A 57,607-nucleotide genomic window follows, 5' to 3' on the forward strand; every position below is an offset into this window, starting at 1 on the left:
CCAGGGTAATTGATGATGGTCCCCCATCAGCTTCCAGCTCTGCCTCTACCATAGAGGGCGTATTGGTCGGATTCAGAAGTTCCTCAAAGTGCTCCTTCCACCGCCCGATTACCTCCTCAGTTGAGGTCAACAGTGTCCCATCCTTACTGTACACAGCTTGGATGGTTCCCCGTTTCCCCCTCCTAAGGTGCCGGATGGTTTTCCAGAAGCACTTTGGTGCCGACCGAAAGTCCTTCTCCATGGCTGCTCCGAACTCCTCCCACACCCGCTGCTTTGCCTCCGTCACGGCAGTGGCTGCTGCTCTTCAGGCCCGTCGGTACCCTGCAACTGCCTCCGGAGACCTCCGAGATAACATATCCCGGAAGGCCTCCTTCTTCAGTCGGACGGCTTCCCTGACCACCGGTGTCCACCACGGTGTTCGAGGGTTGCCGCCCCTTGAGGCACCTAAGACCTTAAAACCACAGCTCACCGCCGCAGCTTCAGCAATGGAAGCTTTGAACATCGTCCACTCGGGTTCAATGCCCCCAACCTCCACAGGGATGCCAGAAAAGCTCCGCCGGAGGTGTGAGTTGAAGATCTCTCGGACAGGGGCCTCCTCCAGACGTTCCCAGTTCACCCTCACTACGCGTTTGGGCTTACCAGGTCTGTCCAGAGTCTTCCCCCACCCTCTGACCCAACTCACCACCAGATGGTGATCAGTTGACAGCTCCGCCCCTCTCTTCACCCGAGTGTCCAAAACATGCGGCCTCAGATCAGATGATACGATTACAAAATCGATCATCGACCTTCGGCCTAGGTCTGCAGGAATCCAGTGAAAGATTATTTCAGGATCAAACCAATAAATCATTAAGATAGTTTGACTTTTCTGAGAGAACTTGCAGGGTGAAGGGGTGTAGGTTTTGGTGGTTAAAATGTTTTTTTATTCTGAATTTATATTTATTTTAGCCCCTTTTTGATATGGTAGTTACACAAACACTAGTCTGACTCACTGGATGTAGACTGTGGGTATAAGCCTGCCATTGCCCACCTTTTTCACGCAGCATTCTCCTCCCCTCTGCTATCTGCTATCTATCTATTCAAAAATGGATAAGAGGAGCTGGAATATTCAACATTTTGTTATGTTTGCATTAATCTGGCCATTTCCCATTTCACCTCCAATGTGTGCATTGGTGGCTATTATTATTGTTCCAAAGATATTGTGGTTTAACTTGAGGTTAATAGCTTTAGTTGTGGTATTACTGCAATGCCAAATAGTGCTACAAGGTGGTGCCTCCTTTTGTTTTGTTGTGATGTAGAGTAGAGAGCACATGTTGCCGCTATAGTACTCCAACCAACATCCACTAGAGAGAACTTTTGTAACGAGTTGATGCAGGTTATGCTGTCTATGGTCTACTGCTCATGTGAATATAGGCCGTGGAAACCTGGCATTGTATGGTCGATGTTAAAGGTTCTTTTTACGATATCCAGAGCATTAATATTGCAGCAAACAACTGTTGTCTATGTAAAGATATAGAGGAGTAATGTCTACCTGAGCAGAGAATAAAGTCGCTCTCCCTCTTTGTGTGTTGTAATCGGAGCTTTTCTGTGATTTGTTGGCATAACAGGGTTGGCCTCGTGTGTTTTTAGTTCATGGTCTTGCATATGAGCGTGCCCCACTGGATGGCTCACGATCACTGATCTGCACGATCAGCTGATAACGCCGTCCTGATCGATGGCGCCGGTGCGGAAGCGTAGCACCACCCTCTGGTTCCCACCCAGGTTAACACTGTTAGCCCTGTCAGCAGTGATGCCGTTGTTCTCACTGTTAACACCGTTAGCTATGTTGAGAGCTGTGCGGAGCCAATTGAAATGCAATCTTGCATTTAGCACCTTTAAGTACTGTAGAATAAAGTAACAGTGTGGAAATCTCCGCTGTGTTGTCTGTCGATTCTCTGAGCCAATCGGCTAGCTTCTGCTAACCAGCCCCACGACGCTAGCTCTGAAAATAGAAAATATTAATAATGATGCGGAGGGTCTTGCTTTTAAAAAAAACAAAAAAAAAAACATACGATCCAGCCCCCCTCCTCCCTCCACTAATTTCCCCCTTATTATCCCACAGAGATTTTTACTAGTATTTTGTTTTAGTCACCTTAAAGCAGAAAATTGCAATTCATTAGATAGATTGCCCCCCTCACCCCAAAAAAAAACATATTTGCCACAAAACTAAAGTTAACTGGAAGCATGGAAGTTTACTTTTGTTATCAGCCTGATATTCACTGTTGGAGTAGCCTACCAAAAAAGGCCAAAATTCAAGAGAAGGGATATTTAAAAAAATGAATAGGCACCAGTTCCAGTTAAATGACCGTTTGGCAAATCACATTGGTTCTTCAGACTTACATCTCTTTTTATCTGCTTAGCAATGTTCCTCAGAAACATAAATCTCCCTACTGTAAAATATCTCTTCTTTCAATGAGACCCCGCAATCCCACTGCCGGGAAGGACAAACATACTTTCACTTCTTCTGGTCAGTCGAGGGAGGGTGAGTCTTTGTCTCTTTGTCTCATGACTGTGTAAGCAGGAGGGGTGGCAGTGTTATTTGGATACATTACTTGTAAGCCCTGCTTTACATAAAGTATCCCCATCCAAATCTAAAAACAAGATGTTTTTTCTGAGACACCCAAGTCTTAAAAATGTCACACAAATCCAGCTTTGCCTATAAAGATAGATAGTTTGAGACGAAGATGCCAGAGTCAACTCATTATGAAGACTAGCAACTACTTTATCAAAATGCTCTTTCCCTGAGACAGTGAACAATTGAATGTAAAAACCAACGAGCATGACGTGCATAATTATACAAAAATGTCTGGACTAAAAGCCTGGTAATTATGAGGTTTTCAACAAATAAATCCTGGAATTTTTCGTGGCTGTTTTTTTTTTTTTTTTTACAGAAACGACAAACAAACTGCAGCTAACCGTGTCTGACCAAGCTGCCGTGTTCATCTGCTGCTGTGGATTATATGAGGCTGTGACGCCGAGGAAGGTGTCACAAAAAGAGTCGAGACAAACAGTATAATGCAGTCAATTTGGAAATTTAGCGAACAGAACAATGGCTGTCAGGAAGACACAGCTTTTCCTGCAAGCCTGGTGTTTCTGTAAAACTCCGGGTGTTTTTACTGGGTCCGTTACCATCCAGCCAGCAGATTCCTGTGTAATGAAGTGAAGCATTCACAGTCCAAAACACAACCCGGGACAAGGTGGTGCTACTTGTGTCTGAGGCCTCTCAGTCAGGTTATTGTTGAATTGATGTCCTACGTTGTGGTCCAGTGTGCAGTATACAACACCAAACCACTCGTAAGACTTTATTTACAGCTGTTTTGGCCGTGTGGTTTCTCTGTTTTATGGTGTGTCCCTTTGGTGCAAATAAAAATATGCAATTAACATGGCTGCACAAGTAAATAGCATCCATGTGGAGTTAAGATACAGCAGAAAAGTCTGAACATCTCAAAAGGACACTTTAATTCTGTGAGCTGGTGATCTTTCCATGATTATGTCAACATGGCACACACAGAGGAGGGAAACGTTCTTCAAAGTCAAGTGAATCAGACGTTATAAAACCCTTTCCAAAACAGTTTTTTCCAGGGCTGTCAAAATTAACGCGATAATAACATGTTTACTCAAATTCCTTTTAATGCCACTCATTTCTTTAATGCATTAACGCAATCGATCTTTCGGAGGTTGTAGCGGGTTCAGTTTTAAAGCTAGAGTGAAGATACATCACATGAAACTAGAAAAAAAATGAATCCATTGGTACCAACTATGTCATAGTAGTTTGTCGAAAAGAAGGCTAAATAATGCTCCAAACAAAACTGTCATGGTCATTTTCAAAGGGGTCCTTTGACCTCTGACCTCAAGATATGTGAATGAAAATGGGTTCTATGGGTACCCATGAGTCTCCCCTTTACAGACATGCCCACTTTATGATAATCACATGCAGTTTGGGGCAAGTCATAGTCAAGTCAGCACACTGACACACTGACAGCTGTTGTTGTCTGTAGGGTTTGAGTTTGCCATGTTATGATTTGAGCATATTTTTACGCTAAATGCAGTACCTGTGAGGGTTTCAGGACAATATTTGTCATTGTTTTGTGTTGTTAAATGATTTCCAATAATAAATATATACATACATTTGCATAAAGCAGCATATTTGTCCACTCCCATGTTGATAAGAGTATTAAATACTTGACAATCTCCCTTTAAGGATTATTTTGCGATTAATTGCGATTAAATATTTTAATCGATTGACCTTTTACTTTCATTTAAAGCCATTGGTTTGCATTTTTACGGAAACTACCTATTTTTTCATCCAACCTGAAATGAACTCCTTTTGTGGTAACAGATTTTTACTATAAATATAGTGAGTTAGCAGGAAAACTCTTTTAGCCATAACGACAACATGAGCACATCTGTTGTTGCAGACTTGTGACAGCTTTTTGTGTCTCTACCAAAGAAAAGAAACAATGTTTAGCTCCTGTGTTAATATAAAATGGCCCATGATAAGCAAACCTCCCTGTTTTGTTTTGCTCTTTTTCAGAGCAGCTTTGCTTCCTGCTTCCTGATCGTAATGGCCCGGCCTCTCAGTAGATCGCTCTCCTGTGTCGTCTCATTTGCATTCATGGTGAGTTCTTCTTGCGTTTAGCCATCACAAGTGTTAATCACAGCCCGGCTCCAGGTTTTATAGCGCAACAGACTGACATTAACCCCAACAAATACAGCTGCACCTGTCTCTAATAGCATGCTGTCTGAGTCTTTGGTAGACCTCACATACCTGCATGAACATGCAGACATGCACAGACAAATTCAGACTATGTGCTTATGAAACACATTATTAAAACAACTATCTATTAAAATGTACAGAGGACATGCACACATGTTCCAGTCCTCGCCTCAAAAGGACATTTTTCGACACAGCTGCAGAGAATATGAACAAAGAGCTGTATTGTGTACATTAGCACATCATTTTACAGCAGGGTCCTTCTACTGTTTTGACATAATAAGACGACAGTGAAAGAAGGTGGCCTCTCGCTGGAGGAGGAATTTCAGATGAGTGCAAAGATACACCTGACTGGTGATGATGGGGACCTGAGATGCTCCAGATTCTTTTCATCATTTGACACTGCAACCTTTAACCTCTGAGACCCACAGGGTCGACTTTACTGTCTTTCAGAGGCTGTAGCAGGTTCAGTTTTAGAGCTAGAGTGAAGGTACTGGTATGAAACTAGAAAACCTAAGGAATCCATTGGTACCAATGGACATTTTCAAAGGGGTCCCCTTGACCTTTGACCTTAAGATACGTGAACGAAAATGGGTTCTATGGGTACCCACGAGTCTCCCCTTTATAGAAACGCCCACTTTATGACAATCACATGCAGTTTTGGGTATAAACCATGCACTTAGCAGTTTCCAGAACAGAAGTGCTCGCTGTCCAATCGCCAAAAAATGCAATTCTTGCAGAAATCTCAAGATGTCAAAGGTTTTTGATACCAAATAACAGCATAGCTTTTTCTATAGTGTTCCTCAAGGTCTTGGTGTCTTAAAGGTCTTATTGATAACATTTTTAAGTATTTAGAGAAACAAAAAAAAAAACATCCACAGAGAAAGGTGCTGAATAAAAGTATGACATTTCCCGAAAAAAATTATCATGATTGTGATATAATCATTTAAAAAATTTTGGAGGGTCCGAAATGAATGTTATGTTTATTTCTGTGGAGGATATCTGACGTTTGGTTCCCACTTCTCCTTGTGAACCAATGGTAAAATGACTTTGGTATCACGTGGTATCTCTTGGTCATCAGTTTGTGTGGAAAAAAAACAGATTAAATGGCTGAGATTGACGATAAGTGTCTGGCAACAACTTGTTGTGAAGTAAATGCAATGAAACTGGGGCGGGAGAATGCGACATGTAGTGGCTGAATGTTATCAATGTTATCAGTAGCACCTTTAATGTGGTATTTTTTTTCAATTCTCAAGTGGTGAAGTTGTTAAATTTAGCACCAAATCTGTGTAACAAATGGTATCAACCCAAAATTTGCTACAACAACTTATGAGACATAATAGAACATGGGAATGGACATCATATGTATACTTCTTAATACTTAATGCTGCCATAGGTTGAATTGGAGCAAATATGATTAAAGAAAGTTATTTTTATAAAACTGTCACTATATCCTGACAGTAGTACACGAGCTTTCAGATGATGTACACCACTTCCATGTGATGTGATCTACTGTTGACCTGCTACCTCCCCCTAGAGACCCCCTACACCCCCCTAAAAAAAGACAAAAACGTGGGTCTCAGAGGGTTAGATGTTTGCATATTCATTCTGCGAGCCTATCACAAATAAATACTGGGATTTTTCCCTCACTGAGGTGAGGCCTGCCTGGAGCATTACATCCTAACGTCCCCAGCAACGGTCTGACCAGTCTTTTGGAGAACTAGGAAACCATTTGCAGTCACAGCTGTGTTTGTAGAGCCAGGAGCACAGCTGGTTTGCATTGGTGAGCTGACCACAGGGATGTTGAGGTTGTTCAGATGAGGCTCAGTAGAGCAGGGGAGTGTTTTAATATCTGTAGAATGAGCAAACAAGGGACAAGCAGTAAGAGCGAGTATGTAACGCAGGAGTCTAATCTGGCATTAATCAGTATAAAACGAACACTAATTTTTGTTTAAGCTGCTGTGATCTGAGGTCATGCTTATTTTAGTTAGGAACTACATCACTGCTTGTAAAATTGACTTGAAAGGAGCTTTTTCCTGCAGCCTCAGGCAGGTCTACAATCCTACAGGTTGTTGCCGTTATAGGCTTAATATTTAAGCCCCATCATCTCATAATTGTTTGGTGAGGTGGAGTTAGGAGTGAGTCAGCTGGATTTTAAACATTAGATATACAGTATAGTGGCTCATTCATCCTGTCTCTGCTGGGAGGAGGTTACTGACCGACTGAGACACCCAGAGGCAGTGTGAGCGTGGTGCAGCTCCGGCGTATAAAAGCAGCCAGCAGCAGTTGGAGTGACAGAGGACATGATTGTGCAATGTTACAGAGAGGCTGCCTGTTCTGAGAGCAGAGTTACTACTTGGTCTCAGAATGAGGAAACACTTCAGGTGAAGAAGTCTGCTGACTTTGGAACAGCACGAGAGGATATCAAGAACAGCCTGGATTAATTTATTGGAAGTTTATCTTCAGTTATGAGTAATTGTCAAGATCAGAGTGATCCTGATCATCTCCATGGATTTATTATTTCAACGGTAGGTTACATATCTTTAATGTAAAGGACTTAATAGTATGCCCTGAGGCTTTCTTTCTTTCATTCCAAGTTCAGTTTGTTTTACTGTGTTAATGTTAAGTCAAAAAAATACTCAAATTTTACTGTAACATTTACAGTTTGGATTTATTGAAACTAAGTGGAGAACGTCCACTTTAAATCATAAAAACATTTAACAGAAAAAGAAATGAAACGCCCTCAAATCAAAAATGGAGTGAAATGTTTCTTTAAACTGTATGGGACTACAGAGGAAATGTTTGGCTGTCATTATTATGTGTGTATCATGATGTATTATCATCATTATGTGCTTTTTTTTTGTCATTTTCATGAAGTTTCTATTTATTATGTTTGTAACAATATATTAATACATTTTATAGTAGGTAGGCACAGACATAGTATTTTTTTGCATTTTAAGAAATTATATAATTACAGAATTACGACAAAACTGAATAAAATACAAATAAAATAAGATAAAGCACAGCATGTAAGCAAATAAAATACATGTTCCACATAATAAAAACCATGTGAGTAAAAATAGAGATTAGAATGAAAAAATTAAGAAAATAAAAAAGGCAATGAAAATCATGTTTGGTTAAAGAAAAAATAAATAAAATGCATACAAAGAAAAGGAAAACATTAAACACAATCGCATATATAATCACTTTGAAAGAAAACAGTTCTAGCTATATTAGTGGTCCTCAACCTTTTTTGTGTCAAGGTACCCTAAATTGATACACATTATGTCACGGACCCACATTTGATAAGATTTTGCTTCAGGGACCTCTGAAAATATGTTAGTTGTTAGATATGATTAAGACCAGGATTCTATATTTGACAACTATAACCGTGGAGGAAGTGAAACCTATGATCAGAATAGTCACTGTTATGACTCCTACTCACATTGGGCTCACTAATATAGTGAATAAAATAGTGAAAACAAACAATTCACCATTTTCCTGGGGACCCCCTTAAACTCCCTCCGACCCCTGGTTGAGAACCACGGAGCTAAATAATATACAGTATATTGAGGAATATGTTTCACCTATCATTATGCACAACCGTCTGTATGTAAATCTTGCATGTTTGCATGTATGACTTGTTCTTAGCTGCGTGCAGTATGGATGTAATGATTTAACGTACAGTGACAATACTGCTGCTTTATGGTAACAGCACGTTTAAAGGAATGTGCGCAGGAGTTTTCAGTGTAAACAAAAACTGTCAGAACTTGTTCAGACTTCCCCTGTTGCCTCATAAAGAGAAAAATGAGGCTCTCAGAGAGGGCTGACAACTAATTTGTTGCGTTTTAAAGTTGAGTCACGTTGCTCTGAGGAGCTTTGCTTGCCCGCAGAGACGACAGTAATGAAATGCCTTATTTGAAGTGATCCCCCGGTGTGATGTTGATATAATATTTGAAAACCTGTTAGGGACTGTGTGAAAATTATTAGGGTGTGAAAGGGGGGCATTAAAGGGAGAGGTTTTTATGAGTTTCAACGTTCTTGTTTTTCTTTTCAGTATCTTCTCAACCAGAGGAACCCCATCAGGCCCGGAGCCCGGCGGTGATGCTGGCCATGCAGCGCTACAACTCCTCAGGCATTATCGCCTCCCTCCCCTTCTGCAACCACACCCCCGTGGTGCAGGAGGCCGTAGTAGCAAATAATGCCACCCGTCCACCGAAGAACCCCATGTCCGCTGGCCTCACCATGACTCTGGGCATCCTCTTCAACGTGGTGGCCCTCATCATCCTCGCCAAGGCTTACAACCGCTTCCGGCGGCGGTCAAAGGCCACTTTCCTGCTCTTCGCCAGCTCCCTGGTGGCGACAGATCTGGTCGGGCATGTTATCCCCGGAGCTCTCGTACTGAGCATATACAGAGCAGACACAGCTGATGCCGTTCGAGGCGATCCCGCTAACCCGGACGCGTCTTGTTTGTTTCTGGGAGGTTGCATGGTGTTCTTTGGCCTTTGCCCTCTCTTCCTGGGCTGCGCCATGGCCGCCGAGCGCTGCCTGGGCGTCACCAGGCCTCTGCTGCACGCTCGCCTGGTGACCACAGCACGGACAAAGATGGCGCTGGCCCTGATCTGGCTGCTGGCTTTATGTGTGGCCCTTCTGCCCTTCTTCAGCCTGGGTGCCTACACGTACCAGTACCCGGGGACGTGGTGCTTTATCAGGGTGATGGAGGGCACCAAAACGACAGATCTGGTCTTCGTCATGCTGTTTTCTGGACTGGCTTTGAGCTCCCTGGCCTCGGCCTTCGTGTGCAACACCATCAGCGGGATCACGCTGGTGAGGGCCCGGCTAAAGAAAAGGTCCTGCTCCCGCCACCGCTCAGCCGGGTCCCACGACACTGAGATGGTGGTCCAGCTGGTGGGCATCATGGTCACCTCCTGCATCTGCTGGAGCCCTCTGCTGGTGAGAATGGACAGTTTACTACTTTGCATCACTACACAGCAAGCTGTTGAGAACAGCAAGAAACAGGAAGTTTTGAATTTTACGGTCATTCCAACTGAGTAGCACCACTGTTTTCAAAAATGTAGTCATTCCAGTCTATCAGGAAATGATCTGTAATTCACATTAATGAGCACTAACAGATCTTTGTTCATGACAGTATTAAAGGTCCCTATTATAAAGCAGGCTTAAGTCCTATATAAATACTGTGAAAGTATCGAAACACTCAATCCACAGGGAAATACACACAGCCCATATTCAGAAACTCTGCATTTGAAACAAGCTGTCAGGATTTCTGCCCATTTGTGATGTCACAAATATACAATATTCAGACCTTTGACACAATTTTAAACGTAAAAACATTCTAAATGTGTCCCAGTTTATTCCTGGTTGCAGTGTGTGTGAATGTCATCAGCTGACAGGAAGTACACATGGACCCGAGCTGTTGCCTAGCAACACAAATCTGTTGCAATTCTGTCAAAATGCACTAAAACGGAGCGTTTCAGACAAAGGGAAAATACAGGTATATTCAGGCGGACGGTATGAGGAAAATTAATTTTTTTTTTAACATTACAGCATGTACACATGTTCTAGTAGAAACACAAAATACAAGTATGAACCTGAAAATGAGCATAATATGTGACCTTTAACACAGAAAAGTTTGTTGCCTTGCCTTAACATTCCTGTTGCAGCTGAAATGTAATTTTCTTAAATACTGTCAAACAATAGTTTAAATCCCCTTAACATACACCCTTTCTATTCCTGTATAGCATATGTAAAGCTGCAGTTGGTAACTTTGAGCAAATATGGTAAAATATTATTTAATAAAACTGTCACTATATCCTGACAATAGTGCATGACACAGATAATCTGTGAAAAAAAAATCATGTTCTTCTTTGTCCTCGGGTGCTCCTAATGGCATTTGCAAGATTTCACAGACCGGAGGAAAACAACCAATCAGAGCCGAGCTGTCTCTAATGCAGCTGTCAATCACTGGCCACGAAACTCTTGAACTCCGAGCAAAATATTAGGGATGCACCAAGATATATATAATATACTGGAATTTGAATTCATGTGTAAGTTTAACACTTGAATTGTAATTCCTGTTAATTAAAAAGAAAAATTACCAAGTTGCTGGTGCACGATTTATTACTTTAATAATTAATAACAATTCAGTAAATTTACATCTCTGTATTTATTTGTTACATTTTGTTTTACAAAGTTAGTAAAGCAATGTTTAAGTCAAGCCTGATGTTGCCTTACACATAACAGAATGATACCAGTCACTTCCACACAGTGAGGCATACAGCTTATTAATTAAACACTGGTATTGGATCAGTACTCGGTACTCGGCCAATACCCATAACTCAGGTATCGCTATCGGGTCTGTAAAATGAGAGAAAGTTTTCTCCGACCGGTGTGCAAAAATAGGCATTACAGTCACAGATTATTAATTCATATTTGATCGGCGCTGCCTAGTTTGACCGTTTGATCGGAGTTCGCGAGTTTCGCAAACAGCTACCCAGAAACTGCTCGGTTCTGATTGGTTGTTTTCCTTCGGACACTTTGAATTCAAATGCCATTAGGAGCACAAGGAGGAGGCAGATGAACCTGATTTTTTCCCCACAGATAACCTGTCTCATGCACTTCTGTCAGGATATAGTGACAGATTTATAAAAAATAACTTATTATCATATTTGCTCAAGGTTACCAACTGCAGCTTTGATTCACATTAATGAGTACTGGCAGATATATGACAGTATTAACATTGAGAAGAGTTCGTTGCCTTGCCTTAACATTACACCTTAACATCTTTTTGAAAATTTAGCATCTCCACCAAATTAAAAAAAAACTTCTGTGAGTTTGAACAACGTTAGGCTGCACTGTATGAGCTTGCAATGAATGATGAGCGAGGTTTAAGGGGTTATTAGATGGTACAAGATGAGCTAAACTTGTCTAATTTTTCTTTAGGTCTTTGGACTGATGTCAGCCACACAGTCCTACAGTGGCTTCCTGGGCAATGACAGAGAGACTTACAGGGGGCTGATGATAACAGGTGTCAGGATGGCAACCTGCAACCAGATCCTGGACCCGTGGGTCTACATCCTGCTGCGACGCGCCGTCCTCAGGAAAATCTACCGCATCACCAAAAGACAGGCCAGCTTCAAGGGGAGCACGTTCCGCTCTGTTCGCTCTGAGGTCAGCTCTTTTCACACCTCGGAGAAAAAAAGTGTTAATAATAAGATTTAAATGGACTTATGGAGGAAGAAAAGGGACGTGGCATCTATCACTATCTTTTAGGGATGCCCTGTTTCTTGCCAGCGGGATCACCACTGAGCCCAGCAGTCCATCATGGACTTAAACTCAGTGTTAAAAGGTCCCAATGAAAAGAGCTGTCTCTCTTGGCTGGTGGGAATGACACCCCTGGTTTATGTGTATGAAGTATATGTATTGGGATCCAAAGTGGTTAAAAAGTGGAAGATTTGAAATATCACTGACCAGCTAATGATAACCTCTTGGGTTGTTGTATGAGCCAGTGTTAGACTACAAACTGAATTATAAACTGCTAATGTTCGCATGGCAGTCTGTCCTCTACGAGAGCAGATGTAAATAAAAAAAAAGATGTTGTCGGTTGGAGTATAATGTGTTAACTTTTTGCTGAAGTGAAGACTGTATCTATTCATAAAAAAAAACAACATCTCAACTCAAAGGTCTCATTTTGTTCTCTGACACAATGTAAAAGTCAATGACTTCTTTAAATGCTCACACGAGGGAGCCAAAGAAAAGGCTGTGTGGTGTTACCTCAGTTTGAAGATGTGAAGAACACCATGTGTGTGTCCAAATGTTGTGCTGTGACATGAATGTGAATGTGTGTCTGTTATCGTGTGTCTGTAAATGTGTCTACAGTATTTTACCCCCCGAGTGTCTGGGGGATTGAAGTGAAGATGCAAAAAAAGCTAATTGAATGTGATATTGTCAACAAAGGGGAATGTAAGATTTGATAATAAATGCTTATCTGTTGATGTTTCATCTTGGTCCATAATTGATGTCGCTTTGTAAAAATTGTATCCACCAATCATTGTGTTCATACACTCACAAGGAAATTGCACAGCTGTATGTCTTTGAGATTATGCAGATCACACTTAAAAGAAAAATTTTATTTTTCCAAATGTTATGTTGTTGTGGACTTTTTTGGTAATATTTTGAAATAATAGTAGTAAAATATTATCAGTAAAAAATAGTAAAAGTTATATATATTTTTTTCTCCCCTCATTTGGGGCGCCCCTATGCCTAGGGCCGGCTCTGCTTAATGGCAGCATGTATAAACTGAATAGAAAAGGGGCCAAGTATTGATCTTTGTGGAACTCCACAGGTCACGCTAACCTGCTTGGAAGTAAGATTGCCAACACAGATACAAAATGATTGCTCTCTTGCAAGTTAGACCTGAACCAGTGGAAGTGAATGGTGGCCGTGATTTACAGGTTACATAATATGACAAAAACACACAATGTATTTGCTGATCACCAAAGAAATTGTCCCAGGATGACCTGCAATTTTTTGTTCCAGCACCTGCAGTTGCACTTAATTTTGAGTCAACATACAAACATGACTGATGTGTTTCACTAGATCAGGAGTCAGCAACCTTTACTATCAAAAGAGCCATTTTAGGCAAAAAGAAGAAAAATCTGTCTGGAGTCGCAAAACATTTGAGCATTGTGATGAAGGTAACACAGTTTATAGTCTAAGTATGTAGTATATAACTCTAATGCAGTGAGGGCCAAAGTGTAAATGTACTACAGAGTATTAGGGCCACATTGAGGGGGAAAAAATCTGAGCTTTCGAGAATAATGTCTTAACTTTACGAGAAAAAAAATTACTAACACGTAAAATGACTACTTTATAATATCATGACTTTATTCTCATAATACTAGGACTTTTTTTCTCATAAACCTATGACTTTATTCTCTTAATATTATGACCTCATTCTCGAAATCTCAGACTTAGTTTTTTTCCTCAATGTGGCCCTAATGCCCCGTCGTACCATCGTACATTAGACCTACAACAATGATAAATAAAAATGAAAATGTAAACAAAAAAACAGTTATTCATTTCAACTTTTTTTTTTTTTTTAAATCCACAGGGAGCCACTGGAGAGGAGCTAAAGAGTGGCTCCGGAGCCGCAGGTTGCTGACCCCTGGTCTAGATGATCATTTCAAGTGTCATTTATTCAGATTTGTGTTAGTTATTTGTAGCTCCCTCAAAACAAAACAAAGGCCATGACATGCCACCATATTATGCCTTTATCTTCTGATCAGGATAAAAATGTATTTTTATCAATTTCAAAACAAGACACACACTCCATTTATGTATTACGGTTTTATTAATATTTCTATGTGTATGTATACATATTTACAGTACATGGGTGTATATAGGTGTGTGTAGGTATATATACTCCTTTCCGATCTATTTACCATTATTATTATCATTTCTTTTATCCATTTATTTATTTATTTTTTGTTTTCCCTTCTCTGGGATTATTTAATGCAATTCCATGTGTACATTGCCAAACTTTCCGTGTGCACCACATTATCTCCATCTCTACAAAGAGGAACAGGGGGGAATACAGGTCTAGGATAACACTGTTTCAAGCATGTTTAAAAAATTTGAATATATATATATTAAAAATATATAAAAAAAGACACACTCCAGCTGTGTGATTACATTTCACAAGATTTTCAGAGGCAAAGCAAGTGGTTTTATCTATAATATATTTAGTCACTTATTATATATATATATATATATGTGGTTTATCTAAATCCTAAACCACAAAGATCGGATCAAAGATTATAAAAACTTTTTAGTGAAGTGTCTCCACAGGTTGGGATCAATCTGAAATAAAGTGCAAGTGAAATGTCCACTGATAAAATATAAAAGTTCTCCTCAAGGATGGCTGATATATATATATATATATATATATAAACATTTTATATATATTTGATATATATATATATATATATATATATATATATATAATATTCTTGGGGGTCAAACTGGAGAATTCACACAGTAATACGAAATAAGAATAGAGTGATATAATACGATGGTTACACCAGTGTGATGATGGTGTTTTAATTGATATATGATCATAAAGACAGGCCCCTAAAGCACACTGAATGAATCAGACAGCTGTTGTGCGCACACAATTCAATTCAATCCATCATCACTAGCCACGCCCCTTTTCCTGTACCCCCCTCTTTCCTATTGGCTACAACTATAGTCACGTGTGTCCTCTATCCAATCAGCAAAGCGGTTCTCAGATCGTGGGTGTTTCCTTCTAGCGTCGTGCTGCTGTAGACCGGGAGCAGAGCTAGCGAGCTGCAGCAGCCGTCCATCAGCAGTGATTCACACCACGGTGAGTACCAACAAAATATAATATATTAACCTTTAATATAAACATCATTAGATATATGAAGTAGTCGCTGAAGGTGAAGATATCTAACAAAGCTTGAAAGCGTGTTATAAGATGTTAAAACCGCGTCAGAAATGGATGGCGATGGCTTTGTTCGGCTAAGCTAACATGCTAAGAAGCTAACATGCTAACTGTGGTGAGCATTCAATGGGGTCTCTTGTCTCCTCGACCATTTTGGTGTCTGGCAGCACCGACTAATATCCACACACAACTCCCTTTTAAAGGGTTTGTATTTCCACTTGGTTATTCAGTGGATTAATGTGACGCTAGGTGGTGTTTTTATGTGTTTTAGGCGCTGCTCGTAACCATGGTGATCCGTTTTATTGTGGGGGTTGTTAGCTTGTTAGCCGTTGAGCTAGCTGCCGTTACCAGTTAGTTAAAATGGCGTCTGTTTTTAAATTCCCCTGATGGAGCTGCAGGCTGCAGGTCTGGGTCCACATGCTGCTGGGCTGCTTCTTCATAACTCACTCTGACACCTGATGTGAAGCTTATTAGGCAATGCAGGTTTAACAGGTGTGTGTTTGTAGGTCTTGGCACCACGTCTCACTAACTTGTTGATTGAGATATATATATATAAAAAATAGGGGCAATATTTATGCATGTTATAGCTTAATTTGTCATTACTGCAATTGGAAACTGAGGCATCCATGTGATGCTTTAAATGATCCTAAAGAGTTTGTGCATCACATGGATGCCTCACCTTCCAATTATTGCAGTAGTACACACATGTTAGCACTGTATGTGTCACTATAAATGAATAAGATGTCCTGTCTGCCCACTTAAGCCCTCTATTTCACCCTGATCACATCATTATGTGATGATGGGCGGCTGTGGCTCAGAGCAGGTTGTCCACCAATCGGAAGGTTGGTGGTTCGATCCCCGGCTGCTCCGGGTCACATGTCGATGTGTCCTTGAGCAAGACACTTAACCCCAAATTGCTCCCGAAGGCATAGCCATCGGTGTATGAATGAGTATTTAGATTAGATCCTGATGGGCAAAGTTGGCACCTTAGTAGCCTCTGTCATCAGTGTATGAATGTGTGTGTGAATGGGTGAATACTGACATGTAGTGTAAAGCGCTTTGAGTGGTCGGAAGACTAGAAAAGCGCTATATAAGTCCAAGTCCATTATGTTGCCTCCATCATTATGTTGCCTACATCGTTTGCCTGTAGGTGTAACAGGTGTGTGTTGTAGGTCTTGGCACCACGCCTCACTAAATTGTTGATTGATAAATATATATATATAAATAGGGGCAGTATTTATGCAGGTTATAGTTTAACCTCATTTGTCGTTACTGCAACTGAGTCATCCATGTAATGCTGTAAATTATCCCTAAAGAGTTTGTGCCTTTTAGCACTGGATGTGTCACTATAAATGAATATGATGTCCTGTCTACCCACTTTTAAGCCCTCTATTTCACCCTGATCACATCATCATTATGTTGTTGCAGCAGGAATCACAATCACATCATTTGAGGCATCACAGATGAATAAGCCGGTCATGCATGAAGGAGATAGGGTCGACCTCTATTCAGAGATCAATCATTTCAACTAGCACAGCCCTTACTTGTCTGTTTAACTAAGTTTTAATAAAACATAACATTTTAAGATCACGCGTTTGCCTGTAGGTTTAACAGGTGTTTGTTGTAGGTCTTGGCACCGCGCCTCACTAACTTGTTGATTTGATATATATAAAAAAATAGGCGGCAATATTTATGCACGTTATAGCTTAACCTCATTTGTCATTACTGCAATAATTAGAAACTGAGTCATCCATGTAATGCTGTAAATTATCCTTTGTGCCAGAGCGTGTTAGCACTGGATGTGTCACTATAAATGAATAAGTAAGTAAGTAAAGATTTATTTATATAGCACCTTTTAAAACACACCGTTACAAAGTGCTTCACACACAAATGAAACATCAAACAATGATGAAAACAAGGAAAAATTACAATATGAAACAATGAGAAACAGATCAAACAAACACAAATATGGATGAGGCCTATAGAAAGGCTTGCCTATAGAGATGTGTTTTTAGAAGCCGCTTAAAACAGTCCAGAGATTCATCAGCTCTAATAGATTGGGGGAGGTGAATAAGATGTCCTGTCTACCCACTTAAAGCCCTCTATTTCACCCTGATCACATCCATTATGTTGTTACGCAGCAGGAATCACAATCACATCATTTGAGGCATCACAGATGAATAAGCCGGTCATGCATGAAGGAGATAGGGTTGACCTCTATATTCAGAGATCAATCATTTCAACTAGCACAGCCCTTACATGTCTGTTTAACTGAGTTTAATAAAAATTAAGATCCCGCGTTTGCCTGCTAGAAATATGAGTATACACGCCTTGCGCACATAAAGTAGCGTGTGCGCCTAAAGTCTGATTTATTACAATGAGCTGCATTTCTGCCTGGGAAAGCATTTAATCCCTGAGGCATGTGTTGCTGTGCCAACATACAATCCTCCTCTGTTTCTACAGCTGGTAACAACTTTGTTTCACGGATAGATAAGAGAGTGGGACGTGTTCAGTCAGTGTTACTGGCCTCTGTTATGTACATAAATGTCTTTAAATCAATTATGTTATAAATCCATCCATCCCTTATGGCTCTTAATGTTTAGTTGGCTCTATATTTTCCCACAGTGACATTTGAACTCTGCCTTACTATTATGTTAAAATGTGTGCATGTTTTCCCCCCTGTACAGACGGACTGCTACATTGTCATCTGCTGCCAAGAAGACATTTTTTAACGCTGTCATTCACTGGATATAGGAGTCACCACGGCCTCTAGAACAATGGTAACGACTTAATTCAGTCTTTATTTGATATGAAGCTATGCATCTCTGCATCATGTGTCTATATGTCTGACAAAGGGCTGGCAGCCAAAGCACAGGATCCACTGGCCTTTTTGTGAAATATCACTGTTAACGTGACAAGTGAATGTGTCACTTCTAATTAAAGTCACAGGACTCTGGTGCTGGCGTTTTGTCGCTCCAGTCTGCCTGGGGCTTTAGGAACACATGCTGGTGCTTCCACATCACTGCTCGCCTCTAAATTAGCTTTGGCTGCCTGTGTATACACTAGGCTTGTGTAATCACTGGTGTTACAAGCTTGGCTTAGACAGGAGACCTTGTTACTTTAATTAATCAAAGACAAGAGACTGACAGAGAAAGTAGGTCCTTTTAATCTTGATCAATGCCTTTTGTAGGTGGACCATAAGCCTGTCCTATAAAGCAGGATTAATGAAGTTGGTTGAATAACTGTTCTGAATAAAACCTGGAACATTTTTCAAATCTGCAACATGGACTGAGGTTGAACGAGTTGCTCTCAGTTTTATTCTGTCCAGTTATCCAGGTACCTCAGTTAGGGATGTCACGATACCAAAAATTTAGTATTCAATAAAAGGTGAAATTCCACGATTCTCAATACCTAATTCAATACTATGGTAAAAAACAAAATGTACTTCAACGTACACAGCTAGTACCGTTCGCATACTGTTTTTTCCAAGTGTATTATCCATCCCTCATGATCCGCCTTAAGTTTCTTACCAAAAACATTTTATAAGATTACATTTGAAAACGTTATGATAACGTTATAATTTACCTTCCCCCAATACTTATTTTTACTGAATAAGCTTGGACGCATCATAATGTAACTCAATGCAACTACCGTACGTTAGCTGTCAACTCCGTTATTTAACCAAGCAGAACTATGCTGCAGCTTACTGGCTGCTAACAGCAAATTACCAGCTCTCCTCCTGCCGATTTCAACACACATTTGTTGTAGCATTATCAGAGAAATTTTCTATCATCCCAGGGACGACGGTGCAACGCTAGTCTCGAGCCCTGATCCCTGGTACCTGCAGTACTGTAGAAAAACGAGCACCGCCACATTTTCAGAACTTTGGCATCAACTTGGTACAGAAGTGTCGGTTCTCATGACATCCCTTATCTCAGTAATCGAGGTCTCTGTTATTGTAAATAGTAACGACCTGTTTTAATTCTCACAGCACAGTTAGGTGTTCATGTATTAGCAAAAGTAGATGTCACGGTTTTGCTGTGCACCATAACAGAGTTAACAGCATCTCTCCTGCATGCTTCCAGACCATGATGTCATAATTTAGGGTTTGTTTATATCTGTTTGTTCTCGTCTCCAGTAAAATGAGTCTTTGCTAACCCGTCACAGCACAAACCTCTCTGGTATTTCTTCTTTATCAATGATCGTGTGTCTTCCCACCCCTAGCCTCCTCCGATGCGCCACCGCTCCATGCGTGTCTTCATGAACGACGACCGCCATGTTATGGCCAAACACTCTGTCATCTACCCAACTCAGGAGGAGCTGGAAAGCGTACAGAACATGGTGTCCCACACAGAGCGGGCCCTCAAGGCCGTCTCTGACTGGCTGGATAAGCAGGAGAAGGGAACTACCAAGTCCGACTCTGATAGCGCAGACACCGATAAGGAAAGGTAAGGAGGTGTCAGGGGTGTCCTTCCTCATGTTCAGTTGGAAGAGAATGAGTCAGTTAGTAAAAAATCTTGTATCTGCTGTGTTTTTTGGTAGTGAGCACAGAGATCAGGCCACCCGCTCTCTGCGTGGCGTAATGAGGGTGGGCCTGGTTGCCAAGGGCCTGCTACTAAAGGGGGACCTGGACCTGGAGCTGGTGCTCCTCTGTAAGGAAAAGCCTACCATCAATCTGCTGAAGAAAGTGTCTGAAAACCTGGTTACGCAGCTCAAGGTGAGAACATGGCTTAGCTAATTCAGTGCACCAAATACTGTGATAACATTTTTATTAGAGCCTGACCAACTGGAATTCTGAGGTTGATACAGATATTAATATTTGAGAGTATAAAAAATAGTATATGTGCAGATATCCATACTTTGTATTTTTATATATTTTATTACAATGTTAGACAGCTCTACACATTTCTGATTTCTAGTAGATCTTTACTTATTGTATGTAAATTTTTTGTTTTTATTTCATACTCGTTTTGGCAATGTATGTTTCCCATGCCAATAAAGCCTTTTTGAATTTTAAATTATATAGACATTAAGTTATTATTATTAAAGGGACTATTTGTAACTTTGTACGCGCATAAATGTAGCGGGTCGGCACACATGCGCGCTCGCATATGCGCGTTCGTGTGTAGCCGCTGTACCCTCCTCCTCTGCCTGCTCGCCTTCACTCAGACAGCTCAGCTCGCTCCACCTCTAGACATGAACGCGCGCTCACTACACACTGCAGAAGTTAGTTTAGATCTGAGAATATCTAGTGAATGTACAGGGGACGTTTGTGCAGAAATAACTGCTGCAGCTCCTCCAGACCAACAGAGGTTTCCCGTGTCTTGTGAAGTGATGGAGCTCTACAGAGATTTACGTTGTCTTCTCGTTACCGACCGGGTGCCGGTGTCTCCTCTGCTCTCTCCGGCTGCGGGCGGAGAGAGCAGAGGAGACACGCTGGAGAGCCCCGCTGCCTCAGCCTGCACTTAGGCAGGAAAAGCCAACACTAGGATCAGATCTAAATCATGTTCATGGAGAGACCTTCGTCTGGTCAGCTAACATTACTGCCAAGCAGCTGAAATATAGAGTGATATTGTGGTTTTAGCTGACGTGTGTCGCCTCACTGTTTTGAGTGATGCTCGTTCAGGTATATTGAGAGCGAGCGAGCGAGCAAGCGCGAGCCCGACGCTGACTTTCGTTGATTTCACGGCCACAGGTGTCGCTGTTAAGAAGCATTTCTGAAAGTTACAAATAGTCCCTTTTAATACATGAAAATGTCAACTTTGGCCCTTGGAAACCATGAAGGGAATTTTCCACAATTATTTGCAAAAAAAAAACTGGTTATATGTCCAAAGATGATCGATTTTAATTGAGAAAATAAACATCTTATCTTCTAATAGTCTGATCTTGAACACAAACGTTACTCTTTCACAGTCGATCACAGAAGACAAGTACGTGGTGACCCAGCACATCCGCGAGGCCAGTATTGTCATCAAGAACACCAAGGAGCCCCCTCTCACCCTCACCATCCACCTGACATCCCCTTTGGTCCGTGAGGATATTGAGAGGGCTGCTTCTGGAGGTAAGCTCCTACCCGAGGGCCTCAGTGTTTTTTCTTTTAGTGCCGCCCCTCCTCCAGCAGGGAGGCCAGGCTGGCAAACCAGGCTAGACAGATATTGTTTATTGGGCCTTCAATGGAGCTAGGGGACACAAATGCACCGTCACATAATGAAACTGTGCTATGCTTATAGCTCTCTAGACTCTCTCGTAGTTCCATGTGATGTAATTGTACATTTTTGATGGCCCAATATACAGTATAGGGCAGGTAGCTTACTGACTGCTGAAGACATGGCTTTCTCTCCACCCCCTTAATGATCAAGGTCACCAACGAAATGAAGGCTTACTGAGAATTTAACCAAAAAGAGAGACCACTTTGTTTGCATGTGTTTTTATCATTGATGATGAACGGTTTGCATTGCAGCAAAAATGAGTAGCAAAATGTGGTGAAACTGTCCTTGGTTGTAAGACCCAACAGTGGGCTATTGACTGTCTCTGATGTTCATTAGCAGGGAATGCTCGGGGTTACAGATAACGACAAGGGAAACTGCATGCATGTCCAACGACACTCAAAATCCAGCGGATCGGCCCCAGTTAATTGTAGCTATACAAGAACAACGTAAGATTTCCAGTAGTTGACCTTCTTTTTCAGAGCACCCAACAGTAGTGAGGATGTCCGTTTGAGCAGGTGTTGAACCTTGACCTTATCTGTAGCCCCGTGCTAACAGTGATGCCCAGTTTGGGTCTCGTTTTTTTCTTTAAGCCATCAGTTTTGCTGCAGTGTGGACTTGTTTTGATACCCACTTTTTGTGCATCTGATAACTTCTGCCTGTGGTTCCAATTCTGATTGTCTCTGTCAAGCCTTCTAGTTTGTCAATTTTTAGGGACGCTGGACCTTTGACCAACTGGCCGCTCTCTGTCTCGGAAGGGGCAAAGTGCAGTGTACCCAGTATAGGGGCAAAGGGGAGGGGCTCTGCCTCCTGTTGACGCCAGAAAAGAAAAGCAGACCATGAAGCATCCATTTAAGTTGGAAAGACAACCTCCCATTTAATACAAGCCCTTACTAAATGCACATTTATTTTTATGACAGGGATTCTTTTTAAATGTTTTTTATTTTTTCTAAGTCAGGTTATAACCCACTTCACAATACTGTCGTCCTGGTGGGTTTTAAGTCTAATCACTGTGCACCGGGCTGTACAAAACCGTATTAACTGGGAGGTTGAGTGTTTGGTGGCTCTGCAGTGGAGGGGTCCCCCTCCCCTTCCCCCTCCTGCCTGTGGTTTGGGAAGGCTGCCTGTGTTCCCCCTGGCCGGCTGACAGAACTCCCCTTGGTCAAACTGTACCTTGTCTTCTTATTCCACCTGCCAATAGAATCGCTTTCAGTCAACGATCCCCCGGATGTTCTGGACAGGCAGAAATGCCTAACTGCCTTGGCTTCTCTCCGCCACGCTAAGTGGTTCCAGGTTTGGATCTTGTCTTTATTTGTCTCTAAAACAGAAGTAGTTTTGAGTTTGGTTTTATGCTGTTTGTTCTTTTTGTCTTTTATTTGGGCGTTCCATGTGTTTTTCTTTCTTTTCTTTTTTACTCTTTTGAAGTGTACTTCCTGTAGTAATACTTGATGATCTGGATGTTTGTTTCTTAGGAAACCTTTGTCATTACACTGTGGTAGAGTTGCTTTGCTCACTTAACAGGTTCTACTGCAGTAACTTTTTTTAAAGAAGTTCAATGCTGCTTTTTAGTCCCTTAGTCTCCCTCACAGCTGCTCACTCAATCAGTAAACAAATCTGGGACTAATACAACATGTATTCAGGTGCAATATTTCTATAACGTCAGTGTTGGTGTGAGTGAGTTGTTGCTGACCCATTCTGTAGTTTTGAAGAGATGTTTTTTGTAGTAAACTGTATTAATAATAACTCATTATAGCACTGTCGCGTGTCATCTTTGGCTTTCACACTATAACCATCAGCGCTCCATCTCTGCAGCATTTGTAGAGTATGTGGCCCCAACTTTTCCTGCTCTCTGGCTTTTCTGTCACTCTGTGTGCCACAAAATCAACAGGAATATTGCACCTTGAGTAGTTTTTATTTTTGACTGTCACTGACTTAACCATCACACCTTTCCAATGACAACACACACAAGCACACACTTTTTAAAATAGCTCACTTGGTTCTCACATTAAAACTGGTATGAAGTTTGAAGTGGCTATGTTTACATTTTTCTTCATAAGCATGTTTTCAACACAAACCGAAATGTCTTACGTCTGATGACTACACCACCAATCATGTTGGCTTTCTACTTACAGATGAATGTCAATGATCATAAGTAGGGTCTTCAAACATTATTCTATCATCCAATATTTACATAATGACAAAGCTAAGCTATTATAGTCTGTGTGGCTTAATTTTTTTAATTTACTTTTATTTATTTGGATGTTTGTGTTGCTTCATGCCTCACATAGTCTTCCTTTTTGACTAAGGCTACTTGTCCTCCTCGTGCCCCATCCCTCCCCCCTCCCTGCTTGTGTCCCCAGGCCAGAGCTAACGGGCTGCGCTCTTGCGTCATCGTCATTCGGATCTTAAGGGACCTCTGCGCTCGCGTCCCAACATGGGCCCCGCTTCGTGGCTGGGTGAGTGAAAGTCTACTCTTAACAGCTCAGTGGGCAAACCTCCTGGTCTGAGAAGTGAAACCAATGCAGAAGTGCCTTAAACTTGCATTCTTTCTAACAGCCAGCAGGGGGCGACTCCTCTGGTTGCAAAAAGAAGTCTGATTGTATAGAAGTCTATGAGAAAATGAGCCTACTTCTCACTTGATTTATTAGCTCAGTAAACATTGTAAACATGAGTTTATGGTCTCAATCGCCAGTTTCAAGTCTTCTTCAATACAGCATGATGTTTATTTAGTAAATTATGGTCCCATTTAGAGTCAAACAGACCATAATGCAGGGGATGCTTTAAGGCGTGGCTACCTTGTGATTGACAGGTTGCTACCATGGTGTCGTCCGCATTTTTGTTTTACAACTTTAACCCTTTCACAGTGTGCTTTCAGTTCATGAAAGTTAATTGTAAGATTATGGTCGCCTAAAAATGTCTTATTCAGAGTTTGGTTGTCCTCAGCTCCACCCTCCCGTGTCACTACTGGTTGCAAAAAACCAAGATGGCGACGGCCATATTGCCGAACTCGAAGCTTCAAAACAGCAGTCCACAAACCAATGGGTGACTTCATTGTGTCTACGTCCACTTTTTATATACAGTCTATCTTACAGCCTTAATATACCAAATTCTTTTTGAAGCACCAGCGATTATGGCTTCTGAGAACTGTTGTATATGTAGGAAGTAGTTTTCATAAGACCAAGCTGGCTGATCAAAAGCTCTTATTATTATTATTATTATTATTATTATTATATCATGATTTACATTTCTTTTGATAAAGTCCTGTCTGCTAGAATACAAAAAAAGACCCCACCATCACAGTTCTTAACTTGCAGAGTTCCTATCCAACACAGTGACCTAAAATCTCTCCGTGTTAGTGGCCGAGCTTAAAAATAGCCTCCTCTCACAACGAGTCTCTCTCTCCTGCTTCGCAGCCACTGGAGCTGATCTGTGAGAAAGCCATTGGCACAGGGAACCGGCCCATGGGGGCAGGAGAAGCTCTGCGGAGAGTCTTAGAGTGTCTGGCTTCGGGAATCCTCATGGCAGGTACATGTATGTATAGGCGTCTTCTCCAAATGTTATTCAATTAAAGAGTTTTAATTACACTTTTTCATTTTTTAAGTGTTGAGCCATGTCTCCTCCTTGCGTTGTAGATGCTGCTGGAATCTCTGATCCGTGTGAGAAGGAGCCCACAGATGCTATCGGCCACTTGGACCAGCAGCAGAGAGAAGACATCACAGCGAGCGCACAGGTGAGTACGATAAAATTGTTTGTAAGCATATAAACAATTTCAGTAGATGTGTAATTCACACTGCGTCTCTTTGTATCTTTAGCATGCCTTAAGGCTGTCTGCTTTCGGACAGCTTCACAAAGTGCTTGGAATGGACCCCCTTCCCTCAAAGATGCCCAAGAAGCCTCGTAGTGAGACTCCTATTGATTACACAGGTAAACAAGGCTGGCTCACCTGTGACATTCAAACTATCCACAGTAGAGACTGTTGGTTATTTTTTGGGGGGGATTTATGATATATATGCAATGCAATAAGGGCCCTTGCATGTTCTTATGGTATAATTTTGTGCGTGTGATACAGTGCAAATCCCACCCAGTACGGCGTACGCCCCACCAATGAAAAGGCCCATTGAGGAAGAGGAGGGAATTGATGACAAGAGTCCAAATAAGAAGAAGAAAAAGCTTCAGAAGAAATGTAAGTGCTCTTTTAGCTCCTGTATTTGTTGAAACTTAAAACACAGGTTATCAATAATTCTTACTAGGGATGTCACAATATAAATCAACGGCACCTACCGTGTTGAAGTCGGCAGGACGAGAGCTATTTAACATTACTTCGGTGCAAGACTGTGCTGCTTACCGGCTGCTGACTGCTAACGTTAACTAGCTCTCGTCCTGTAGTTCTCAACACAGATTTGTTGTTCATAATATGGCATTATCGGGGGGGAAATAGGGTGCGTCCCATGGACACGTCATCGACTTGGTACCGAAGTATCGGTTCTTGCGACATTCCTAAATCAAAATAACCTTATAATGGCCTTGTTGATAAAGGAAAATGATTAGTCTGTCAATCAGTTAGTGAATTAACAGAAAATAATAAACAACAATTGTTTAAATGGATTCATAATTATAAATTGAATACCTTTTTGGTTTTGGACAAAACAAGCAATTTGAAAGTGTCACTTCACAATGATTTGACTTGATTAATCAACTGATTGAGGAAAAAAAAAGAATGGATTATAATGTTTCTTACTGTATGTCGTGCTGTTTATCCAGCTCCAGAGGAGAAGGCTGAGCCTCCCCAGGCTATGAACGCTCTGATGAGGCTCAATCAGCTGAAGCCAGGTCTCCAGTACAAACTGGTCTCTCAGACCGGCCCAATTCATGTCCCTGTCTTCACTATGGCTGTAGAAGTAGATGGGAAGAGCTTTGAGGCTTCTGGTCCATCCAAACGCACTGCCAAGCTGCACGTAGCTGTAAAGGTGAGCACAGCGTTCACAGCAAACATCTTAAGTAAATGATACATTTTGATGTCATCTCAAACCCCACTGTTTCTCCCTCTAACTGAGTTTTTATTTGTGTTTTTTTAAATTAATCTGTTTTGACAATTGCAGGTCCTCCAGGACATGGGCCTGCCCACAGGAGTGGAACTAAAGACCGCTGAGTCGGTGAAATCAGAGGAGGCGGTTGTAGCTGTCACTGTGGAAGAACTGAAGCCAATCGTAACACCCATAGAAACTACCACTGCTGCCACAGGAGCAGCCAACGCAGACACCACTGATGCTGTAGAGGTACACAGCTCCTCTGTGTTTGTGTGCGTGTGTGTGTGTGTGTGTATGTGTGTGTATGTGTGTGTATGTGTGTGTATGTGTGTGTGAGAGCAAGGGATGATTGTGTGGATGAAGTTTGGGTGCGCTAATTTTACTTACCGTGTTTCTGAACTGTCAGGCTGCTCGCCAACAGGGACCAATCCTGACAAAGCACGGCAAGAACCCCGTAATGGAGCTGAATGAAAAGCGCCGCGGCCTGAAGTACGAGCTCATCTCGGAGACCGGTGGCAGCCACGACAAGCGCTTCGTCATGGAGGTGGAGATTGACGGTCAGAAGTTTCAGGGGACGGGATCCAATAAGAAGGTGGCAAAGGCTTACGCTGCCCTGGCTGCTCTGGAGCGCCTCTTCCCTGAAGGCTCTCTGGCTGATGCTGCTAAAAAGAAGAAAGGACCACCCATGGTAAGCTGCCAGTATAACAGAATTTAATCTCAAAGGTGGATTTTTTTTTTTTTGTTAGTGTAAGATTGAAATTATTTTAATAGATCATGTTGAAAAGGTATTTATCAAGTATGATGCAGTAGGTTATTTAAGTAGGGGAGAGTAAACAATAACTAGAAAAACGATATCATAGATTGTAGGGCTGTAAATGGTGCAATGTTCTTGGCCAGTGTACATAAATCTTCTCTGTGTGCATTAGTAAAGAAAATGTGATAGATATAATAGTATGAAGTACAATATATAGTAATGGAGGACAATAAACTACGATAAAATAACACAAATCAATAAAAACAGTCGACTATTTCAAATATACATGTTTATTTCTGTATATATGTATAATATACATTATATGTTAAGTATAGTCTATATATACATGTAATATACTGCATATCAAATGTAAGATAGATTTAAAAAATACTAAATAAATGCACTCAAAATGTGATTTTGGTTTCTGAAGATAAAAAAAAATCAGTAGAGATACATAAATTGCTACAAATGCTGAATGTATAACCGCTGATGCAAACAGAAAAATTATGAAACTGCCTTAAAAGGGTTTTCTTTGTAAAAAACTTCAATAATCACTTGCTGTTAATCAATAATAATCAACTGTTCAGCATTGATGAAAAGTACCAATAAAATGTTTGTTTCGTCTTCAGCACTCGCCAGGCTTTGGTATGATGGGAGCGTCCGGACCTGGAGATGCGGCTTCACCCAGGGGCAGAGGGAGAGGAGGACGAGGTCGTGGAAGAGGCAGGGGCTTCAATAACGGAGGAGGCTACGGCCAAGGAGGTAAAAACACACTTTTACTGTAGCAGACATACTGTATGTACTAGGGATGTCATGATACCAGAAATGTAGTAGTCTATACCAGTGCCAGGGAAATTCCACGATTCTCGATACCAATTCGATTCCACAGTAAAAAACAATAAGTCCCATGTACTTCAACATCCACTCCTTTTAAATGTCTGTATACTGGTGTTTGTTATTTCCCTTTCTATTATCTATTTTATATTGCTGTGAAAACATCTCCTTCAAACAACTGGATCTATTCAGGTTTCTCACCGAAAACAACATTTTACAAGATTACATTTGAACACATCATGATAACGTTAGAATTTACCATCACCCAATACTCATCTTTACTGGGTAGAGCCTGAACGCATCATAATGTAAATAAATGACAAATCCTGTTTAAATTAGCTGTTAGCTCCGTGCAGGACTGTGCTGCTTACAAGCTGCTAACAGCTAACGTTAACTAGCTCTCGTCCTGCCAATTTCAACACGGCTTTGTTATTCACAATGTAGCATGATCAGGGAAAAAATAGGGTGCATCCCCTGGACGCAGCGATATTGAGTTTACTGCGTCCCCAACATATTTACCATCATCCCCAGGACAACGAGACGCCGTTCGTCTCAAGCCCTGACAGTACTTAAGGTACCTACGGTACTGTAGAAAAAACACTATCGTCACGTTTTCAGAATTTTGGCATCGACTTGGTACCGAAGTATTAATTCTCATGACATCCCTCATATGTACGGGTGAAAAATTAGTAGACATTATTAACATGATGGACAGGGTGTCAAATCAGCATATTAAATGTGTTTCATCCTGCCAGGTGGGTTCGGAACATACGGTTACGGGAACAATGCTAACTCCGGATACAGTGAGTATTCATTTCACCCATTCTAATCCTGGTTTCACTGGATAGTTACTTTGTCTGGGCTGCTGTTTGGCTTTCATGTACCATGTAAGAAATAGATGTTGTGTCCGGGGTCAGGTGCGTCTGGCCAGGACTGTTGCCTGTTATACCTACCCATAGACTGTATATAGATGGACAACACATCTCCATTTCGTACCACTGTACAAAAGTGAAGCCATAATATTCCAGATACGGGAGCTGCCATCTTGAGATTTCAGTTGGTCAGTTGGAGCCAGAGTCTGTGAAGTAGTGATCGGGGGGCTGAAGCCGCGTTATCGAGGTCCCGTCCACAAATCTGCCTGAGCAATTCACGACCCGAGCACAGCTGCAGCTTGTTAGCGTGAGCCACCTAGCTGCCATGTTGGCACCCCGATAGCTGTTTGGCTAGAAATACACAACTAACCATAATATCTCTATAAATACATTTATGATCAAATTGACACATGTTGTATTACACAGACTTGTGAGGGTTATGGAAAGTTAAAGTTACATCTCCTTCTGAGCCTCCGGCTCCGCGACTACTTCACTCAGAGCAGCTGTCAATCATGACGTCTCACCCCCTTTTTTTATAGCATCAAATAACTAATTAAAACTAAATTTGTCAGAAAAATTAACATTTGAACATACATCAGCGCGATACGACCTACCTGAAATGACAGAAACCATCTTTTGAAAAAAACATTTGACATGTACTTTGACTCTTTAGTTTGGCCCATGTCCCATCCGATTTATGACCTATACTGCAGCCAGCCACCAGGGGGTGATCGAGGTATTTTGGCTTCACTTTTGGGGAGCTGTCATGTCGTCCATCTTTATATACAGTCTATGTATCTACCAAACAAGGGAATGTAAACTATTATAAAAAAAACGGTTCACTACAGAGCAAACGTCAAACATATTGGGATATTCCCAGTTCAATGATTTTACATTTCTCTGCTTTAAGCCACAGGATTGAATCTGTTTTTGACAAACCCCCTTTTATGAGAACCCCTTTTTCTTCCCTCTGGCAGCCTGTTCTGAGGACTGACCTACCTGAGCGTGACAGGAGCAGAGAAATCTAAAAAAAAACAAACAAAAAAAACAAAAACTGTTTGAATGCAATCTGACCAAATGAGTCATTAAACTGCCTCTTTTAAGGCAGAAAAAAATCCAAATAAATCTAATTTTGATTTTTTTTTTCCTTTCTCTGCCCTGTCTCACTCTTTAGGTGACTTTGTCTCAGACTGCTATGGCTACCACGAGTTTGCGACATAGATCTCCCCCCCTTATAAAATCAAAAACAGTCCTGTAGAGAGGATTATAAAAAATGGACAAAATTCTCAGTAGTGTTCCAGCAGCATCATGAACTCCCTTCACCACCAACCCTGGAAATAAAGTGACAACAACCCCTCCGCCCTGTCTTGCCAGTCCACTTGTCATGTCCTGACACCCCGGGGAGACGATCTGCCACTGCATGCATGTAGCCATAAGTCACCTTCTGTGGATGTTACCTGAACGCCTGGACCTCCCCCCCACAAACCGCAGGGCTGATTTATTGTTGATTGCCTCCATGTGTCGGACCGGGGACGGGGCTTTGTTTCCGTTTATTTGGATTCATGATTAAGTGGAGGCCTGTGGGAGCTGGACAACAATACTGCCTTTTGGATTATTGTCAAGACTGCAACAGCCTGCTCTTCTCTCTCTCTGTCTCCATACTGTTTACTTAGATTAGAGAACATCTTAATACAATTTTTTTTCATTCTAATACGTTTCTGTCACCTGAAATTGCTCTGTTTTTTTTTTTATTTCTGTTTTGCTTTTGAAAAATGGCCACATTGTTCCTGTAGAATCTGCTGTTTCTGTATCATATCAGCAACACTGTTAAGTCCTGGCTACACTGAATGCATGATGGTCTAACTTTGGCAGTGTTTTGGTAGTTGTAACAGCATTAGGCATTGATAAAACTGAGGCTGTTGGCACCAAGTTTGCACACGCAGACTTGGTGAATTAGGAAATCCGATGAATGTTTGGGAAGGGAAGACTTCTTGCTCCAGCTGTTTTTATATGTTTTGTTCTTTTTTTAAATAAATGTGACGTCACCATTCATTACTGCGTTACTCCACGGTCTGAGTTAATTTCTGAGTATATGACAGTGTGTTGCACAGAGCCTATATGCAATGTCTGTTCAAATATATCAAGTTATGCCCACTTTAAGATTGTGCCATGCCGTTATTTCCCAGATTACTACAACAACGGTGGCACAAACGGAGGAGGCGGGGCTTCAAGCAGCCCATCACCCGGCCCCCCAGCCAGCACAGCACCAGGATCAGCTCAGGGCTCCTACGGTTCATACTACCAGAACGACGGAGCTTACACTGCCACTTCTGCCGCGAAAAACGCCAAAAAGAAACCCCCCATGCACAAGGGAGGGAAGACGCCCTTTGCAGGTTCCCCAGGAGCCAACAGTGGATCTGCAGGAGGGTACCAGTCCAGCAGCCCCCCGGGGCAGGGCTCCTATAACCAGTACGGCCAGGGCTATGGTCAGGCAAAGAAGAGCTTCAACCAGAACCAGAACCAGAACCAGAACCAGGGGGGGACAGGAGGATACTCGTACAGCACTGCCTATCCAAGCCAGGTGACGGGGGGTGCTGGAGGCAGCCAAGACTACAGTTATGAAGGTGAGTTAAGGGGATTTTTTTAAGATTAGTTCTGAAACTGTTTTGATACAGAATTTGATTTTACATCTCATGTACCAATTTTGGTATTAACGTATTGCTGCTTCCATTACAAAAAAGTATTCACTTCAGTTTTTTGTTATGAGGAAATCATTTTCACTTTATAACAAGAGATTTTTCTCATTATTACACAATGTATCTCGATAAAACATGACAAGCGGGTATGATGTCATACAAAACTTCCATTGTGTTAAAATCAGAAATCCATTCAATGCCTAAAGAAAAGACACGATACTGGTTTACATGGTATGGTTAAGGGTTTTTATGTTTTTTATTTTCATGCATTTTCAAAGCATCCCCTGCTTTATGGTCTATTTGACTCTAAATGGGACCATAATTTACTAAATGAACATCATGCTGTATTGAAGAAGACTTGAAACTAGAGATTGAGACCATAAAGTGATGTTTACAATGTTTACTGAGGTAATAAATCAAGTGAGAAGTAGGCTCATTTTCTCATAGACTTCTATACAATCAGACTTTTTTGTGCAACCAGAGGAGTCGCCCCCTGCTGGCTATTAGAAAAGAATGCAAGTTTAAGGCACTTCAGCATTGGCTTCACTTTTTAGAACCGGAGGTTGACCAATGGTTATAATGAGAAAAATATTCTTGTTTTTAACAAGATCCTTTTCATGTCAGGATATCTTCCATATGACATTTTCTTGGTATTACTACACACCAAATTATTCTGTCTTAGCTTCTCTTGTTATAAAGACATATCACTTTAGGTTGCTATGTCAGTGTTGTGTTCAACGCTTGGTTCCGCTGCCCACAAGTGGCCAAAAAAATTTATTGCCGTTTTCAGCTTTATAAGATAGAACTTTATTTATCTATTTATAATACCTATTCATTTGGAAAATAGTTTCACTAACTATCACACACTTTCCTTGTAGGTTTCAACAGCCAGTCCAATTACAACTCCCAGGGAGGAGGAGGAGGAGATGGTGGAGGCGGCGCAGGAGGCAACAACCAGGGCTTTGGCTCCAACAACTCTCAGTACCACAACCCAGTGGGCTACGGCAGGGGAGACGGCAGCATGAATTACCAGTACAGATAAACTATCACTCCGTCTGTGATTCATCGGCACCCTGCGTCAGTGTCTCGAGCCTTCTCCAAAGAAAGCGATGGACGGCTTGCCTGTGCTCTCGGCCTTTTCCATGTTTGCTTCTTATGTGCTTTTGGGTTTATATGTAGCACATGTGGGCACAAATTGAGTGACTTTGTAAGAGTCGGCGCGAAGTTGCAGCTGAATTTAGTGGTCTGGTCAGTGCTTAGTCTTGTGTTTTTAGGTTATTCTTATTTTTTTTCCTTTTTATTTTTTAAATATATGCTACCAGTCCTCATCCTCATCACTAAATATTAAGGATGATTCTACAAATTACTCTCACTAGCTCTGACTTGGTTTCCTTTCTTATAAAGAGTTGTGTGACGACAGCCGTTTCGTTTTCTCATGTGAAACTAGTAAAATCTCGTAGTTTTAAACTACAAAGGTTGATGTATTTTTTGTAATAATTCTATAGACCCGAATAGCTCGTTCTTTTCTGCATTGCTTGTAATTTCGGCTTATTTTGTAATTTACCTAATGTGATGTAGTTATTTTAATAAATGGTTTTGGAGGTTACTGGAAAATACACTTACATTCTGATGTTAGACCCACATTTCTGCTCAATGTAGCTTTCTCATTGGGTTGGATTTGTTCCTGTTGATGTAAAACAAAAAGTGTTTGTATTAATAAATGATTTTTATTTTGAATTGAGGCCTTTATTACGGTTATGACTTAAAGTGTCAAGTATTTGTGCGATTGATGATGTTTATATAAAGTGGGAAATACATGACCTATTAATTACTTAATAAAAGACAGTTAAGTAGTTATTAACATAGTTATTAATTACGTCACTATTAACGGCTCACTAGCTAGAGATTCTTCACAACCTGGCAACCCACAACTGGTATTTATTAATGGCTAATAACTTATCTATAAAGCATGGGTTTTTAACCATTAATAAATCCATTATTTGCAACTTATACAGAATATCTTATTAGAAAGTGGCAAAACTATTATGAATTATATTTTATATCCAAGAAAGATAAATTATGAAATAACATATTTCCAGGCTTCTGAGGCTGCATATATTCGTGACGGAATACTGTTTAAAAAAGGGAAGAGTTACATTTCATATAAAGACATAAAACAAAATGCAAATTTCTGACTTTCACATACAAAAATGAAATGAATCAAGTCAAAGTTCTGTTTGACCCTTCATAAATGTAATTAGGCTTTAAGATTCAAGCCCTTTATTGTCATTGTGTAGTACAACGAAATTAGATTGTGACAATCCCATAGTTGCTAATGAAAAGATAATACAATAAAAAAAGAGTGCAATATAAATATAAAGAAATATAAAAGATAATACAATATAAAATATAAAAATACAATATGTATATTGAGATGACAGTTTTGACAGATGATTGCACAAAGAGTCCATCAGATAATTATATAATTATTGCACAATTGCACAATTATTTACATGTGTTTTTTGCATTTATAAATAAAATGTTTTGCTAATGGAATGGAAAGATTATAAATATATAGCTGCAAACTGAAATTATTATAATAATATTAATGCCTTTATTTTACATGGCAATAATTGTTTAAAATGACCAACATGTTGCGACCAACATAGGTCTTCATCAGGGTCACTGAATTTCACACGAATTTCTATGACTTTCACATACTAAAATTAAATGAATCCAGTCAAAGTCCTGTTTGACCTTTGTAAATACCATTTAATTCGGCTTTACGTGTACATTTGCATTTATAAATAAAACGTTTTGCTAATGGAATGGAAAGATTATAAATATATAGCTGAAAACTGAAATTATTATATTCTAAAATTCAAAAAAGTTGTTTCAAAATAAGACTAAAAGGGCACATTAACTATAGTATTTACGGTAATCCACTTCCACCTGTTTCTGTCGTCTCGTTTACTACAGTACATTCGGCCTTTTGGTAGTACGCGACGTCACATCCGGTCTCTCTCTCGTTGTTTCGCAGAGCTCCAGCATGGCGGATACCGGCGTGTTGGAGACGCTCCTCCGGCGGATTGAGAAGGTGGACGACGGTGTGGACAGCCTCGAAGTGTCGACCAGCCTCGGGGTGGACCACCAGGTCATCGTCGGAGCCGTGAAGAGTCTGCAGGCTCTGGGAGACGTGAGTTTATCTGAGCTGAGCGTCACCGGATGTCAGACTGTCACCGTCAACACTGTTCATTCAGTGTGACTGATGCAACATTAAAGAGTCAGAGCTGTGTGGACGGACAGGTTTACTTAACTCCACTATGTGTGACATGCAGTGAAGTCCATTTAGCCAGCTAGTATGAATATTAAAGGTCACCTATTATGCACTATAATGCACTTTTCCATGTCTTTTAAACATCAATATCAGATATTGACACTGTGTGTATGTGATAGCAGAGATTGCATTGTTATTGTCCTGCTTTTCCTTTGATACCAACAGGGACACATGGGACCTGCAAGTATAAATAAGTAGCATGTTGCAGATCCATCAAGAGGGAATCCCACAACACAGTGTCTGTTGCTCTGTTATATAACTGAAAACTAATTTTTGATAAAACCAATGCAGTTTACTGTATGTCTCAAATGTCTAATGAACCATGCTGGTGGTGTCTCATGAACAGCTGACCCACTCTGTTGTGATTGGTCAACCGAACCAAACTCTTCGGACTCTGCTCCAGCTCCGCTGTAACTATCTTTGTTTTTGAGGAAACTAGCCGCTAGGCAGGTGTTATGCACCTGTGTTACTTGGTGACATCACCACGTTACGGAAGAGAAGGCGAGACTTCGATCAAGGTGTTTCAGGCAGTTCAAGAGCAGTGTTTCTGTGGGGGAAAGTAACTCCCTTTGCCGTTGACTTTGGGCTTTGAAACTTTGCAGACATTTTACATGCAAAAAAAATATGCAACAGACTAAAGGAAAGGGGAAAAAGCATAATAGGTCCTCTTTAATGGTCTTATTTTTTAATTTGTCTTTATCCTGTGCCGTCTCAAATCGGTTCTTTATTTGTTGTCTTATTAATGGCTTCTTCAGTCATCTGTAAAGCATATTGAATTGCACTAACCTGTATGAAAGGTGCTAGAAAAATAAAGTATGATAGATTGATTGATTATAACGACTATGAGCAAATAGGATGTGGTGAGGAACTTGCATTTCAGTTCAGGAGCAGTGTTTCTGTGGGGGAGAGTAACTCCCTTTGGCGTGGACTTTGGGCTTTGAAACTTTGCAGAAACTACATAACACACTAAAGGAAAAGGAAAAAGCGCCAAAAAGCTTAAAAGGTCCTCTTTAAATTCAAAGCCAGGGGCTAAAATAATTAGCATTTGTTGTTGAACAAAACTCCCCCAGTGAACAAATCGACCTTCAATTTCTCCCCCACTGCTACAGTCTTTGATGCAAACATTTTCAAATGAACTTAACACTGTTTAAGTCTCAGTCAAACGAGCTGACAGTCATGTTTTGTTCCTTCGGTGTCCAGTTAATCTCAGCCGAGCAGCGCTCCTCCAAGCACTGGGAGCTGTTGGATGAGGGCACGGAGATAGCCGAGCAGGGCAGCCAAGAAGCCCGGGTCTTCAGCTCCATCCCGCTGGAGGGTCTGGCTCAGAGCGAGCTCATGGTGAGTGTTACGGGTGGGACAGGTCAGGTCGACCACACACATACATCACCTGTAGGGCTGGAATGGTAAAAAGAAACAGGTGGGAACATTCAGCCTGGTTTTGGTTCAGGTGTAAACATAAAGGGGAAAGATAGCTGCTCTTAAAAAAAAAATGTTTCACTGACGTTGTGCCTCTGTGTTTGTCCCCGTGCAGAAACTGTCCTTTGGGAAGATCGGCTTCAGCAAGGCCATGTCCAACAAGTGGATCAGAGTAGACAAGGCACACGAGGGCGGCCCACGGATATTCAGGACTGTACGTGTTAACTTTATATCAACTCTGTTACGAAGGCCTTTTGTGATCCCCATTCTGAATAATGTGTGGTTATGTGTGGGCCCCCAGGTGGAGAGCATAGAGGACCAGGTCAGAGAGAAGCTGCTGCTGGTACAGAAAGGCAGCACCTCTCAGCTGGAGGAGAAAGAGAAGAACGAGCTGAAGAAGAGGAAGCTGCTTTCTGAAGTGTAAGTCCACACACCTTTATACACTAGTGGTGATTGTGTTCCTGTGTCTACCAGTAGGTGGCAGTAGAAGGTTTGTTGTGGCTCTGTGGTTGTCTTCCACAAGTCAGCATGAGGCTGGGATCATACAATTACACTACCACCAGTCTGTTGGTGGAACAGAGAAGTGATTGTAATCTTTCTGATACATCCTGCTTCTGCTACCAGCATTCATTATGTAACTCCTCATGAGACCTGAGTGTGCCAGGAATATGGGATTGCTTCTTGGCTTCTGTGAGTGCTGTGGATGAGCAACATTTCATCAGATGCTGGCAGACGCTTTGTGAATGGGATTTAGATCGGGATCCTTCCATTTCTGTATTTTACTGAAACAGTTAAATTGTTCCAAGTAGAGCAAGTAAAGTGGATAGTAGATAAACCGTGACAATGCAGAGAGTAAAACGATTAACTGGATAAATGTTTGGAATATGGTGCCATTTCATATTAGAATAATTATTAAACCTGCATGTGATATGCTTCTATCATCCCAAAAACCTTAAGGAGACGGTAAATGCAGGTTCTATAAATAAATTTTTACTATAAGAGTCTGTAGTCTATACTCATAATGTAACAACTACGCGTAATGTAATAATTCATTTAATAACTAGTGGGGCTACAATCTAGTGAGAGTTCAAAAACGTGAAAATACATTTAATTTGCATGCACACTTTGAACAGATTAACGTTACTGTAATGTCAAACAGCAATATTAGGCCATCTTGGCTTAATTGTTGAGAGTCTATGGGATCAAATAACATAATCATGATCCCATAGACATTCAGGAAATGAGCGAAACTAAACAAGTAAACTAAGAGGGGGTGAGGAGGCGCCTTTTTGAAAGCTTTGTCTGAGGGGGGAAACAAAGTTCAGTTGCTTTAAATTAAGGACTCCACTTGTGTCATGTAAAACTAGAAGGGTTCCTCTGCTTCAAGAAGACAAGGAGAGAACTCTTTTTGTGCCTCCACGCCAGCGTCAGCCGCCCGTAGTCAGAGGCATTATGTTTTCGGGTTGTCCGTCCCGTTTCTCGTGAATGCAATATCTCATGAGCGTCTCTTGGGAATTTCTTCAAATTCAGCACAAACATCCGCTTGGACTCAAGAATTCATACGACAATTATGACATTTTGACACAAATGTCTAACCGGATAAAATGAAGTGATGACAGTTTTGGACAGACATGGATGTAAACTGCAACTTGACTGGTTGGTGGAGGCGTACAACCGCAAGGCGGTAATTCTTAGTTTTCAATTATTTCACATTGTGCTGAATTTATTACATTATTATTTTTACTTAGTTTATAGTGTAATAATTTTCTCATTATTACATTATGCACAAAACTGTTATTACGTTATGCGTTCATGGTTTTCATACATTATTTGCTGATTATTACATTATCAGTTGCTACAGGGTTTTGCTCAAGAATGTACCGTGTGGTTTCGTGAGGTACGGGGAAGGTCTTTTGGGTGAACAGTGAATATCCAGTAGATTTACTTTGTTTAGCTCAACGTACAGCTAGTCAGGCTAGAAGGCCAGTATGTGTTTAACCCATTTCTTTATTACAACTCTAGACTTGTGTAGAAGTCTCTTCTTTGCAGATGTGAAGAAGCTGATGCATAAAATGTAGTGAAAAGACTTTCAATCTGCTTCAATCTGCTGTCGCTGATATCTAATTATTCAAAATACTTTTGTTTTGGTGTTAACCTACTAAAATCTAGTCTGGATTGATAGCAGGGATCATTTTCTTCCAAAATCCTCTTACTCAGAAAGTAATCTCTCATAAACTGGCAGCTGTACTATGTACTATGTACTACAGATGTACTAAGCTGATCTAACTAAGCATCCTGATGGAAGATATTATCAGGAAATATTGACCAATGAGAATAAAAAACAAGGAACCAAATACGTCATTCTCATGACCTATATTCATAATGACATGAGGCTCTACAGAAAAACAGTCGGGATCAGATTTGTTATTAGGTTTCACGGGAAAAAAATATTAGAAACGTTGTCATCATGCAGTTCAATACAGCGCCAGCGAACACTACCATACAGTTGAATCTGTTTCACATAACAATTAAAACATCCATCTGGTCCCTCGCTCTGTAACATATATCATATGTTATATTCATGCAGGGGATCACCTCTAACAATAAGCCACTCACAGTATCTTTATGGTTGTTTGAAGTGATTTTAACTTGTGTGTTTAGGACGGTGAAGTCGTACTGGATCACTAAGGGCAGCTCCTTCAGCACCACCATCACCAAACAGGAGACGGAGCTCACGCCTGAGATGATTGCCAAGTGAGTACCGCTGCTACTTATTTAGTCTAATTTAAAATATTTTGCTGTTGTCTGCTTAAAGGGATAATTCGGGTGTCTTGAAGTGGGATTATATGAGGTACTTATCCATAGTCAGTGTATTATTTACAGTCGATGGGAGTCGGCATGCCCCCGGTTTGGAGAAGCACACAGGAGTTACCGCACGGGAGCAAAGTAATGTACTTCTGTGGACGGGGGCAGCAGCAAAACATATTGTAACCACCTAAAAAAATCAATATCAGTTTAAGTGTACACTATATTTAGAATATTTTCACTGCTTTACCTTGCCATCACAGCCCTTTCCAATGGAGAACTGAAGCCGTTGTATCCCTCTATGCTCTCTTCAAAGCCACCAGACTCCATTGAAAACACCTGTAATTCTACCTCGCAGAACACAGGAGTTCCTGGCCTACCGCTGCCTCAATCATGTAGTTTGTTTGTGTTATTGTGTGACTTTGGTTAGTTCGGATTCACCAAAGTCACACAATAACACAAACAAACTAACCAATGGATGCAGCAGTTGACCAGTAACACCTGTGAAAACCAGTAAAAAATTACAGTTTTTTTCAATGGAGTCTGGTGGCTTTGGCGAGAGCATAGGTAACGGCTTCAGTTCCCCGTCGGAAACATAGACTGTATAGCTGTCTCACAGCAAGGTAAAGCTGAGAAAACATTCTAAATATAGCGTAGAGTTAAACTGATAATGATTTATTTTAGGTGAGCCTTTCTTTTAGGTGTCTAAAATACATTTTGCTGCTGCCCCCATCCACAGCAGTACATTGCTTTGCTCCCTTGATGGTACTCCTGTCTGTTTCTCCAAACTGGAGGCGTGCCGACCGCCATCTACTGTAGGTAATACACTGACTATGGATAAGTACCTCATACAAGCCCACTTCAAAACACCCGAACTATCCCTTTAATACTACTATAAAATGTGTCCCGTCTGCCCTCCTCTGTCTGTCAGTGACGGAGTGCAGGACCTCAGACAGAGGACACAGAGAAACCTCCGCCCTAAAAAGGGGACGTGTCCAAAGATGGGGACTTTGTCCTAAAGGCAGGGCAGAACAAAATGATTGTGACATAATGTTGATTTATATTAAACGTTCTTAATGCTCTTGAGATTATGAGATTATTATTATTCTCTCTTTTGTGCTGCTTTTCTGATGAGAAATTAAACCAGCCATGCAAACCTACACCTTTTCATTGACAAAGCCTTATTTAACATGTTAAATTGGCCACCCCAGTAATAGTCACTGTTCTTGTGAGATACTTTGAAATAAAGGAAACAAGGATAAATAATTAATCTTATATTTTCGTTTTATAATTTTATATATATATTTTCAGGATGAAGCATTAAAATGCAAACAGAATGAAACGGTTTGCATGAAATCATATTATAGAGGGGATTTAGCTAAAAGCAGCATCCAGATGTTCCTGGCCAAATATTCAAATGATACTGCTTTTACTTCTCTGTGCTGACTGTGCACGCCATAGATCTGATGCTCATGTCAGCTCAGATTAAACATGCTTAAATGAATTTGGAGAGATTGGGAGATTATGTATTGTGGAAACCTGACTATAAAGAAGCAGGGATGCTGTAGTTTATTGAAACAGCAGAAGTCGAAGCTGCAGTCAGTCCTTTCTCTTCTTTAACCTTGCTTGTGTTTTGTTGCAGTGGCAGCTGGAAGGAGAAGAAATTTAAGCCGTACAACTTCGAGGCCATGGGCGTGGCCCCTGACTGTGGTCACTTGCACCCGCTGCTGAAGGTGCGAACACAGTTCAGGCAGATCTTCCTAGAGATGGGGTGAGTGGCTGCAAATAGAAGAGTGAAACAAAAAAAACATTTCACACATAAAAAACCCCACAGAAAATGAAGTGTGTGCCTCCTGTAGCTTCACAGAGATGCCGACCAACAACTTCATAGAGAGCTCTTTCTGGAACTTTGACTCCCTGTTCCAGCCCCAGCAGCACCCGGCCAGAGACCAGCACGACACCTTCTTCCTGTCTGGTGAGGCCCTGTGTGTGTGTGTGTGTGTGTGTGTGTGTGTGTGTGTGTGTCGGCATTTCTCTCTCTGAGTCACACTTTAGTTGTATCCAAGTGTCTTTTGATGATCATTTACTCCTAACATCTTATTTCAGACCCGGCACTCGCCCATGAGTTCCCCCAGGACTACCTGGAGAGAGTGAAGAAGGTCCACACGGAGGGAGGCTATGGCTCACAAGGGTGAGACACAATCACAAGGAAAATTAAAGGCAAAACTTTGGCAGCTTTTATGTGGATGTCCAATCGGTGTCGATTTGAAGCAATAACTTCCTCAGTGCGTGCTTTATAGACCCAGAAAGCTGAGCTCTCGTGCTCACGGAGCCGTACCAGCAGTGCCTACATTTACCATGATGCATTGCACGTGAGCTTCTGACCTCCAAGGTCCCCGCAGGCCATATCGTCTTGAACGGCTAATACAGACTCTGCCTCTCTCCGCTGCATCTCTTTGGCCGTATACTCTGACTCCAATAAATATGGCTGAATATCAGAGTCAGCCAAAACACCGTTAGATGTATCCTCGTCCATAACATCCTCTGCACTCATATTTTGGGATGCCATTTTTGCCGTTGGAAATACAGTTTTTCTAGTTTGCAATACAAGCAAAGAGAACAGGGAAGTTCTGTTTATGAGCAAACGCGCCTCCTAGAGGCGGAGACTAGATATCGAAGGCTAAAATAGTCTGTAGTTTATCCTTGCATCCAACTACGTCACTGTGATGTCAAACGACGGTGCCGGAACAGGAAGAACAACATATTTTGCAGCAGGAGAACTCAGCTTTCTCACTCAATTTAGCAGCACTTAGGAATTTATTGCTTCGATTAACTTCATTTAACATCAACACTGATCGGACATCCACATAAAAGGAGACAGATTTTCCCGTTTAATCAGCTTTCAACAAAGCGTGTGACATTATCCTCTAACATGCTGCTTCTGTTCTTCAGGTACAAATATGACTGGAAGATAGAGGAGGCTCAGAAGAACATCCTCCGCACCCACACTACAGCAGTCAGCGCACGCATGTTGTATAAACTGGCACAACAGGTGAGTTGCACATAAAGCACGCACTAGTTCAAATGTTCAGGAACGATATGATCTTATTGTGATTTTAAACATTTTGCATTATGCGATAAGATATATTGTGATTTATTACCTTTTATCAACTGTTTGTCAACATCTGTTTTATCTAATAAAATATAGTTTTCACTCTGTTAATTTCAGAGTTTTCATTCACATATCTTGAGGTCAGAGGTCAAGGGACCCCATTGGCAATGGCCATGCCAGTTTTTCCTCGCCAAAATTTAGCGGAAGATTGGAGCGTTATTTAGTGTTCTTCCCGACAAGCTAGTATAACGTGGTTGGTACCAATGGATTCCTTATTTTTTCTAGTTTCATATGATACCAGTATCACTCTAGCTATAAAACCCACTACAACCTCTGAAAGACAGAATAGCGGCGGATTAAGAGGTTACTAGTTTATATACCGGTAATAAATGATCGATACTTGACATCCGTGTATCGTGATACTATGCTGTATGGATTTTTTTTCCCCCAGCCCCTAATACCTACCTCACATACATGGCTTGTCAAGTTCACAAAATAAATACTAAGAGGATTGAGAAAATGTTTTCAAACATGTCCTTAAAAATGTGCCTGCACGGAGCCCAAAGGATATTAAAAGACAATAACCACCCAGCAACCCCCTGGGTACCCTGCTGCACCCTGGGTACCCTGCTGCTGTCTGGCAGGAGATACAGAAGTATTTGCTGTCGTACCAGCAGACCAGAGAGCAGCTTCTTTCCTCTGGCTGTGAGACTCCTCAATTTCAGACACTCACAGCAGCAGGAATAGAAGTTTTATTTTTTGTAGCTGTTTGAAGGTTTCATCCCTGTTTTTTTTCTTCAAGAACACCAGGATCTGTTTTTTGACTGCATATTAAGTCGTACCCTGCAAGCACTCCACCACCGTCTTTTTGGACTCATCTTAGGGATGAACTGGGACGCCGACTGCGCGCCAGGCAATATGACCGACCTCAGTAATGCTCTTGTACCTGAAAGGGAGCAAATCCCTGCAGACAGGTTCCAAACTCTGGTGAAAAGCCGTCCCAGAAGAGTTGAGGCTGTTAAAGATTGCTCACCAATCACATGGGTGTAACGTTCAGGCATCCACATACTTTTGATCATGTAGCGGTGTGTTGTCATTAACCATAGACCTCTTCTCTCTATCTCTATCTCCATCTCACACCCTCATGTCCACTTATCCACCAGGAGAAGTTCACCCCTGCCAAGTACTTCTCCATCGACCGGGTGTTCAGGAACGAGACCTTGGATGCCACCCATCTGGCCGAGTTCCACCAGATAGAGGGCGTGGTGGCCGACTACGGACTCACACTGGGTGACCTCATGGGCATCCTGCATGAGTTCTTCACTAAACTAGGTCAGCAGACACTGTGAATGGAAAATAACAGTCAAGAACTCAGTTAAATGGCCTTATAAGGGCTATAAATATGTTCCTGAGGGGTTATTATGCATGAAAGATGAAAATAGACACAATCATAACACCTCAGTATTACTGCAAACTAGATTGTTTAACCAAATGCATGAAACACAGACAAGATAATAACACTTTGACAAGTTTTGTTGATTGTTGTTTGTGTTCTTCAGATGTTTATTTCTAGCCCCATTAATCCAGCCTTTCTTGTTTCCTTTATAGGAATGACCAAGCTCCGCTTCAAGCCTGCTTACAACCCGTACACAGAGCCCAGCATGGAGGTGTTTAGCTTCCATGAAGGTATAGTACAAACCCTCTAAGTAGATAATCTACTACCATCGATGCTCTGTCAGATTAACTGGCTGCTGTTTTCCATCTATGACTACAGAGTTTCCTAAAATAATGGTATTGCAACTGTTCTATCTGTTAGTTTGCCAGCAAGCCTTAAAACTTGTAATCCTATATTCTCAATTTCTGTCTGGTGCTGTTTTTGTGGTTTTGGTTGTTCCACCAACTGTGTATAATTTGTCTGGATACAGGACTGAAAAAGTGGGTGGAAATAGGGAACTCTGGGGTCTTCAGACCAGAGATGCTGCTGCCCATGGGTCTCCCTGAGGACGTGTCTGTCATCGCCTGGGGACTGTCTCTGGAAAGGTGAACACACAGGACTGAATACTGAATCTATTACTACATACACAGAGATTACTGAATCTGTGTTCAGTGGCTCACTGAGTTTTGAAAGATCATAACTGACCTGCATTTTATTTTTACAGCCATGTCGGCGTTTGATAACGGGAGCACAGCTGTATGTCTGTGCAAACTATACTTTGTTGTTAATCTCTTTCCATTTAAGGATTAAAGGTGTGTGATTCAGTCTGTCTGTAGACGTCATCAGTCCTGAGCTCACATCTGACCTGCATCTCAGATACTTAGCTTTATGGTTTTGAAGAGGATTATTCCTGTTTAGATTTAAATTTACTATTAACATTATTTATTGGAATTATTTCATGTTAGATTATAAACTATATGTCATTGTATTGGCTTTATACAGCCAGTCAAAATCCCATTGCTACAAGGCATATACATTGTTTAGATATATATATTCGCCAGGACATTTTTTTATTTGATTCCACAAATACTCCTCTGTATTAAACCTCACCATACGAGTCATTTGGTGGTCACACACATACTGCTTATGGTAGAGAGAATACTTTGGGTTTTAAATCTTGAGTTTTAACTGGGGGAAACTGTCACGGCTAATGACTACGGAGTGAGTAAACTGCTTTATAATCCACGCTGAGTAATCCTCCCTGTTCCAACGAACCCTGTGTTTCTGCTCTGACCTGTCAGACCTGGAAATAGACGCAACACAGCACACTCTGTCACGTTATGCTCACTCAGCCTTCTCCTCTGACCCGCAGGCCCACCATGATTAAATACGGCATCAACAACATCAGGGAGCTGGTGGGACACAAGGTGAACCTGCAGATGGTCTATGACAGCCCCATATGTCGACTGGAGTCCTGAAGCTCACCCAACCTTCATCATCCACCTTACCTTTACCACGGGGCACCGCATTTCTACATCTCACTCTAGTTGTTCCTGCTAGTCGGAGCTCAGCCAGTAAAACCAGCTGGTCTGAAAGCAGAAAGAGGGTCTGTTTTACTCCATACAACACCCTCAGACAGACCACAGTAAGGGCTTTCAACACATAGCGGAGCAGCCTTTGTATGAACTTAATACTCTGCTGCCATGTAAAACATCCGTGTGAGTGCTGACTTTGTTCCATACTAAGAACAGCTTTTTCCCTTTACATCACCCTGGCCCAGTTACGACAGAAAATGACCTATTTGTACAGGAAAAATACTACTTTAGGAATGTGACAGAGGTTCAATAAAAAGTTTTTTTTTTCCAAATACCAATGCAACCTGACTTGTTTGTTTTTGTAAACGTGTCATATTATGATCTAAGGTTCTATCTGACTTTTTTTACTTTTTTAAAGAAGTTATTTACATGACACTATTTTTCACTAATAAAGGAATAGTGTGCAGCTTTTAGGGGGATCTATTGGCAGAAATGGAATATAATATTAATATGTATGTTTTCTTTTCTTCTTCTTCTGTATAATCACGTGAAAAATAATCACGTGAAAAATCACGCTACCTGCAAAGTCAGTCAGCGTTGAGAATGAACACAGGAGGACCAACCAAGTCCTGCCTCTTTACCTCACTGCTCTGTGACAGACGCTGAAGACAATAGTGTGCACTCAGAAGGTTTGATGATTTTATCAGACACTGATACATGTCACAAATATACAATATTTAGACCATTTAAACACGGTTTTAAACGTAAACATTCTAAATGTGTCCCAGTTTATTTCCTGTTGCAGTGTATGTAATAACATCAGCTGACAGGAAGTAATCATGGACCAAAGATGTTGCCTAGCAACGCTATTCCGTTGCAATTCCATTGAAATGCACTAAAATGGAACGTTTCAGACAGAGGGTAAATACAGGTATATTCAGGCTGACAGTACGAGGAAAATAATGTGTTTTTTGAACATTACAGCATGTAAACATGTTCTATTAGAAACACAAAATACAAGTATGAACCTGAAAATGAGCACGATATGGGTCCTTTAATAATGATGGAGGCCCTGGTATTGAGCATGCTGCCTCACGGGAATAGTTTACTGGGACACTTCATGGAGCTCAGTCATCGTTAATGTTATTGATTCCACCTGAGCGGTTCCTCCTATGACAAGCCAAAATGTCTGCTATGAAAAAAGGTCTATTTTAACAGTTTTCGAGCTGCTAGTTGAGGAACATTTTAGTGATCTGTTGCTTGTCTGTTTATAACTACTGCAGCAGACACACCATGACGACATGACTGTGATGAACCGAGCTTGTCCAGGCAACAAAGTACAAGTAAATGTGGTAGTATAAAAAAGAGACCTGCAAAGAAACACCATAGAGGGACAACAGCAAAGAGGTAACACATGTAAAATCAAGAGAGAAGGCATAATCAGTAAGTGGGGACATTTGTTCTTCTTCTTCTTCTTCTTCTTCTTCTTTCTTCTTTACTTTGTTTACAATTGTGCCATAGCACCTGATCTAGAAAACTAAAAAATATATGATGGTACTTAGATTTGATATATTTAGAGTATCTTTAAGGTTTTAGGATGTGAAACCTTTGAACCTCAATATCTGAAAACCACTCAGATCGCAGATACAAATTTATAATTCAAAGGTCATATGTTGTGGAAGATCTTAGATTTGTTTGTAATTCTAAGGACGTGGGATTACAGTTGACTTTATATTATTGCTTTATAGACGTTTCTAAGAATGTGTGGACACATCTTGAAATGGAAATACGTTGAAATACATCATTTTACTTCCATTTGATCCCCGTGTAATCATTCATCCCTTGTAATGATTTTTATATACTTATACAATTTCATCTTAAAACACAAGTTCAATACAGTTCATCTCATATCCAGACTCAAGTTCAGAGACAGTTCAGTGCCCAAATTAACTTCCTAAGCTCCTGCTTTGACAACTGACCACATGACATTGGCTAGACAAGAGGAGTTTCTTTCAGTCTGCCAAAAGATCCAAACTTCTCAGAATCTTTTCACCTCAGTCTATAGGTTAGCTCTTTCCTACTGTTTGGAAAAATAAACTAAACACAAGTAGATCACTCACTATTTTGGATTTTGTTCTGCATTTAAAATATGTTTTAGGCCAATCAGGAGCTTTAAATATTGCATTAAAATTTAGTTGAGAATTGATTAAAGAAGCCAAACCAAAGCTGAAAAATAAGTTGTGATTTCAAACTTGATTTAGATTAAATGTAAATTGACGTCTAGAGAGTTGCTGTGAGCTGGTATTAAATGAGAAATTAGCTCACTTTCCCAGCACATAATGTATACCTTTTGTGCTATAAGCTGCGCTGGCGGGCTGTGCATGCCACACAGGGGGAATCCACGAGTGCGTGTGACACCTGCAGTTAAGGCCGCAGGATTAGGAGTCGTGTTGTGTACATGTTGAATTGCTGGAACTCCGTTAAGTCTTCCTCTTAAACTAATCCCTCGGTGTCTTGAAATAACATTTTACTCAAGTGTGTGAGACGGCCAGCTGGTTGGAATCAGCTTTGTTGACAAGAGATAATGAAGTAACCCCCAGCAACAGTCTGATCTCCTGTGCCTTTTTGCAGAGCATAATGTGCACAAAAGTGACGGAAAATCCACCAGCAAGTTCCACAAATAAGACGCACTTTACACTCAAAAAGAAAGATCTCTTTTGCTGCCAGTACAAACACAAGTCACCCACACTGAACATATGGTAGCTCCACTCTCATATGGTCTTACAGCCACTTGCTGAGCTTTATTAAACTTAATCTAGCATGTCCAACAGCTTTCTCTATGAAGCTCAGGCACACGGAGACAATATCCAGAGACCTTCTCCAGTAATCCCTTTTGTCCTTGGAGTTCCCCTTCTCAGGATGTTCGCTTTGAGTTGTCTGTTGATGTGATGTGTGAAAGAGAGTCTTGAGTCATGTAGCATAAGAAAAACTTTTAAAAGAGTAAGAGGGAAGGTTGCCAGTCATCAAGGCTTGTTCATGATCATGGTCCTGGTAAAAAAATCAGAGCTCCTTGATCTCTCTGATCGGCCCTGGGCTGCAGGTGAAAGCCAGAGAGTGGTGACTCGTCGGGCTGTGTGAGTGTGGGAAGAAGGAGGGGATGTAGGGCATGGCATGCATTAGCATCGGGCTGCTCGCGGGGCTCTCTTCATGGTGCAGAGGGATGACCACGTCGTCCTGGTCCCACACATGGAAGGCATTGTGGGCAAATGGATGCACTGCAGGAGGATGGCTGGCGGCTATGAGCTGCGGGTTGTTGTCCTTGTCCTTGTCTTCATCGGCAACCGGACCCAACAAGCATTCTAAACAAGGGAGACAGGGGTTATAGATTTAATGCCACCAATAATAAATGGGTATGAGGTCAATGGCTGCTGAAGTTTAGTATGCTTTACAATAAGATAAAGATAAAATCTTAAATCAGTAAGGCATTATCTAACCCCTCAGTGGCTAATTCTGTAGTGGGGATATGTAGACTATGGGGTAGCTCAAATTAAATACATAAATACAACCTAAATACAGTTCAATTGTATGAACAATATCCACTTTAAATAACATCCAATTTGAAATAAAATGCACATGATTGGAACATGACTGGTGGTGTTAATGTAAAGGTAACATTACTCCACTACTTCACATGACATGGTTACCCCCTGTCCTTAAATTATTATTATGCAGCCAGGTGTGCCGCATTTGTCTTGACCAACAACAACTACTGAAACCCTGTATGAGATATTAGAGCAGGGGTCAGCAACCTTTACTATCAAAAGAGCCATTTTAGGCAAAAAAATACAAATAAATCTCTCTGGAGCCGCAAAACATTTGAGCATTGTGATGAAGGTAACACAGTTTATAGTCTAAGTATATAGTATATACTGTAAGACTAATGCAGTGAGGGCCAAAGAGCAAATGTACTACGGAGTATTAGGACCACATTGAGGGAAAAACATCTGACATTTACAGAATAAAGTCATAATAGTATGAGAAAAAAGTTGTAATATAACGATAATAAAGTCAAAAGTTTACGAGAAAAAAAATTATATTACGAGAATAAGGTTATAACTTTACGAGAAAAAAAGTCATATTACGGGAATAAAGTCATCACTTTACGAGAAAAAAAGTAGTAATATTACGAGAATAAAGTCATAACTTTACGAGAAAAAAAGTCATATTACGAGAATAAAGTCATAACTTTACGAGAAAGAAAGTTGTAACTTTACGAGAAAAAAAGTCGTAATATAACGAGAAGAAAATCGTAACTTTATGAGAAAAAAAGTCATATTACGAGAATAGTCGTAACTTTACGAGAAAAAAAGTCATATTACGAGAATAAAGTCATAACTTTATGAGAAAAAAATAGTAATATGACAAAATAAAGTCATAACTTTACTAGAAAAAAATAGTAATATTACGAGAATAAGGTTATAACTTTACGAGAAAAAAAGTCATATTACGGGAATAAAGTCATCACTTTACGAGAAAAAAAGTAGTAATATTACGAGAATAAAGTCATAACTTTACGAGAAAGAAAGTTGTAACTTTACGAGAAAAAAAGTCGTAATATAACGAGAAGAAAATCGTAACTTTACTAGAAAAAAATAGTAATATTACGAGAATAAAGTTGTAACTTTACGAGAAAAAAAGTCATATTACGAGAATAAAGTTGTAACTTTACGAGAAAGAAAGTCGTAACATTACGAGAATAAAGTCATAACTTTACGAGAAAAAAAATAGTAATATGCCGAGAATAAAGTCATAACTTTAGGAGAAAAAAAAGTCGGAATATTACGAGAATAAAGTCGTAACTTTACGAGAAAAAAAGTCGCAATATTCCGAAAAAAAAAATGGCACGGAAAATTACTCCTTTATAATATTATGACTTTATTCTCAAAATCTCAGATTTCTTTTTTTTCCCTCAATGTGGCCCTAATACTCGTACCATAGAACTACAATAATGATAAATAAAATTTAAAATGTAAACAAAAAACAGTTATTCATTTCCACTATTTCTTTTAAAAATCCACTTAATTTCACTGTATGTTAAAATAGTGGGTTGACTCGAATAAAACTGTAAATTACAGAAGGCAATACCTGCTATGTCAATGGCCAGATCCTTGATGAGATGTCCAACAATAGCATAGGCAACTCCAACAACCACCATGACAGCCATGAGCAGGTACACCACCGTCTTAGGCAGAGGGATCAGGTCCTTCACTGGGGGCTTGAACTGCCTGTACAGGGGGTCCTCTAGTGGCGTGGAAAGCGGGTGGTACACCTGGGCTTCATAAGTGGAGTTCAGATCGGTGGAAATATAGCCATCCATGATTAAATGACTTATTATTCCAACCGAGAGTGACTTGTTTTTGTCTTCCTCAAATCCTGCAAAGAAAACAAGAGTAAGGAAAAACGAAATTTTGTAACAGCATTTAATAATTTTGCATTTCATTTCCAACCTTATTTTGATGCTCTAAATCCATCCAAATGTTTGAGTGAATAAGTTCAGCTGTTGGTGTCTTTATGTGTGATGCGTTCAGGAGCTGCCTCCTCCTCTCTGTCCTCCTCGGTGCAGGATGATATGCGCTCTCTGTCTGCCAGCAGGTAGAGACTGTCAGGTCCGCCCACTATGACCACTCCTCCATCTATAGCTCCGCTCCAACTCTGCCCACACAGGCTTATTTATACAGGCCGCTGTCGTCGTGTCCTTAATTCCCTCAAGTTACCGAGGAGTCTCCTCGTAGGAACTCAATCTTGTCCTTAATGCTGATCCAAGTTGTTAGGAGTTTCCCTGATGTAAGGGAAACGAGGGTGTGGATGAGTTATAGCAGGAACACACTACTTTATAATGCAGTCCAGTATAACCACATCACATGTGGCCTCACTACCTCAGGTATAACCATAGACTGTAGTGTATGACAAAATAAAATCGGGAAAAAAAGTTATATTAATTATAATATAATTATTAATAACATATTATTAATCTATTGATAATATTGAGAGCGCGCTTGTCTCTGTAATTTGCATGAATAAACCAATAATGACAGAGTGTGTTTATCATAAGCATGTAGACGCATTCAGGTGCTACAGGAGTTTCTGGTATTTTATAGAGTGAAATGAAATATCATACTAATCACACAGGAGTCCAATAATTAATATCATCATTTGCTGTCAATCATCTCTCTCACTCACGCACGTGCGTCAGTGATAGCCATGGCAACAGAATGGTGACGTGACCCGAGGCTATATAAGAGCTGAGGCCTTTTAATTGATCATTTATGCTCTTGGACTTGACTGGAGTTGACAACGATGCTAAATGTGTCTGCTGGAAGCTGAACTTTTGGATAACTAGTCGACTGGAAACTTCTGCTGGAAAAAGATTTGTTGGATAGCTGAAGGAGGAATTAACTTTCTAGTTAAAGTGAGAATGTCTAGGTGTGAAATATCTTTAAACTTCTTGGAGGAGCACCTGAAGATCTCCTGGTCTGACTCCTGTAACTACCAGGAAGGTGAGACATCTTCTCATATCACACCGAACTTATTAATTAATCTTCTTGAGATGCTCAAAACATTTTGTTGTGTGAAAAATAATAATAATAATTGAAATTGATGAATTTTAAAATAGACATTTTGTCGAACATTGTGGGAAAAAAACACTTTTTGATGTTGTTTTTTCGGTTTAAGATGAATATTTAATGGTAGAAATGTGCAGATTTCCCCCGGGGCCAGTGCAGAATGTGTTAATAATGGTGTAGTGATATGAAAACACTGTTGTTTTGGTTTGAGGGCATCAATTTTTGACATATTTGTTATCAACGATTAGGTAAAAAAAATAGATGGCTACTGGGCCATTTTTCGAATAATGCCAAAAAAGTCAGTTTTTCTTGTTCACCATCACCATGGAGACGATGTAAAGATGATGAGCTAATGACGTCAGGACGTAAATACGAGCAGGTGTAAAAAAACAAAACAGAGTCTGTGATGATGCTTGATGCTCAGCTGTTACCGGATCATTTCAAATTCAGAGTTCATGAGGTTCCCTCATTAGAGGCCTGTGCGTGTCCTGCATCCATGGATGTATTAAGAGAAATACATAATAAAAAAATAATCATTTTAATATCAGAGTAGATAGATAGATAGATAGATAGATAAATAGATAGATAGATAGATAGTAACTTTATTGATCCAGAGAGAAATTCAAGTTTCCAGCATCACAGTTCCATAGTGCAAAACATGTTAGTAAAAAGGTAGTAAGAAAGTGAGTAGTACAAAGTACAAAAAAAATATACCAGATATAAAAATACAGTATAGTGCAGGGTAACTCCAGTAGCTTAGTCTATGAAAGTGAACTGTGTGCATTATTATCCGTCCTCTTAGTATTATATTATTAGTATTATTATAGAGTATTGGTGTCTTAGGGGATCCCTGTCAAAAGCAGCAAACCTGTGCAGTTTAAATAGATAAAATAGAATAAATAGATGACATGTGTGCCCTGGGTCCTAATTTAAAGTGTCACACAATATCAGGGGGCTCTGGTCACTCTGTCAGTCATTATAATGGAGACAGGCACAGATACAGATACAGCACACACAGATTTTCTCATTGGGACTCCTTGTATGTTAAATATGTTGGTATAAAATGGGTTAAACGGTGGGGGGATGTCAATAAGTATTTATTGTCCACCACATTTATCAGGCACATACCATACTTCTTACTCCACCACATTTATCCGACAGCTGTAGTTACTTTGCACATTAAGATTTTGTTTGTGATGAGATTACAAAACATGGTGCCTTGCTACAGATTAAACTACACAGAATGTATGTAAATGCAGCCATTTACCAAAACCTGTTTACATGTTAATGCATCAGTGGTAATAATCCAATAATATAATATGTGGTGATATATCACTTACATCCTGCTGCATAATACATACTTTGACTTTTGATACGTTAGATCCATTTTGCTGAAAATACTTCTGTGCTACGCTTTTGAATGTAGGACGTGTAATGGAGTATTTTCAAATTGTGGTGTTGCTATATTTATTCATGTATGTTACTTATGAGATGATAACGTTGCTTTAATAGAAAAAGTGGCATGAAGAGTCATTCTTATTTCTAGCGTGAATGCAGCATCGCATGACTCTCATCCTGTTATGTATTAAAAATAGCAGCAGCAGAACTGCACAATATTTGGTGTTACTTTTAAATGTGGTAGTAGCACCTTGTGTGGCTTTTCTACAAGGTGCTTGTGATGCACCTGCAGCACAGTATCCACAGTTAGTGGAGGTATATGGGATTAATTTGGCTGATTTATGCCTAAAAAGTGCAGATGTGACCCTTTTTATCCCCTCCCCACAGACGATGAAGACCTTCTTGGTCTGTTTGGTCTGGGTGATGAAGACCTGCCCAGTCTTCTTGGTTTAGAGGATAAAGACCTGTTTGATCTGGACCAAGAGATAGACCTTCCTGGTCTCCTTGGTCTGGACGAAGAGGTGGCTGAGCCTCACACAGATGATGAAGAAGGTGAGAGGGATGATTTGTCTTCACAGGTTTGAGTGGCCCAACGGCAGTAGAACTGAATCACAATGATTGTCTTATTTCTCTACATAGTAAAGTGGTTTACCCAGTGGTTGAGAATAGCTGAGTTAGTGTAGGTACATGGAAAAATACATGCAATTGACATGGTCAAAATGATTCACTAGGTAAGCTGTGAGTCTCCTATTGAAGTCTGTTTTATAAAAGGGTAGAATGTGACCTTTTTATACGTTTTTCCCCCTCAGGTGTGGACGATGAGGATGTGCCTCAGGTGGCTGAGCCTCCCAGAGATGAAGATGCCAGACCTCCCTCTCCTCCACTGGAGCAGTTCCCACCACCAGACGCTGGGAGGGACCAGGATGATGATTATGATCCTTTTAATACTGCTTATTATCCTGATCTCCATGCTTATCTTGATGCTCTTCTTCTTGCTTATCCCCATGCTCCTCTTGCTTATCCCCATGCTCCTCTTGGTTATCTTGATGCTCTTCCTCTTGCTTATCCCCATGCTCCTCTTGGTTATCTTGATGCTCTTCCTCTTGCTTATCCCCATGCTCCTCTTGTTTATCTTAATGCTCTTCCTCTTACTTATCCCCATGCGCCCCCTTTTGATGCTCCTCGTCTTGATGCTCCTCCTACTTATTTCATCGTTAATCATCCTGGTGTTCTTCTGCAGCCGTCTGGTGCTGGTGATGCTGGGACCATTTGGCCCCTCTCCTCCCATTCGTCTTCCGGCCTCGGCTCCTCCAGAAGGAGAAGAAGGAGAAGAAGGGAAGAGAAACGCGACGGGGAGCAGGCCGCCAAGAGGTCGATGTGCTCTGGGGAGCTATACTAACTCCACGTGAGTTACACGGCTAACAATCCTCTCCTGGAACCATCAGAGCCATCAGGACAGTATATGTTCACATTTACTCTTCCTCTCTATCACACAGGTATCCCACCGAAGCATCATCAGCCTCTCTACCGCTGACGACTGGCCTCTGCGTCTAGCTGGACTGGTGATCTAGGGATAGCCTTTGCGTCTGGCTGGGCTAGTGATTTTAGGGTTAGCCTTTGCGTCTGGCTGGGCTAGTGATTTTAGGGTTAGCCTTTGCGTCTGGCTGGGCTAGTGATTTTAGGGTTAGCCTTTGCGTCAGGCTGGGCTAGTGATTTTAGGGTTAGCCTTTGCGTCTGGCTGGGCTAGTGATTTTAGGGTTGGCCTTTGCGTCTGGCCGGGTTTAGTGATTTTAGGGTTAGCCTTTGCGTCAGGCTGGGCTAGTGATTTTAGGGATGGCCTTTGCGTCAGGCTGGGCTAGTGATTTTAGGGTTAGCCTTTGCGTCAGGCTGGGCTAGTGATTTTAGGGATGGCCTTTGCGTCTGGCTGGGCTAGTGATTTTAGGGATGGCCTTTGCGTCAGGCTGGGCTAGTGATTTTAGGGATGGCCTTTGCGTCTGGCTGGGCTAGTGATTTTAGGGATGGCCTTTGCGTCTGGCTGGGCTAGTGATTTTAGGGTTGGCCTTTGCGTCTGGCTGGGCTATAGATGCCCCAAGTAACGTCTTCTACTCAGGCATATTTGTATGACATTTTGGCACGGCGGCTGGATCGACTTTTCTTTCACCTGAGGGCCGGTCTTTGCGTCTGGCAGGGCCGGCAACGCCCCAGGTAGCCCTTGCGTCTGGCAGGGCTGTCCAAACACCCCGTGTCATGTAGCTTTTGCGACTGGCAGGGCAGATTCCTTCTTCCTCTTGGTACTCTGTTCAAATGAACACAATCTCTCTCATCACAGCAGTAGTGACTCCCGCTGAGTGGTCTGGGGTCTGGACAGTCTACGGTGGATCTGGTTGGCTTAAACCTCCCGGTGAAGCTTCCATGTGGCTGTCCTCCCCAGGTCAACAGTGACAGGACCGGACACTACACTGTGTGACAGAGAACAAAATTGGGTTGAAAGCTTTAAAAACAATTAGAAAACAAACGTCTTCCATCAGACGTATACATGAATCAGTTCCACGTTGACGCTAAACGCCTACAGAAGAACCTGGAGATCAACCCACCAACCATGGATTTAACAACACCACCTAAACTAAACTACGTCCATTCACTTTATATGGAAGAAGAAGGTAAGTACAAGCATCTGACGTGAAGAACGTGACTTAGAATATGCTCTAATATAGAGACAGAGAAAGTAATGTATGTTATTGTGTAACTCTGTTTGTCTATAAAGTATAATAATTCAAAGATTACTAAATATATGTTTGCCTTTATTTCCTCTTCTCTCACTCCACCACCTGAGCTGCTGCTGTTCACTCCGGACGAAAAAGGTGATTATGAGCTTTTTAATATAAATTAGAGAAAGCAATATGTGTTATAACTTGTTTGACTTATCAACTAATATTAAATGAACAAAGATTTCTTGTCTTACTGACCTTTTTATTTATCTTAACTTGAAATTACTCAACCACCTGAGTTACTGTTGTTCACTACGGACCGAAAAGGTTAGTGTGAGCGTCTGACATGTGAAGAAAGAGACTTAAAATAGGTTGTAATATGAAGACTATGAGATTGTGTAAACTAGCTACATACTGTATGTATTATTCTTTAGAAGTTCAGAGATGATTTGTCTTTCTTACTCATCATTATCTATTGTTCTCTACTCTTATCTTCCTCCACCACCTGAGCTGCTGCTGTTCACTGTGGACAAAAAGGGGCGTATGATCTGGAATAAACTACTTTATTATGTAAAGAGAAATTAGCTACATAGATATACTGTATGCTACACCTGTTTATATATACATATATATATATATGTATATATATGTATATATAATACCATTGTTTATTTGTATTTTACAGAGACTCAGACTGAGTGTTCCTGTAGTTCAGCGGCTCCTTTACGACAAAGAAGAAATGCTGATTCCCGACCGAGTCAGATGGATGACGGACCACAAGACGGACAGAACAGAAGTGAACGACTCTGTTTTCGTGGACTGAGTAAGTAAGCTGCACATTAAAGGAATAGTTGGTCAAAGCTAACATGTTAATGATTCTTACGGCTACCTTCTTTAATAACGTCCCATTGCTTCAATAGTGTCAAACAAATGTTCTCCAGACTCAAATAACCTGTGACACTACTGACTAATGCAGATTTATTTAGACATGAATTCGTCTTCATAGATGATTATTATAGCTGAAGTTTGGGAGACATTGAAACTGACAGCAGACCAAGAGATGGATCCACATTCCTGACTTGTTTCTGATCTCACAGGACAGGACTCTTCCTGGAGCCCCTGAGAGTGGACGTCAACCGAACCACACAAAGCCAGTAGTAGCATCACACAAGCAGTCATGATGTGAGGAAGCTCCAGCACCACAGCAGTCCACTCAACACACTGAACCGCCTTCAGCTCCACACTTTACACACGTGGACTGATCTCATGTTCAATTCAGTCAAATAAAAACAAAAACTCAAGACATGTAAAATGATCCTGTGATCTGTCTCATACTGACATTGGTTAATATGAATCTTCTTCAATAGTAAATCAGTTGAAGGTTACATTCAATGTGTACCAAGTAGGATGTAGGTTCATCTACAGTATTATTGAGTTATTAATTCCCATATTGATAGTGTTTTATCTTCTGTTTGACTGACCGACATGTGACTTTTGCACATGCTTATCATTTCGTTGTTCACAGTTCAAGTATCAGCTATAAAAACCTTTTAGTATTTGCATTCCTGCCACCCTTTTCTTTTCATCTGACTGAGGCGTTTTGTTATGTAATATCAGCT

General features: G+C 40.8%; 5 protein-coding genes and 1 long non-coding RNA gene across 21 annotated transcripts; 5 read left to right on the top strand and 1 right to left on the bottom strand.

The window, feature by feature from the left end:
• Positions 1–7,115: 7,115 nt before the first annotated feature.
• On the top strand, positions 7,116–12,769 carry LOC141780424 (prostaglandin E2 receptor EP1 subtype-like). Its single transcript, XM_074655639.1, has 3 exons — positions 7,116–7,278; positions 8,808–9,703; positions 11,711–12,769. The coding sequence occupies exons 2-3, from the start codon at positions 8,855–8,857 to the stop codon at positions 11,987–11,989; spliced, it is 1,128 nt and encodes a 375-aa protein (XP_074511740.1). The 5' UTR covers positions 7,116–7,278; positions 8,808–8,854; the 3' UTR covers positions 11,990–12,769.
• Positions 12,770–15,006: 2,237 nt separating this feature from the next.
• Positions 15,007–33,356, top strand: LOC141780441 (interleukin enhancer-binding factor 3 homolog). Of its 15 annotated transcripts, none has more exons than XM_074655661.1 (19): positions 15,007–15,152; positions 17,918–18,010; positions 19,455–19,678; positions 19,773–19,947; positions 21,144–21,291; positions 22,638–22,729; positions 23,797–23,892; positions 24,380–24,478; positions 24,850–24,967; positions 25,069–25,166; positions 25,249–25,360; positions 25,506–25,619; positions 26,198–26,403; positions 26,536–26,712; positions 26,870–27,151; positions 27,847–27,979; positions 28,807–28,854; positions 31,110–31,547; positions 32,498–33,356. In XM_074655661.1, exons 2-19 carry the CDS (start codon positions 18,008–18,010, stop codon positions 32,659–32,661), a joined length of 2,727 nt encoding a protein of 908 aa, XP_074511762.1. In that variant the 5' UTR covers positions 15,007–15,152; positions 17,918–18,007; the 3' UTR covers positions 32,662–33,356. The 15 variants fall into 15 exon arrangements, with proteins under 15 accessions (XP_074511762.1, XP_074511765.1, XP_074511763.1 ...); XM_074655664.1 differs by having other exon boundaries at positions 26,885–27,151; XM_074655662.1 differs by having other exon boundaries at positions 24,850–24,961.
• A 698-nt stretch (positions 33,357–34,054) lies between these two features.
• On the top strand, positions 34,055–45,595 carry farsa (phenylalanyl-tRNA synthetase subunit alpha). Its single transcript, XM_074655683.1, has 13 exons — positions 34,055–34,815; positions 36,157–36,294; positions 36,488–36,586; positions 36,674–36,792; positions 39,034–39,126; positions 40,820–40,948; positions 41,037–41,152; positions 41,284–41,368; positions 42,130–42,229; positions 43,453–43,621; positions 43,898–43,975; positions 44,215–44,329; positions 45,097–45,595. The coding sequence occupies exons 1-13, from the start codon at positions 34,669–34,671 to the stop codon at positions 45,200–45,202; spliced, it is 1,494 nt and encodes a 497-aa protein (XP_074511784.1). The 5' UTR covers positions 34,055–34,668; the 3' UTR covers positions 45,203–45,595.
• A 1,362-nt stretch (positions 45,596–46,957) lies between these two features.
• LOC141780428 (uncharacterized) lies at positions 46,958–51,165 on the bottom strand. 2 transcript variants are annotated; one of them, XM_074655647.1, is made up of 3 exons: positions 50,767–51,165; positions 50,405–50,692; positions 46,958–48,618 (listed from the first exon to the last, which is right to left on the bottom strand). In XM_074655647.1, the coding sequence occupies exons 2-3, from the start codon at positions 50,634–50,636 to the stop codon at positions 48,320–48,322; spliced, it is 531 nt and encodes a 176-aa protein (XP_074511748.1). In that variant the 5' UTR covers positions 50,637–50,692; positions 50,767–51,165; the 3' UTR covers positions 46,958–48,319. The 2 variants fall into 2 exon arrangements, with proteins under 2 accessions (XP_074511748.1, XP_074511747.1); XM_074655646.1 differs by having other exon boundaries at positions 50,405–51,165.
• A 228-nt stretch (positions 51,166–51,393) lies between these two features.
• Positions 51,394–55,254, top strand: LOC141780427 (uncharacterized). Its single transcript, XM_074655645.1, has 4 exons — positions 51,394–51,816; positions 53,668–53,832; positions 54,090–54,685; positions 54,777–55,254. Exons 1-3 carry the CDS (start codon positions 51,735–51,737, stop codon positions 54,677–54,679), a joined length of 837 nt encoding a protein of 278 aa, XP_074511746.1. The 5' UTR covers positions 51,394–51,734; the 3' UTR covers positions 54,680–54,685; positions 54,777–55,254.
• An 893-nt stretch (positions 55,255–56,147) lies between these two features.
• LOC141780430 (uncharacterized) lies at positions 56,148–57,271 on the top strand. Its single transcript, XR_012596653.1, has 3 exons — positions 56,148–56,558; positions 56,674–56,811; positions 57,086–57,271. It is a non-coding gene; the product is annotated as an uncharacterized LOC141780430 (long non-coding RNA).
• Positions 57,272–57,607: the final 336 nt, after the last annotated feature.

The sequence above is a fragment of the Sebastes fasciatus genome, chromosome 13 (assembly GCF_043250625.1).
Source record: "Sebastes fasciatus isolate fSebFas1 chromosome 13, fSebFas1.pri, whole genome shotgun sequence".
Lineage (NCBI taxonomy): Eukaryota > Metazoa > Chordata > Actinopteri > Perciformes > Sebastidae > Sebastes > Sebastes fasciatus.

Excerpts from the sequence above, each read along its gene's own strand:
- LOC141780424 (XM_074655639.1), top strand. The coding sequence starts at position 8,855 with ATGCTGGCCATGCAGCGCTACAACTCCTCAGGCATTATCGCCTCCCTC. Across the intron at positions 9,704-11,710 it reads TCTGCTGGAGCCCTCTGCTG|GTCTTTGGACTGATGTCAGC; the intron begins GTGAGAATGGAC and ends ATTTTTCTTTAG.
- LOC141780441 (XM_074655661.1), top strand. Across the intron at positions 19,948-21,143 it reads ACCTGGTTACGCAGCTCAAG|TCGATCACAGAAGACAAGTA; the intron begins GTGAGAACATGG and ends ACTCTTTCACAG. Across the intron at positions 25,167-25,248 it reads ACATCACAGCGAGCGCACAG|CATGCCTTAAGGCTGTCTGC; the intron begins GTGAGTACGATA and ends TTGTATCTTTAG.
- LOC141780427 (XM_074655645.1), top strand. The coding sequence starts at position 51,735 with ATGTCTAGGTGTGAAATATCTTTAAACTTCTTGGAGGAGCACCTGAAG. Across the intron at positions 51,817-53,667 it reads CTCCTGTAACTACCAGGAAG|ACGATGAAGACCTTCTTGGT; the intron begins GTGAGACATCTT and ends CCCTCCCCACAG. Across the intron at positions 53,833-54,089 it reads TCACACAGATGATGAAGAAG|GTGTGGACGATGAGGATGTG; the intron begins GTGAGAGGGATG and ends TTTCCCCCTCAG.
- LOC141780428 (XM_074655646.1), bottom strand. The coding sequence starts at position 50,759 with ATGAAATGCAAAATTATTAAATGCTGTTACAAAATTTCGTTTTTCCTT. Across the intron at positions 48,619-50,404 it reads TCTGGCCATTGACATAGCAG|AATGCTTGTTGGGTCCGGTT; the intron begins GTATTGCCTTCT and ends TCCCTTGTTTAG.
- farsa (XM_074655683.1), top strand. The coding sequence starts at position 34,669 with ATGGCGGATACCGGCGTGTTGGAGACGCTCCTCCGGCGGATTGAGAAG. Across the intron at positions 36,295-36,487 it reads TGGCTCAGAGCGAGCTCATG|AAACTGTCCTTTGGGAAGAT; the intron begins GTGAGTGTTACG and ends GTCCCCGTGCAG. Across the intron at positions 36,793-39,033 it reads AGGAAGCTGCTTTCTGAAGT|GACGGTGAAGTCGTACTGGA; the intron begins GTAAGTCCACAC and ends TTGTGTGTTTAG.